The sequence below is a fragment of the Astatotilapia calliptera genome, chromosome 3 (assembly GCF_900246225.1).
Source record: "Astatotilapia calliptera chromosome 3, fAstCal1.2, whole genome shotgun sequence".
Classification (NCBI taxonomy): Eukaryota; Metazoa; Chordata; class Actinopteri; order Cichliformes; family Cichlidae; genus Astatotilapia; species Astatotilapia calliptera.
Window position 1 is genome coordinate 15288954 of NC_039304.1, and position 72089 is coordinate 15361042.

General features: G+C 43.6%; 1 long non-coding RNA gene across 1 annotated transcript; it reads right to left on the reverse strand.

The window, feature by feature from the left end:
• Nucleotides 1-24740: 24740 nt before the first annotated feature.
• LOC113018683 (uncharacterized) lies at nucleotides 24741-29876 on the reverse strand. The gene is made up of 3 exons (XR_003271842.1): nucleotides 29799-29876; nucleotides 29460-29519; nucleotides 24741-24856 (listed from the first exon to the last, which is right to left on the reverse strand). It is a non-coding gene; the product is annotated as an uncharacterized LOC113018683 (long non-coding RNA).
• Between the last annotated feature and the right edge of the window lie 42213 nt (nucleotides 29877-72089).

A 72089-nucleotide genomic window follows, 5' to 3' on the forward strand; every position in this document is an offset into this window, starting at 1 on the left:
ACTCAGATGTGGGAACGGCAATGGAGGAGTACTTCCTCCAAGAGCTGGAGGGAATTTGGATGGAAGTCTTTGATAAGGTTCTTTATTACTCCGTGTCAAAAGGCTCATTATGATGGGACTCCTCCTGTGTGTTGGAGAAACTGTGGACACCAATGAGCACATCACACCCATATTATGTGGGACTGTCCTGTGCTACGGACTTACTGGAAAGACATTCATGGTACATTACAAGGCATTTTTGACTGTACATTCTCTTTGGACATGAAGACAATCTTTTTGGTTGTATACCACAGAACTGGTCTAAAAATGATACATGTCTGTTAAGAGCTTTACTTGTTGCAAGTAAGAAAAGTATAACTAAGAAATGGTCCTTGCAAGATATACCGACCTTGTCATTATGGTGGGAAATTACGCTAGAGATTTATAGGATGGAGGAAGTAACAGCTCATGTCAATGACAAGGTGGGTTGGTTCCATTTGTGTTGGGATAAGTGGGTCCTATACAGTATGCCAATACCCATAAGCCGAATCTTCTTTTCAAAGCTTGAAACCACCAACCTAGCTAACTGGTCACTCCTGACTGTTTTTTCTTTTCTTTTTTTTCTTTCTCTTTTTTCTTTCTCTTTCTTTTTGCTTTGTTTTTCCCTTGTAAATTGTGTTGATTAATGCCTGTAATCACCTTCGTGAAGTAATATTTTAGAAATAAAGATTTAAAAAAAAATGCTACCTGAGAGGTCAAATTATTTCTTACTGTGTTTATGCTAATAAAAAGATTAATGCCAGGCTTAAAGACCTTATAGCTGCAATTAGTAACCTTGATCAAAGTTATACACTGAACCCTTCTCCAGAATTACTGAAGCAGTGCTTTGTTACTTCGCAGTCGTGGCTCATATTATGAATATGGCGACAAGGCTAGTCATTTGTTGGGACATCAGTTACCACGTCAGGCCTCCTTGCGTGTGATACCAAGTATTAAAAACTCTTATAACATTATTACTACAAATCTCTTGGAAATTGATTCTACCTTTAGAACATTTTACTCTTTGTTGTATAAGTCCGAATTTCCTACGGACAAAGCTAAAACAAATGAATTTCTGCATAATCTTTCAAACCCCGTTATTGGTACTAATATTGCTGGGCAATTGGACTCCCCAGTTTCTGCTGAAAAAGTATTAAATGCTATTACAGCTATGCCAGGGGTATCCAAACTTTTTTCACTGATGGCCACATACACAAAAAATATAGGAGGGGCTGGGCCACTTACTAGAAATTAGGTATATAACCTTAACTATAGAGTATTAAAGTTAGAAAAATCACTTAAAAGTGGTCGAATATATGTTATATTGTTGAATATAATTAAAGACAAAACTGCCTTCATCACAGCTTTCCATAAATGGATCTTTATTGATTTATTCAGAAAAAGCTTTGGTAGCTCATTCTTAGAACAGCAGCCTCAGATTTCTTCCTAGACAGAAGATTTACAGTACAGAGAAAAAATAATAAAGGAAAATGGGATGTGTACATTTCAAGTTTATTATTTAAGTTATTAGGCTTAGCAACACACCTATTAACGTTCGTTTGAAACCATTATCAACATTAACAGACTGAACTGGACTTAATAACAGGAGTGCATATAATTTTAGTAAATTATTCTGGTGAGTATCAGCTGCGCTGGGTATGTAAATCGGGCCATCCAGCCGCGGTGCTGATCGTACGCCACTCGTGCCAAAACTCCGGACAAATGTCACTTGATCAAAGAGCAAATCTGCAACAGATGAGATCAACTGACTTTGCATGTGCGTGCGCCGTGCACAGCGGTGTGTACTCTGTGTGTTAACAAGAAAAACGCATATAAGAAAGTGGTGCGCAAAAGCAGGGTAGTGACAGAATCGATGCGCATTATTGATATTTGAAGCAGGTGTACCTGCACATTAACACACGGGTACTGTGGAATATATTTTTTACTCACCTAAAGCGCTCGTGCTCTCGTCCACTCCCCACAAAAAAATAGCAGCTGTGCGGTGTCTGTGGCATTGGTGCTCTCATCACGTGCGATGGAGTAATCAAAAGCACAAGCTTTATCAGACAGTTGCAGTTTAATGTTCGCTGACAAGTCTTCAATGCGTCGCACAACTGTATTTCTGGACATGCTGACGTTGTTGAAGTCCTGCACTTTTTCCGGGCACATTATTTCGGTGACTTTAACGAGGCAGTGTTTTATGAGGTCTCCATCTGAAAAAGGCTTGCCATGTCTTGCGATGAGTTGGGCGACCTCATAGCTCATTTCTAATTGACTTTTATAAAACATATATTGGTAAATTGCTTTTATCTGTGTTTAATGAATCCTTGGAAAGGGTTCATTACCACCTACTTTCACACAAGCCACTATAGTGCTCTTTCTCAAAAATGACAAGGACCCACCTCCTGTCATTCCTACAGGACATTATATCTGCTTAATGCCGATGCATTAATGCCGATGGTTAAAGTAATTGCATCTCGCCTAGAGGATCTGCTTTCTAGTATTATATCTGAAGAGCAGAATGGCTTTATAAAGGGACGTCAATTGTTTTTTAATACCCGTACAGTCTTTAATGGTATTTAGTCAAAGCATCTATCTGAATTTCCCGAACTTGTGATTTCTTTAGAGTCTGAAAAGACTTTCGATAGGGTGGAGTGGGAGTACTTGTTTGTAGAAATTTGGATTTGGCAATAAATTTGTTTCTTGGATTCAACTTCTTTATTCGTCCCCTAAATCAGAATCAGAATCGTGTTTATTGGCTAAGTATATGTGCAGACACATACAGGGAATTTGGTTCCGGTAGATGGTGGCTCTCAAGCACAGCAATGTAAATCACACACACACACACACACACACACACACACACACACACACACACACACACACACACACACACACACACACACACACACACACACACGTGTCTATATATACACATTACACATACATACACAGAGCTGTGTAAACCAACTATAAATAACGAATCTAAACTTATATACATAAAATACAGAAATGAATGAGGTGGAATGAATACTACAAAATGTACATAAGGTGCAGCTGCAGTCTGGCAGTGTGACAGGTCAACTGTTAAGAAGGGAGATGGCGAGGGGAAAGAAACTGTTCCTGTGTCGGGTGGTCCTGGTCTGCAGGCTTCTGTACCGTCTGCCAGAGGGCAGCAGATCAAAAAGTCTGTGTGCAGGGTGTGAGGGGTCTGTGATGATTTTCCCTGCCCGTTTCCTGGTTCTTGAGAGGTACAGATCCTGGATGGAGGGCAGGGGCGTGCCGATGATCCTTTCTGCTGCCCGTACAGTCCGCTGCAGTCTGCTCCTGTCCTGTTTAGTGGCTGCTCCATACCAGACTGTGATGGAGGAGCACAGGACAGACTCAATGACCGCAGTGTAGAACTGGATCAGCAGCTCCTGTGGAAGACTGTACTTCCCCAGTTGTCTCAGGAAGTACATCCTCTGCTGGGTCTTTTTGAGGATGGAGTTGATGTTGGTCTCCCACTTCAGGTCCTGGGAGATGGTTGTACCCAGGAACTTGAAGGTCTTCACAGTTGACACAGGGCTGTCTGATATGGTGAGGGGGAGCAGAGTTGAGGGATGTCTCCTGAAGTCCACTGTCATCTCTACAGTCTTAAGAGTGTTCAGCTCCAGATTGTGCTGACTGCACCAGAGTACCAGCCGCTCAACTTCCTGCCGGTATGCAGACTCATCACCATCTTGAATGAGGCCAATGACAGTGGTGTCATCTGCAAACTTTAGGAGTTTGACAGCCGAGTTCTTGGAGGTGCAGTCGTTAGTGTAGAGGGAGAACAGTAGTGGTGAGAGGACACATCCTTGAGGGGCACCAATACTGAGGGACCGAGTTTCAGAGGTGATCTCCTCCAGCCTCACTTGTTGCTTTCTGTCTGTCAGGAAGCTGGTGATCCACTGACAGGTAGCTGGTGACACGCTGAGCTGGGAGAGTTTGGAGGAAAGAAGTTCAGGCACAATGGTGTTAAAAGCCGAACTAAAGTCCAGGACCCTGGCATATGTTCCCAGGCGGTCAAGGTGTTGCAGGATGTAATGCAGCCCCATGTTCACTGCATCATCCACCGACCTGTTTGCCCGGTAGGCAAACTGCAGAGGGTCCAGCTGGTGGCCTGTAATGTCTTTCAGATGGGTTAACACCAGTCGTTCGAAGGATTTCATGACCACAGACGTCAAGGCGACAGGTCTGTAGTCATTCAGTCCTGTGATGGTGGGTTTCTTGGGAACAGGGATGATGGTGGAGCGTTTGAAGCAGGAGGGAACTTCACACAGCTCCAGGGATCTGTTGAAGATGCGAGTAAAGATGGGAGCCAGCTGTTCAGCACAGGTTTTGAGGCAGGAGGGTGAGACGCCGTCTGGTCCGGGGGCTTTCCTGGGCTTCTGTTTCTGGAATAGTCGGCTCACATCCTGAGTGTGTATTTTGAGTTTCAGGGAGGAGGAAAGGGGGGTGAGAGGTGTGGTGGAGGTCGTTGAGTCTGGATTGGAGAGGGTGGTGGTGGTCGTTGAGTCTGGATTGGGGAGGGTGGGGGTGGTCGTTGAGTCTTGATTTGGGAGGGTGGTGGTGGTTGTTAGGTCTGGATTGGGGAGGGTGGGGGTGGTCGTTGAGACTGGATTGGGGAGGGGGAGGGTGAAGGGAGGAGAGGTGGAAGGTGTGTTGGGGGTCAATGTCTGAAGCAATGTCCATGGGGAGGGGAGGGTGGGGCGTGGGAGTCTGTCTGTCTCAAACCTGCAGTAGAAAGTGTTTAACTCGTTGGCCAGGTCTTTGTTTGCTTCAATAGTGGGTGGGGGGCGTCTGTAGCTGGTGATTTCCTGCAGGCCCCTCCACACTGACGCAGGGTCGTTGGCTGAGAGCCGTTCTTCCAGCTTCTGGGAGTAGATGCTTTTAGCTGCTTTGATCTCCATGGTCAGTGTGTTCCTGGCTTGCTTGTACAGGGCCCTGTCACCACTTCTGTAGGCGTCCACTGTAGGTGGTGTTACCCTTTTCCCTGCGGTGGGGGGAGGCAGACCGCCCCGACTCCGCAGCAGCAGGGAGGCCCCACACTCCAGACCGCAGTCGGACGGCCAACTCCTCCTCCTAGCCCCCCCGCTCCTGCAGGTCGCAGAGAATGGGGGTGAGAGAAGACTCCAAACCTCCCTCCACCCGCTCATTGTAGTGTTGATGCATGTGTGTTCTAAGGTGCATTTAAAACCCAGGAGGGCATGGAGCTACCTGCCAGAGAGCAGCAGGTAAGCGCATGGTCGCTCCTGCTAGCCCTCAATGTCTACGTGTATTTAAAATTGAGAGGTGGGCAACGACGCCGGGGGTGGGGTGTACACCCTGATGGTACTTTGGATTCCGTGTATCGTGCCCACCCCCAAGATCCTATATGTATGTGTAATGAGAGTGTGAGTAATGTGAATGTCTAAGTTGTGGGATAAAATTGAGGCAGAGGCAGCCAGAAGGGGACGGGGGGGGGGGGGGGGGGGGGGGCAGCCTCCTCTGCACCCTGGTGACATACCCCTACTCCAAGGTCCTGCATGTGTGGGTGGTTGTGGTGGAGCGGGAAGAGGGAGGCAGCTGGAGATGGGGAGGGAAGGAAGGGAGGGGCAAGTGACCCCTCCCTGGGGCCAGCTCCCCCGCTGACCCCAGTAGGCACCCCCATACTCCGCGACCCGCCAGGGAAAGGGGGCCCAGGCCTATCCAGACCGGGGCCCAGCGCAGCAGCGCCTCCCGGCCCCACAGAGCCCGGGACAGTCCACCCAACCCCACCACAGAGAGAACTGCACGCACCCCACCATCCACTCTTCTTCCAGACTACATAAGACAATAAACACCCAGGCTGAGATCTTCCTCCACCTCTCCTGTATCTCCACCTCTCCTGTATCTCCCCCTCCTGCAGAGAGAGCCCCTGAGGAGAGGAAAGCTCCTGCAAGATGTGACAATCTTCCCCACCAGTTGAAGAGCCCCCCAGGTGGCTCGATGCACCGGCGGCACCCTGCTCCAGGGCTGGGCCCCCATGCACCCACCCGCCCACAACCCCGGCAACACACCAACCAGGACCCAAGCCCCCGAGGCCCGGCCCGGGCCCCAGCCCAGAGACGGAGCGCCCCCAGAACCTCACGCCCATCCCGGACCCACCCAGGGGCAGCCAGGCTACCAGGTCAGTAACCCACGTCCGTCAGCACAGACCCTCCCCTAGCCCCACTGCACGCAGCCACGAGGAAACAGTCACCTGAGAGCCAACAGAGCCCCTAACCGGACATGACTGCTACCCCGGGTTGAGCCCCCCAAGGAAGATGCCTCCGGGGAACCCCCCAACGCCCTAAGCCTTTCCCTACCCCCACACCAATCACAACAGTGAAGGCGGGACCAAACTATGACCCCCCACCCCCACTAGGTGATGGAGCTGATCAAAGTAGCCCAGAGCAATTGATCTGATGTGGTGGCAGAGGCTGTATCAAGACTAATGTAATCTAATAGATAATTTCTATATTGGTTAGAATTAAGATTGTTTTTACCAATGATGTTTATGCTGATTATTTTGCGCTGGGTCGTGGTTGTCGTCAAGGTTGCCCTCTGTCACCTCTACCCTTTGCCATTGCCATCGAGCCTCTGTCCATCACATTGAGATCTTCCTCTGTATTCAGGGGAATCATCCATAATGGAATTGCACATAAGGTATCATTGTATGCGGATGATTTGTTATTATATATGACAGCGATTCATGACAACTTCAGCTCGTTTTCAGGTTATAAATTACATTTGGGGAAAATTGAGTGTTTTCCCATTAAAACGGCAGCATGTCAACTTCAACAGTCCGAACTACCCTTTTGTCTCAGTCCATTGGGGTTTAAATACTATGGGATTAATGTAACTCGATCTCTATCCGTCCAGCCTCGTGCCACATCTGCTGGAGGGCCCGAGGAGCTCGTCCGGCCTCATACCTCGTCAGCTGGTGGGTCCGAGGAGCCCACCCAGCACCACACCTCATTAGCTGAGGGTCCTGGAGGACCCAGCCAGCACATCCTTATGTCTGCTGACGGTCCGGGGAAATCCGTTCAGCCGTCACCTGCTGTATCATCCCCCGCGTCGTCTACACTGCCGCCTGCAGCATCCACATCGCCGCCTGCAGCATCCACATCGCCGCCTGCAGCATCCACATCGCCGCCTGCAGCATCACCACCGTCAGATTCTGCAGCCGCCACGTTGCCGTCAGGTTCCGCAGCTGTGTATTCGTCCACACCTGGTCCGGCCTCCGTGTCATCGTCCACGCCTGGTCCGGCCTCCGTGTCATCGTCCACGCCTGGTCCGGCCTCCGTGTCTTCATCCACGCCTGGTCCGTGTCTTCGTCCACGCCTGGTCCGGCCTTCGTGTCTTCGTCCACGCCTGGTCCGGCCTTCGTGTCTTCGTCCACGCCTGTTCCGGCCTCCGTGTCTTTGTCCACGCCTGGTCCGGCCTCCGTGTCTTCGCCTGCTTCAGCCTCGTCTGCTTCAGCCTCGTCTGCTTCAGCTTCGTCTGGTCCTGCCTCGTCTGGTCCTGCCCCATCTGGTCCTGCGGTTGCCACACCGTCATCAGTTCCAGCTTTCCAGGCCTCTAATTGGGAGTCATGGCCGTCGAGGCCGGCCTCCTGAGAGAGCTCGTCGGCCTTCTGAGAGAGCTCGTCGCTGCCGCTGGCATCGCGGCCGACCTCCTGAGACAGTTCGTCGCTGGCATCACGGCCAACCTCCAGACCTGCTCTGTGGCCGGCCTCCTGATTTGTTTTATCTGCGTCGCTGCCGTTGCCGTGTGCACAGTCGGCCCCCAGAACTGTTTCCCCATCATGGCTGTTGCCGTCCACATGGTCGGCCCCCTGAACTTTTCGTGGACTCATGGTTTGACCCTGTGTAGTTTTTTTTTTTTTTTTTCAGTTTATTTCTGGACTTGTGCTCCTTTTGTTGTGTTTCCTTCACTATTGGACTTGACATTCTCAGTGTGGTGTGACAAGGGTATAAAACAGGTCAATCATTCATACTTTGATAGTTTTGCCAATTTGTCTTCTCGTTATGGTCTCCCTGTTACCCATATGTTTTGCGATTTTCAAATTCGAAATTTTGTTGCCAAGTGTTTCCCAAATTTCCCCTCTTTACCTCCAGAACAGCAGTGGGAAACTACGCTATCATTTATTCCTCATCACAGAGGAATCATTTCGAAACTCTATGATACTATCCTGTCATGGTCTGGGTGGGTACCTGCAGGTCTCCAACAGCGGCTCCTCCTCCTTTAGGCGGAGTTCGGTTGCTCCTCCCTGGCTGACCACCTGTGAGCATTATTCCGGCAGTATATCAGACCTGCGCACTCAACCGTTCATCGCCTGAGTATCTGCTATCCCCATGTTAGTCAAGTGGAGCATCATTGCTCTGTCCAGAATCCGTGTGATGACTTACCTGTTCTTCTTGTTCTCAGAGGTAGCACCTGGAGTGGAGGTCTTGTCTCTGCTTGGGGGGGTCTCTGTTTTAGAGTGTATTTTTTTTAGTTGTTTTTTTTCATATATAAGTATAATTACTTAGAAAAATTAACATTTTGTTTTAAGTAATTTAAGAAATTGTAAGAAATAATTTTTTATGTATACCTTAGTTTACTTGATATTACTGTAATCGTGTTCTTATTTCTGCATTTAAAAAAATGTTTTCATTATCATTAGCTTTCTGCTTTTCATTAGTATCTATTGATAGATGTACCTTAAAACAGATCTGTGTAATGGTCCTCAAGTTTTACTTATGAATCATTGTTAAAAGATAATAGCTGAGTTCACACCCTCAACTAATGTCATAGTTCCTAAATATAATCTCACTCTAAAGTCTTAATGACTAGCTGTCAGTGTTAAGTCCCTAAAAATGACTCATGTTTACAATTTGAAAGATGAAAGAAAAGCAAAAAGTGAGTAATTGAAATATCCGTTTTTGTCAGTTTTTGTCCTCTCAGATTCATGTGCAGATATACTGACCAACATGTGAATAAAAACAAAAAGCAGTACTATTTAAATATAATGCATTAAAATCCAAAGAACAAATGTAATAACCAATTAAACTAAAATATTTTTTTTTTTAAGCCATGCTCTTTTATATCCTCAAATCTTTTTAAAGGACTCAAAGTCTTCAAAGTCCTGCCAATATGGACGTCACTTTAAGCCCTTTCAGTCTACTTTCGATACTTCTGATGTAGCTTTTGCCATTCCATTTCATTCAGATTTTTTTTTGTTTTCAATTCTTTTTTTTGTTTGTTTGTTTGGTTTTTTTTTTTGTGTCCCGTTTGGATCTCGTGTTTTGTTTTCAATTCTAACAGAAACCTCGAGGGATTTGTATTGACATTCTGAATGTAATTGTTAATTATGATGTGCAATTCCAAACACAAAAAAGTCTCCAAATGCATTACAGAATTTTTGTAGTGCCATCTTTCCTGGTATTAAGGGGCTATTTATGTATCCCTAGCCAACATGCCTATTTCAAACTTTCTCACTGAAAGAATTTAAGATGTCCTTCTTAATGAATAAATAATCCAGTAGGACTGTGTAAAGCTTTGGTTCTCATCAGGACTGTGTTCTGTCACCCCTTTTTATTATGTACACCAAAAGCTAGAGGACATCTTATGAGAACAGATTTATAGTTACGTTTTCTGATGACACTTTACTCTTGTCCTTGCTTCAAGGTTCTGAGTTTGTCCATGGTCCTCTTTTACCTGAATTTGTGAAATGGTATGATGATAACTATCTGGACTTAAATGATTAAAGGAAGTGATTATTGACTTCAGACACTGAAACTGAGTATAAAGTCAGAGTTACTCAAAACACTGATGTCCAGATTTATAAGACTGCACTATCTTTGACCATCAACTCAAGTTCGATGTGAAGACAGATTTCATCGTAAAATGGAGTCTATAAAGACTATGTATCTGTATAGGAGGCTGAACTCTTGTAATAAGAAAAATTTTATTGCTCATTTGTTGAAAGTCTTTTAACATTTTCTTTTATTTGCAGTGTTTTGTCTGGTAAGGTAGTAAGGATACAAACTTCCTCAGCAGTATTGTTAACACCTGGTCCAAAATCACAGGGGTCAGGCAGACAGATAATGAATGACAGAAAATCAGGTGATAAAGAAGGCAAAAAACATCATTATCCATCCTGAACATGTTTTGTCATCTGAGTTCATGACTTCCTTCTCACAGCTAGCAAGGCAACCACATGAAGATGAGAGAAGAGGACCCAAATACAGACAAAGGAGATGAAGGTGGATGTTTAACTGAACACAAGCCTTTATTTGTGGCTGAAATAAAACACTACAAAACAACTAGTTAAAACTTAAACTGGGGACAGCTAAACAAGAAACTGGAAACATAGAACTAAACATCCTGAAACCTGGAAACATAGCTGGTGAGACCCTGGGTAAGAAGAATAGAATGATGAAACACCAGGGATGATACACAGATGCTCTGATGAAGAACAGAGGTAAACACAAACCAAATATACACACAAAGTAATGAGGTGAATGCACAACAGCAGGAAGACATGGCTGAACCTAATAGACATGACGAGACAGGGAGGAAGCAAAATAGAATACAATGACATAGGACACGGACTTTGCTTTTTTAGAAAGGATCGAAGCAGAAGAACTTCCTGGTATAACTCTGAAATGCGCCCCTTGAAGCAGAACACTGGTAAGCTGGACAGGAAATGGCATCTCACTAATTTAGACAATCCTCACTTGGCTTGGAAAAGTTGGCTGCTTTATTCAAAAAAAGCCATCTGTGAAACTAAAACATCTCACTATTCATCACAGACTGAAGAAAATAAGAACAATCCTAGATTTCTCTTCAGCACTGTCATGGTCCCTGTGCCTCCCCGGCCAGCCCAGTGTGGCCACAAGTGTTTGTTGTTTTTCTCTCACTCTCTCTCTCCTACCTGTCTGCCTGGGCGGAGCTCTGGTTGGGCTCCCACCCTTGGCCCCACACACCTGCAGCTGATCTCGAGTGAATTTCAGTTCTCTGGCTCTTCTTAAGGCTGGGGCTCTGAGCTATTCGTCGCTGGAATATTGAGTAACTCTCGTTAGTATTGCCTGGCTTCTTTGCGATTCTACTGTTCCCGTGTTTGCCTTCGACTTACCCTCGTCTGTGTAAATAGGTTTACCTGGATCAGCCCTTTTGTGATCCCTGGACCCCGTGAGTGTGAGTGAGCTGCTTGTGTGGAGACTGTTTGGACGAGGAGCAGAGTGAGTGCAAAGAAGTGTGTCTCCCCACCCTGGTGTCCCCCCCCCCCCATATTCATGTGTATATAGCGCACTAGTGTGATTAATAAAGTGTCGTTGAACCGTGCTACCTCAGTCTGCGCCTGAGTCCGTTCCACTCCCGTGACAGAATATTCCAGCCACCATGGACTCAGCAGATTCAGCTTCCTCCCCGTCTCCCTCCGCCCTGGTCACACTGGAAGCGATCTTACAACGCCACGAGCAAATGCTTGTTCACCTCAGCGAGAACTTCGCTGCCTTAACACTAGCAGCTGCTCAGCGCACTCCATTGCCGGAACCCTCGCCTACCAGCGAACCCGCCCAGGCATCATCAAGCTCCGCAGTAAGTGCTGCCTCACCGGTTCTAGTCCCGGCTGTGTGTGAGTTTCATCTCCCCACACCTGAGCTGTTTTCAGGGGATGTAGGGAAGTGTGCGGGTTTTCTTATGCAGTGCTCACTCCAGTTTCGCCAGCGGCCTCATGCCTTCTCTAATGACGGGAGTAAGATCTCATATTTTGTTCAGTTGCTACGAGATCGTGCGCTGACCTGGGCACAAGCTGTGCTGAGCGCTAGTCCCGAAATTACTTATGATGATTTTTTGTCTCTGTTTCGGAGTGTTTTTGATAAGGGCTCCACAGCTGCGGCGGCTGGGCTCTGCCTCATGAATCTGAAGCAAAGTAAGCGGAGCATGGCAGATTTTTCAGTTGACTTTTGTACACTAGCGACGCAAGCGGGGTGGGGGCAGGAAGTATTAAAGACGGCACTGCTAAATAATGTGAGTGAGGCGATTAAAGATGAACTGATGGTGCGTGAGTTACCCTCCTCTTTAGGTGCGATCATGTCCCTATGCATCCAAATAGACGATCGCCTGCGTGCACGGCGAAGCACGCAACGTCGCTTCGCTCAGCCTTGGCCACCGAGGGACGCCTCACCGGGGCCTGGAGCGGCATGCGAGCACAGCGAGGTTGAGCCCATGCAACTTGGACGTTCGCAGCTCTCGCCCGCAGAACGTCAACGGCGTATGGCCACCCGTGAGTGTTTATATTGCGGCCGTAAGGGTCATTTTGCCTCTTCATGCCGGGCACGGGCAAAAGGGCGCGCTCGCCAGTAGTTGAGAGAATACTGGTGGGCGATATAACGACTAAAAGTTCTCTCCCCCAGCTTATGTTACCTGCGAAACTCACCATTAAGAACGTTACCCACTCTCTTCAAGCTCTAGTGGATTCAGGTGCTGAGCAGAGTTTCATTGACGCAGCTCTGGCGAAAAAGCTAAACATCACACTACACGCCCTACTCGATCCACTTGCTGTCACAGCCCTATCTGGGCAGCGCTTGTCGGACATAACCCAAATCACAGAACCCCTGTCTCTTACTCTCTCGGGTAACCACTCAGAGCGCATCGAGCTTTTCGTGTTTCAAGCACCGCGCACCCCCCTTGTATTGGGTTATCCATGGCTGCTCCAACACAATCCGCACATCGATTGGAAGAAAGAGAGAGTAACCGGGTGGAGCATTGACTGCTACATGAACTCCAAGCTCCAAGCTGCACCTGCTCCAACCACATCTCAAGGGTCTGACCAGCCGGTCGAGCCTCCGGATTTGACCTCGGTCCCGCATTTTTATCATGATTTGGCTGAAGTGTTTAGTAAAGACGGGGCACGTTCACTTCCCCCTCATAGACCGTATGACTGTGCGATTGATCTCCTGCCTGGGGCTCCGCTTCCATCTGGTCGTTTGTACAGCATTTCTCAGCCAGAGAGGGAGTCTATGGAGAAATACATTCCAGACTCTCTCGCTGCGGGCATCATTCGGCCGTCGTCCTCCCCAGTGGGAGCGGGGTTTTTCTTTGTTGCTAAGAAGGACAAGACCCTTCGCCCCTGTATCGACTATCGTGGGCTTAACAAAATCACAGTTTGTAACAAGTATCCTCTGCCCCTTCTTTCTTCTGCTTTTGAGTTACTTCAGGGTGCCACGATCTTCAGTAAGTTGGACTTGCGCAACGCCTACCATCTGGTGAGAATCCGTGAAGGGGATGAGTGGAAAATGGCCTTCAATACTCACCTGGGCCATTTCGAGTACCTTGTGATGCCGTTCGGCCTGACCAACGCCCCGGCCGTGTTCCAGGCTCTTGTTAATGATGTTTTCAGAGACTTTATTAATCGATGTGCTTTTGTCTACTTAGATGACATTCTCATCTTCTCCAAATCTAAAGCGGAACATGAGGTCCATGTAAGGGAGATCCTGCAGCGCCTGCTGGAAAATAGGCTCTTTGTGAAAGAAGAAAAATGTGACTTCCACATGGATTCAGTGGCATTTCTGGGCTACATCATCACCAGAGGGGATTTGAAACCTGACCCAGCAAAAGTTCAGGCAGTGTTGGACTGGCCCAAACCACCCGATCGCCGGCAACTTCAGCGCTTTCTGGGGTTTGCTAACTTCTACAGACGTTTCATCAGGGATTTTAGTAAAGTTGCTCTGCCTCTCTCTAGGTTAACGTCACCCAAGGTGCCATTCCAATGGGACCGGCTGGCTCAGGAAGCCTTCTCTCACCTCAAGGAACAGTTCGCCACCGCCCCGATCCTCGCCAGCCAGACCTCTCCCTGCAGTTCGTCGTGGAGGTGGATGCATCGGAGTCTGGAGTAGGGGCCGTGCTCTCCCAACAGTTCTAGGGTAAGCTCCACCCCTGTACCTTTTTCTCTCGTCGTCTTTCCCCAGCCGAGAGGAATTATGACATTGGAGATCGCCAACTGCTGGCCATAAAGCTGGCTCTAGAGGAGTGGAGAGACTGGCTGGAGGGGGCCGCACAGCCGTTCATTTTATGAACTAATCATAAAAACCTAGAGTACATCCGCTCGGCGAAGCGACTCAACTCACGGCAGGCCAGGTGGGCTTTGTTTTTCACCCAGTTTAATTTCACTATCACTTACAGGCCAGGCTCCCAAAATGTTAAACCAGACGCTCTATCCTGGCAATTTGCCCCAGTTGGATAGGAATCCGACCCTGGATCTGTTCTGCCCGCTTCCTGTATTATCGGAGCCGTTACGTGGGAGATTGAAGAGCTCATCCAGGAGGCACAAGACACCGACCCTGATCCCGGCACGGGCCCCCCCGATCGACTCTTTGTTCTGGTGGCTGTCCGATTCTGAGTGCTCCAGTGGGTTCACACAGCCCGTTTCTCCTGCCATCCGGGAGTTTACCGCACTACTGCAATCCTGCAAAGGTATTTCTGGTGGCCCGCCCTCCTTAAAGACTCACGGGAGTATGTAACTGCCTGCATCACTTGTGCTCAATATAAGTACTCCAGTCAACACCCATCTGGACGTCTGCAGCCACTCACCACACCCAGCCGACCCTGGTCCCACATCTCTCTGGATTTCGTCACTGGTCTGCCACCATCTGCAGGTAACACTACAATATTGACCATCGTTGACCGTTTCTCCAAAGCTGCCCATTTCATTGCGCTTCCTAAGCTCCCTACAGCCTTGGAGACTGCCCGACTCCTCACCACACATGTTTTTCGGTTCCATGGCATCCCTGAGGACGTTGTCTCGGACCGGGGCTCTCAGTTCACGTCGTGGGTGTCGAGGGAGTTCTGCTCTGCCATAGGAGCCAAGGTGAGCCTCTCCTCTGGCTTCCACCTGCAAAGCAACGGCCAAACGGAGCGCATCAACCAAGAGTTGGAGGCCGCCCTCCGCTGTGTCGCCTCTCATAACCAGGCCACCTGGAGCGAACACCTGCCATGGATAGAGTATGCTCACAACAGTCACACATCCTCTGCTACCGGCGTGTCACCCTTCAAGGCGTCTCTGGGATACCAACCACCTCTGTTTCCCATGGTTGAAGGTGAGCATACTGTTCTGTCTGTCCAACATCACCTCCGCAGGTGTCGCAGGGCCTGGCGGGCCACTCAGGCGGCTTTACTCCGGATGAAGGAACGCAATAAAGCACTCGCGGATCGCCACCGGACAGCCGCCCCTGAATATGTGGTGGGGCAGAAGGTATGGCTCTCCACTCGATTCATGCCCTTACGTGCCGAATCTAAAAAACTCTCCCCCAACTTCATCGGCCCATTTGAAATCAGTGCTATAATCAACCCTGCATCCGTCTGATTGGCACTGCCACGCAATATGCATGTTCATGATGTATTCCATGTCTCTCAGGTCAAGCCAGTGGTCTCCAGCCCGTTGTGTCCTCCTTCCAGGCCCCCGCCGCCCCCCCGGCTCGTGGGTGGCCAGCTGGTTTATGCCGTCTCACGCATCTTGGACTCCCGCCGCTGGGGTCGGGGATTTCAGTACCTGGTTGACTGGAAGGGCTACGGGCTAGAGGAACGTTCCTGGGTGCCCCGGGCGGCTATCGTGGGTAGGGGTCTGCTCCGGGACTTCCACCGCCTGCACCCGGGTAAGCCTGGTGGGTCGCCGGGAGGCTCCCGTTGAGGGGGGGTACTGTCATGGTCCCTGTGCCTCCTCGGCCAGTCCAGTGTGGCCACAAGTGTTTGTTGTTTTTCTCTCACTCTCTCTCTCTCTCCTACCTGCCTGCCTGGGCGGAGCTCTGGTTGTTGCAGTTCTCTGGCTCTTCTTAAGGCTGGGGCTCTGAGCTATTCGTCGCTGGAATATTGAGTAACTCTTGTTAGTATTGCCTGGCTTCTTTGCGATTCTACTGTTCCCGTGTTTGCCTTCGACTTACCCTCGTCTGTGTAAATAGGTTTACCTGGATCAGCCCTTTTGTGACCCCTGGACCCTGTGAGTGAGAGTGAGCTGCTTGTGTGGAGACTGTTTGGACGAGGAGCAGAGTGAGTGCGAAGAAGTGTGTCTCCCCAGCCTGTTGATCCCCGGGACCCTGGTGTCCCCCCCCCTCATGTGTATATAGTGCACCAGTGTGATTAATAAAGTGTCGTTGAACCGTGCTACCTCAGTCTGTGCCACTCCCGTGACAAGCACTGTAGCAAGGCTGAATTTTAGCATGTATATTTTCCTTTCCATCCAAAGATACAAAATCATATGAGACAAAAGGTGCATGCATCTCATCAATACAAGCAGGTGGCTATATGCTGTTGGCAGCAGTACAGTTGACTTCACATACACAGAGGAATCTACAGATATACAGGGAAGCTTAATTAATGGACATTCATCTTCTCAATGTCTGTTACTGATACAGCAGTGACTGACTTTAGTAGGATCAAACTTTCCACTCACATGACCCCTGGAGATCTATTACATTTACACCTAAAATTCTCCTTTTGCTTCCATTCTGGGTGCTATTTTCTCATCATTTGTCAAAAATATTAATTGATCAAAACAGAGGCTTCAGAAGCTGTGTTCACCATACATTCTTCAATATAAGTGAAGCAGGTGAGCAGGCAGAGTCCCCAACCAAAATACACCATGGACAACACATAAAAAACAAACATCCTTGGAAAAAAAGAAAAAAAAACCCATCAACTATTGCTTATGAAATAATTGCTGTTATTACCTGTCGGCAAACACAACAATGTGCCCACCAGACAGAAAAAGATGCAAAACTATCACCAATACTGTATAATGGATAACCAATTTATTTATTATAAACTGAAAAAAGAACAAGTTGAGTCTTCACATTAGATCCAATCACAGAAGTCCACCTTTATACAGTCTAGTTGTTGAAAACTAGCCATGATAGCTGTTCTTATAGCTTGGTGAATTCAGCTGGCTAAATCCACAAAGAGAAGCAGCACAGGTCAGATGATCAGGGCTGCGCTGAGCAGCACAGAACTGAAAAGCTACCAAACTAAATCACTACAACTCAAACATGCAATCTTCCATAACGCTGCCTGTGTATCCCCTTTGTATCAATGTGGTGCCAAAACCCAGGCTTGGCATGACAGACCATTTGGCCATTTTACTAGAGTGCACAGGGTATGTTTCAGGTAATCTTCCAAGTTAGCATCTCGAAAAAGATACTGACTTAGTAGGGCACATTATTTATGTCTTACTCTTTAAAGAAGCTATACAGGCAACTAGGCATCAAGACTATTCTGACTCTAGGGTTTAGTCATAAATTGTATACCTTTAGGTTATTTCAACCTTATCTTTACCTACTCAAACAGCAAAACATCAAAGGAGACAGTGTAAATTTCTTATACATTCTGAAATGTATTCTAAATACATTTCACAAAATATAAATCTTTTTATAAACATACAATTTATATAAATAAGAAAAGTGCCAGTGCGTTTTATTTGGGGGGGGACCACATGCAGATCCACTCTTTACACATTATTATACATTTTTTGTGATATATATACTGTGTATGCTTTATATGAAGGGAAAACCGAAACCCTTAATTTACAAGCATTTAAAAAGTATAAGAAGAGCTGTTGTGGATAATTTTGTTACAAAGTTAAGTTATATAAAAGAGGAACAGTTAACAGACATGTAGGCAGAGACACACTTAAAAGCAAGAGGGTTTTTGTAGGGTCTTTAACTTAACAATTTAAAGCACCTCAAGGTGACTGTTAGTGTGGTTTGGTGCTGTATAAATATTTAATTTAATTAAACTGAACAGCATAAACTACTAAGCCTCTCAGATAAAGCACCCATTTTGTTTTTTCTTTTGCCTGTGTGTCGTTAGTTCAATTTTTCTATTTAAGTCTGTGTCATTCTGTTCACTACAGGGCCATTCCCACCAAGAAATATTTTCATATTGAAAAAAAATCGCAATTCTACTCTTTCTGATGTGTCCAATAAATAAAGAGCTGCAGTGAAAGAGATCATCTGCTGCTTGTCTTTCAAATGAAAACCAGCACAGATGCTATTGCTGGTTTGATATGAGCCATAACAGCAGCACCAGGGGGAAAACAGTGCTGAAATTAATTTTGTGGCATACTCCACTTGAAGCTGTAGTTGCAGTAGATGTAGTAGTTGTTGCAGTAGTTGTAGATGTTGTTACAATAGTTTTAGTAGTTGATGTAGTAGTTGTTGCACTAGGTGTAGTTGTTGGAACAACAGTTGTAGTAGTTGATGCAGCAGCTGTGGTAGAAAAAATGTACAAAACATTTTTAACCAAGTCACTCTAAAACATTTGAGACTTTTTGATCAAACATAACGACTATGATTACTCACCTGTGTCATTGACAAGGATGGAATCCCTTTCAATGTCAAAGCCTGTAACGTTTGAGGCTGTACTGTTCAAAACATTTCTAATCTCAGCTTTGTTTGGAACAGATGTGTTTACAAACTGAAGTTCCATCGTGTTGATGACTGATCCTTGCCTGTAAATGCAGAGACAAAAATTATAGATTGGAATATTTAGGGCTTTAGGTGAGTGCTCTAAACATTATATGTCAAAATACTGAAATTACCTGAAGTTCACAACATTCAAGGAGACAAAAGAAGAAGGGAACGCCAATCTGTAAGGAGGTTCAATCTGCAGACACAAAGGAGAAGTTTAATTACTTTATACAGTTTTATCGTAAGTACATTATCCATCTTCTAGTGAGAGAAATGTATTGCGTTCTGTCTTGAATATGTCCTGTAAAGTCAGGCTCAATGTATGAGTTGGAGATGAGAAAGACAGTAGACAAGCGAAAGAAAGAGAATCTTTATCTGTATTTGTTAAAGTGAAAAGGTTTGTTCAAATATGAAGTGAGAACCAACATCTTAAGAGCTTGTCTCCTTTGAGAGAAGAATAAACATCCAGCAATAATACTGACTTAAAGTGCTTTGCCACAAGTACAAAAGACTGCGGATCAATAGCTCAAAAGCACATGTGTAAATCTTGGGACAAAGTGTTCCAAAGTTTTTAACAGTGCAAGTAAATCTCCAAAAGTTGATTCTGTTCATCTGGACGTAGCGTTTTGGATGAGTGAAACACAAAACACTACATCCAGATGAACAGAATCAACTTTTGGAGATTTACTTACCTGGATGATTGAGCATGCATCAAAGTGCAAGCAAAGATTCTATAGTTGACTTGTTCCTGCTGTAATTCAGTGAAATCCTGTATTGAGCATTTAGTACTTTAATAGCTGTTCTTTAGACACACCATTCATGCTACTTTCCACAAAGTAAAACACTTACCTGTGCCTTTATAGATGCAGCTCGCGTTTTAAAAGCTTCAGATAATGAATTCAACAAGTCTGTTGTAAAATTGCTTCGAATGGATCTGAATTCAACAAATATGGAAGTGGTGGAGGTCGGGGAAGAGGTGGTGGTTGAAGCCGTCGTTTTTGTGGTGGTGGCACCTGTGATTGTGGTGGGGGCTGTGGTGGTGGTGGTTGAAGCTGTCGTTGTTGTGGTGGTGGCACCTGTGATTGTGGTGGGGGCTGTGGTGGTGGTGGTTGAAGCCGTCGTTCTTATGGTGGTGGCAGCTGTGATTGTTGTGGGTGCTGTGGTGGTGGTGGCAGCCGTTGTTGTTGTGGTGGCTGGGGCTGTGTTGGTACTGGCTGCCGTCGTTGTTGTAGTGGCTGGGGACGTGGTTGTGGTGGCAGCTGTGATTGTGGTGGGAGCTGTGTTGGTAGTGGCTGCCGTCGTTGTTGTAGTGGCTGGGGACATGGTGGTGGTGGAAGATGTGATTGTGGTGGGAGCTGTGGTGGTGGTGGCAGCCGTTGTTGTTGTGGTGGCTGGGGCTGTGTTGGTACTGGCTGCCGTCGTTGTTGTAGTGGCTGGGGACGTGGTTGTGGTGGCAGCTGTGATTGTGGTGGGAGCTGTGGTGGTGGTGGCAGCCGTTGTTGTTGTGGTGGCTGGGGCTGTGTTGGTACTGGCTGCCATCGTTGTTGTAGTGGCTGGGGACGTGGTTGTGGTGGCAGCTGTGATTGTGGTGGGAGCTGTGTTGGTAGTGGCTGCCGTCGTTGTTGTAGTGGCTGGGGACATGGTGGTGGTGGAAGATGTGATTGTGGTGGGAGCTGTGGTGGTGGTGGCAGCCGTTGTTGTTGTGGTGGCTGGGGCTGTGTTGGTAGTGGCTGCCGTCGTTGTTGTAGTGGCTGGGGACGTGGTGGTGGTGGAAGCTGTGATTGTGGTGGGAGCTGTGGTGGTGGTGGCAGCCGTTGTTGTTGTGGTGGCTGGGGCTGTGGTGGTAGTGGCTGCCGTCGTTGTTGTTGTGGCTGGGAACGTGGTGGTGAAGGCAGCTGTGATTGTGGTGGGAGCTGTGGTGGTGGTGGCCGCCGTTGTTGTTGTGGTGGCTGGGGCTGTGTTCGTAGTGGCTGCCGTCGTTGTAGTGACTGGGGACGTGGTGGTGGTGGCTGCCGTTTTTGTTGTAGTGACTAGGGCTGTGGTGGTGGTGGCAGCTGTGATTGTGGTGGGAGCTGTGGTGGCTGTGGCAGCCGTTGTTGTGGTGGCTGGGGCTGTGTTGGTAGTGGCTGCCGTCGTCGTTGTAGTGACTGGGTCTGTGGTGGTAGTGGCTTCCGTTGTTGTTGTAGTGGCTGGCGCTGTGGTGGTTGTGGCTTCTGTGGTGGTTGTGGCTGCCGTTGTTGTAGTTGCTGGGGCTGTGGTGGTAGTGGATGTTGTCGTTGTTGTAGTGGCTGGGGCTGTGGTGGTGGTGGTGGCCGCCGTCGTTGTTGAGGTGGATGGGGCTGTGGTGGTGGTGGCAGCCGTTGTTGTAATGGCTGGGGCTGTGGTGGTGGTGGCTGCCGTCGTTGTTGTAGTGTCTGGGGCTGTGGTGGTGGTGGCTGCCATCGTTGTTGTTGTGGCTGGTGCTGCGGTGGTGGTGGCAGCCGTCGTTGTTGTAGTGTCTGGGACTGCTGTGGTGGTGGCAGCCGTCGTTGTTGTAGTGTCTGGGACTGCTGTGGTGGTGGCAGCCGTCGTTGTTGTAGTTGCTGGGACTTCTGTGGTGGTGGCAGCCGTCGTTGTTGTAGTGGCCGGGGCCGTGGTGCTGGTGGCAGCCGTTGTAGTTGTAGTGTCTGGGGCTGTGGTGGTTGTGGCTGCGGTTGTGCTGGCAGCCGTCGTCGTTGTAGTTGCTGGGGCTGCGGTGCTGGTGGCAGCCGTCGTCGTTGTAGTGGCTGGGGCTGCGGTGGTGGTGGCAGCCATCGTTGTTGTAGTGGCTGGAGCCGTGGTTGTTGTGGCTGATGTGGTGGAAGTGGCATCCGTCGTTGTTGTAGTGGCTGGAGATGTGGTGGTTGTGGCTGCGGTGGTGGTAGTGGCTGCCTTCGTTGTTGTAGTGGCTGGAGCTGTGGTGGTAGTGGCTGCCGTCATCGTTGTTGTGGCTGGGGCTGCTGTGGTGGTGGCTGCTGTCGTTGTTGAGAAGGGCGGGGATGTGGTGGTGGTGGCTGCCGTCGTTGTTGTAGTGGCTGGGGCTGTGGTGGTGGCTGCTGTGGTGGTAGTAGTGTCTGGGGCTGTGGTTTCTGCCGTCGTTGTGGTTGTGGCTGGGGCCGTGGTGCTGCTGGCTGCTGTGGTGGTAGTGGCTGCCGTCGTTGTTGTGGTGGCTGGGGCTATGGTCGTGCTGGCAGCCGTCGTTGTTGTGGTGGCTGGGGCTGTGGTGGTGGTGGCTGCCGTCGTTGTTGTAGTGTCGGGGGCTGTGGTAGTGGCTGCCGTCGTTTTTGTAGTGGCTGGGGTTGTGGTAGTGGCTGCTGTGGTGGTAGTTTCCGCCGTCGTTGTTGTAATGGCTGGGGCTATGGTGGTGGTGGCAGCAATTGTTGTTGTAGTGGCTTGGGCTGTGGTGGTTGCAGCCGTTGTTGTAGTGGCGGGGGCTGTGTTGGTTGTGGCAGCCATAGTTGTTGTTGTCGCTGCCATCGTTGTAGTGGCTTGGGCTGTGGTGGTTGCAGCCGTTTTTGTAGTGGCTGGGGTTGTGGTAGTGGCTGCTGTGGTGGTAGTTTCCGCCGTCGTTGTTGTAGTGGCTGGGGCTATGGTGGTGGTGGCAGCAATTGTTGTTGTAGTGGCTTGGGCTGTGGTGGCTGCCGTCGTTGTGGTAGTGGCTGGGGCTGTGGTGGTGGTGGCTGCCGTCGTTGTTGTAGTGGCCTGGGATGTGGTGGTAGTTGCTTCCGTCGTTGTTGTAGTGGCTGGGGCTGCGGTGGTGGTGGCAGTCGTCGTTGTTGTAGTGTCTGGGGCTGTGGTTGTTGTGGCTGTGGTTGTTGTTGTAGTGGCTGGGGCTGTGACTGCTGTGGTGGTGGTGGCTGCCGTCGTTGTTGTAGTGGCTGGGGCTGTGGTGGTTGTGGCTGCTGTGGTGGTGGTGGAAGCCTTCGTTGTTGTAGTGTCTGGGGCTGAGGTGGTTGTGGCTGCCGTCGTTGTAGTGGCTGGGGCTGCGGTGGTGGTGGCAGTCGTCGTTGTTGTAGTGTCTGGGGCTGTGACTGCTGTGGTGGTGGTGGCTGCCGTCGTTGCTGTAGTGGCTGGGGCTGTGGTGGTTGTGGCTGCTGTGGTGGTGGTGGAAGCCTTCGTTGTTGTAGTGTCTGGGGCTGAGGTGGTTGTGGCTGCCGTCGTTGTTGTAGTGTCTGGGGCTGTGGTTGTTGTGGCTGCCGTTGTTGTTGTAGTGGCTGGGGCTGTGGTGGTTGTGGCTGCCCTCGTTGATGTAGTTGTTGGGGCTGTGGTTGTTGTGGCTGCCGTCATTGTTGTTGTATCTGCCGTCGTTGTTGTCATGGTTGGGGTTGTGGTGGTTGTGGCTGCCGTCGTTGTTGTAGTGGCTGGGGCTGTGGTGGTAGTTGCTGCCGTCGTTGTTGTAGTGGCTGGGGCTGTGGTGGTGGTGGCTGGTGTGGTGGTAGTGGCTGCCGTCGTTGTTGTAGTGTCTGGTGCTGTGGTTGTTGTGGCTGCCTTCGTTGTTGTAGTGGTTGGGGCTGTGGTGGTTGTGGCTGCTGTGGTGGTGGCGACAGCCGTCGTAGTTGTAGTTGTTGGGGCTGTGGTGGTAGTGGCTGCCGTTGTTGTTGTTGTAGCTGCCGTCGTTGTTGTAGTGGCTGGGGTTGTGGTGGTTGTGGCAGCCGTCGTTGTTGTAGTGGCTGGGGCTGTGGTGGTAGTTGCTGCCGTTGCTGTTGTAGTGGCTGGGGCTGTGGTGGTGCTGGTAGCCGTCGTTGTTGTAGTGGCTGGGCCTGTGGTGGTAGTTGGTGCCGTTGCTGTTGTAGTGGCTGGGGCTGTGGTGGTGCTGGTAGCCGTCGTTGTTGTAGTTGTTGGGGCTGTTGTGGTAGTGGCTGCCGTCGTTGTTGTTGTGGCTGCCGTTGTTGTTGTAGTGTCTGGGGCTGTGGTGGTGGTGGTGGCAGCCGTCGTTGTTGTAGTGGCTGGGGCTGTGGTGGTGGTGGCAGCCGTCGTTGTTGTAGTGGCTGGGGCTGTGGTGGTAGTTGTTGTTGTAGTGGCTGGGGCTGTGGTGGTGGTGGCTGGCGTGGTGGTGGTGGCACCTGTCGTTGTTGTAGTGTCTGGGGATGTGGTGGTTGTTGCTGCCGTAGTTGTTGTTGTGTCTGGGGACGGGGTTGTTGTGGCTGCCGTTGTTGTTGTAGTGGCTGGGGCTGTGGTGGTTGTGGCTGCTGTAGTGGTGGTGGCACCCATCGTTGTTGTAGTGTCTGGGGATGTGGTGGTTGTTGCTGCCGTAGTTGTTGTTGTGTCTGGGGACGGGGTTGTTGTGGCTGCCGTTGTTGTTGTAGTGGCTGGGGCTGTGGTGGTTGTGGCTGCTGAAGTGGTGGTGGCACCCATCGTTGTTGTAGTGTCTGGGGATGTGGTGGTTGTTGCTGCCGTCGTTGTTGTTGTGTCTGGGGCTGTAGTTGTTGTGGCTGCCGTCGTTGTTGTAGTGGCTTGGCCTGTGGTGGTTGTGGCTGGGCCTGTGGTGGTGGTGGCTGGCGTGGTGGTAGTGGCTGCCGTCGTTGTTGTAGTGTCTGGGGATGTGGTGGTTGTTGCTGCCGTAGTTGTTGTAGTGTCTGGGGCTGTGGTGGTTGTGGCTGCAGTGGTTGTTGTGGCATCTGTCGCTGTTGTAGTGGGTGGGGCTGTGGTGGTTGTGGGTGCCACTGTTGTTGTAGTTTCAGGGGCTGTGGTGGTAGTGGTTGCAGTGGTGGTGGTGGCAGCCATCGTTGTTGTAGTGTCTGGGGCTGTGGTGGTTGTGGCTGCAGTGGTGGTGGTGGCAGCCATCGTTGTTGTAGTGTCTGGGGCTGTGGTGGTTGTGGCATCCGTCGTTGTTGTAGTGGCTGGGGCTGTGTTGGTTGTGGCTGCAGTGGTGGTGGTGGTACCCATCGTTGTTGTAGTGGCTGGGGCTGTGGTGGTTGTGGCGTCCGTCGCTGTTGTAGTGGGTGGGGCTGTGGTGGTTGTTGCTGCCATTGTTGTTGTAGTTTCTGGGGCTTTGGTGGTAGTGGCTGCAGTGGTGGTGGTGGCAGCCATCGTTGTTGTAGTGGGTGGGGCTGTGGTGGTTGTGGCTGCAGTGGTGGTTGTGGCATCCGTCGCTGTTGTAGTGTCTGGGGCTTTGGTGGTTGTGGCTGCCATCGTTGTTGTAGTTTCTGGGGCTGTGGTGGTGGTGGCTGCAGTGGTGGTGGTGGCAGCCATCGTTGTTGTAGTGTCTGGGGCTGTGGTGGTTGTGGCTGCAGTGGTGGTGGTGGCAGCCATCGTTGTTGTAGTGTCTGGGGCTGTGGTGGTTGTGGCATCCATCGCTGTGTTAGTGGTTGGGGCTGTGGTGGTTGTGGCATCCGTCTCTGTGGCTGGGCCTGTGGTTGTAGTGACGGCATTTACATGTAGTCATACAAATGTAAATTAACCTATTCTGAGTCACCATTCCCAAATCAGTCCGTAATATGTTTATGTCTTCCCAATTCAAATATCATGTCATGAATTCATTGCAACAGTTAACACAAGAAGTTTTAGTAATTCTTGTGTTTCATATAAATTGCCCACTCAAGTAATCTATGATACCCTGTAGAGCTAAATAATTTTTACAGTAGAACCAAGACTGCTGTCAAAGATGAGTGAATGCTGACCCAAAGCCAGCAGCCATCCCCTGTGCTTCAACACGTAACAACAGCAGCCATGCGCATTCATGCTACAGCCTTCATATTTCCCTCCCATGTTTTTTCAGTAGAATTACTGTGGTAATTGTTTTGAAGTCTCTTTGTGTTGCTTTTTTGTTTTGTTTTATCATATTGGTTTTGTGTTTATACATAAAAGATAAGAGATCATACGTGTTCTCATTAGGATAAGGATTTGGTTGTTTTTTTTTTTTTTTTTTTTAAATGACATCAGAAACAGCAGTATGCGACATTACGTGATGGCAGAGCTTCAGTTCATCCTTTGTCATTTTTTTTTTTTTTTTTTTAATAAATAGGACAGGGGGAATGAATGAGGGGGAGAAGAGACGGTGAGAAGGGGGGGGAAGAGAGACAAAAAAAAACAAAACTCCTGGGTCACCTGTATGGAGAAAAAAAAACAAACAAACAAACAAACAAAAACAAACAGAGGAGACAGCAAACAACAAAGAGCAACATAATAATAGAGAAAACAAAGCACCATCACAATAAACTAGCTAGTCATAGATATCAGTATTTACTAAGTAATAAACGATATTGTGCAGCACGCAAGATAGACAGCGCACAGTGTGCTTTGAGGCAGCAGCCAAGAAAGCTTTAGTCCGCGTCTGTGAATACCCATGTGTGCATACCTGTGTGGATCAGCATGCTTGCATTCCAAAGGTTTCTCCATGTAATGATCTGCTAGGGAGTGTGGGGGGGCCACAGCCCCGTCCTCCAGGGTGTGAAGGAGGTATGGAGGAGATCAAAACTCCAGACATCCAGAGGCCCCCAGAACACAAGAGACCATGGAAGACCAACAGAGGGGCAGCCGCGCCACTGTCCCAGTAAGAGCTGAGGAGAGTCCCAGATGAGGGCTCGCCCAGCAGCCGCGGAGCAGAAGTCAGGGGGAGTTGCAGTGACGCGCCCGTGAGCTCCGCCGGCCCCCAGCTGCGTCTGAGTGACCGAGCCCTAGGCTGAGAGGCCGGGGGCACCCCACCTCCAAAGGGGCCCGAGCGAGCCCCAGGCCCCGACAAGCGGCCGCCAAGGAGTGAGCCGGTGTGTACCCGGACGCCCACCCCCAGACACAAAGAACCACCAACACACCGACACCTGAGGGAGTCCGCCACCGGCAGGGGAAGTGGTGGTGGGTGGAGATAGGCCTCCAAACCTTGGAGGGCCTGAGGTGTCCCCAGAGAGGTGGCGTCTGATACCCAACCTGACATATAGACACAGACATACAGGCACACACAGACACAAACATCCATTCCCACCCTCATGCTCTCATATGCACTCACTCCACACTCAACCAAGGATTTGGTTGTTGTGTGGGAACATCGCCTATAGTTTTATATTGTTAAATGTTATATTACAACGTGTTTTAAGTCATTTTACAGAGAAACGCAAAAAGTACTGTCAAGAGTAGTGCAATAAATACTTCCTCCTTGGAGTAATTAAGTTACATACTGCATTAAATACATTACATAATACTTTTTAGTACTTAATATATCAAGTATGCTTTTAAGTAAAATGTTCTGTGTAATATATGTAATGCATTACTCTTTTTTTCAGTAATTACGCAACACCGATACGGGCGGGAATTGATAAGAATTTTGCAATTATGATTCTATTATTATTATCACTTATCGATTCCTTATTCATTCCCTTTGGCTCCACTTCACGATCTGCAGACCATGTGGAGTGGAGAATAGTGTACCCAAACGCAGACAAAACGAAGCGTGGAAACAAACTTCATTTAACCTAGCCTAACCCAAACTGAAAAAGAGCTGTTTTATTTGATGCTGAGCAAACCAATAACAAACAGTAAATGTCAACTCTACTGAGGCAGCATGGAGCGGAGAGAATGTGGACTCAAATGCAGTTGATATCATATGGTTTCTCATCTACTAAAGAATCAAGAGGCGGTTTTTGCTGCTTTAGACAAACTAAGGCACAAGCTACTCATTTTAACTCCATTAGAGCTGATAAAACTCCAAAAGCTGGTGGCTATCCTTGACCCATGCAGATATTTTTTAACTTATTGGTACTGTTTCTCCAAAAAGCTCTGTAGTTGACAATTATTGCGTAGATTAATAATTACTTTCTTGAACTGTCTACTACAGGTTTGTGACTGAGCTTCTTGGAGGTGAGACATGTGTCTCATGTTCAGTGGTTCTACCTGCTTTCTGCCACCTGCATCACACCATCGAGGTCTCCTTTGATGACTTAAACTACATGGTGAAATTTAAGACTGCCCTCACAAAGGACCTGTCCCAATGTGTAGCTACACTCAACCATCAGTGGCTCAAGATAGCTACTGTCCTTGACCCATGCTTTAAAGATTTAAAGTGACTTGCAAGGGGAAGAGGTTTGGACCAGCCTTGAGGCCCTGCTGCAGGAAACGTGTAAAGATGCCACCACAAAGGAGCCAGCAAAGGCAAAGAGCCTCCTCCTCTCTTCATTGTCTTCAGACTCTTATTCAGATGAGGAAGCCCTGTGTAACAGGGCCCTGAGTTTGTGCAGAACAGAATCCACCATTAGCAAGAAAGACTGCCCGCTGCAGTGGTGGTCCAGTCGAGCATGGACCCACCCACAGCTGTCTGTCCTGGCCCACAAGTATTTGATTAGTCCTGCCTCTTCTGTCCCATGTGAGAGACTGTTCTCACTTGCAGGTCACATAGTAACAAAAAAGAGAGCTGCCTTGAGAAAATGCGAACAGACTAGTTTGTCTAAGTAACTGGCTGAAATAGATGGACAGTAAATAAGCATGGACGTACTGTGAGTCCAATGGGTTTGCTATATTTTGCACTAAAATGTTTGATGAGCACACTGTTTTAGCCTAATGTACAAAATAATTTTGGCTAAGGTTATTCAGAGTTTAAAGGTGAAGCTGTTCAAATACCCTTTTATGTTTCTGGCTTATTTTGTTTAAAAAGAAAAACTGCACTTTATGTTGACAGTTTTCATTATTATTTAAAGACAATACCATTTTGAAAACGTACTTAAACTACTTAAAATAGCACTTTATTTTTAAGTCTGCCCAATTTTGGCCAGGGATATTATTTTTGTTTCTCTGTTTTGCAGTTTAAATATTTTTCCCCCAAAATTAAAAGAGCTTGAGTTTACAATATTCATGTCCATGTCTTGATTCTTTCGCCCACTAAATCCCTTTTAAATAAAAAAAAAAAAACATTTGCGCTTTGGGGCAAATTTTCTTGTGCGATTAAATGCGATTAATCATGGTTAATTAATTACAATAACTTCTATAAAGTAGAGTAAGATAAATATGGTACCCTAAATATTATTATTTACTCTCTGACAACATCATAATGTGAAGTCTGGTTAAACTTTCAAGGGTCATATCACATTGTGGCATAGATAGCTGGCCAAAATTCATTACTGCATGAAAGGTCTCACTTCTATCCACATTTTCATGGAAAGCAACCTTTACCTATTATTCCTTCTGTAACACTCTAAAATAATCTCTTAATATAATTATTTTTACACTGAATTATATTGTTTCTTAAAATTGTAAAATAATAATAAGAAATTAGTTAATTGATTACAGTAATTAACAGAGCCGAAATGGATTTTCTCGGCCTTGAAAATGTTACAAGGTTTTATTTTATAGCTTAATGTTATGAGGGCTCAAAAACATTGGACAAAAATAGGAAATTTCAGCTTAGTAATTACATTTTAAGTTGTGGTAACTCCAAATACTTTAAAAGTATGAAGGCAATATTTTGTACTGCTTCATTGAATATGATAAGGCTGTATCAAAGCTGATTATGAGGGGGCTTAGTGGGAACCTTTTAACCTTTTTCAGAAATTAGTGATTTTAAATGGAATGATCCATGTGTGCTGTGTTACTGCATACTGCATACTGAGTATGAGGGACACCACTCAAGAGAGAGAAGCTTTCTCTCTTGACTCTCACAGACAAGAGCGAAAGAGACAGACAGAGAAACTACACTGTTTTTTTTTTAAAGCAAAACTTTCAACAAGTATGCAAAATGTCCTCATCTCATCTATACCACACTCAAAGTTGTTACTAAACCCACTTTTTGTAGAATTTTTTTTTTTTTAAATGTAGAAATTTGGCTTCATCTTGCATCACTAAGTACAATTCACCTAGATTGTACACATTGAACTCAAGGTAATAAGTGCCTAACCATTAAAGTATTATAACAATCAGTGTTCTTACAGTCTACATATTGTCTGTAGCAATTATTTATGAGGGTATATATAGCTATGCTAAAGCAGTTCATTTATTTTGTATCAACAGTAAGTTTAGCATCACTTAACTTACCTATAAGAAGCAACAAAATTGATATCATCAGTCCAACGGCCATTGTTTAATCAGTTAAATCTGTAAAAGAAACATATGTCAAGGTTATGCGCACAGATAAATAAACAAATAAAAAAAAAACGAGTTAAAAACTCAGGATAACAGAATTTTACAAAAATACAAAAGGTTTTGATCATTAACTGTACTCATCATAACACTTCTCAATAAAAAAAAAACAGTGTATGACAATTTTAAAATAACATATGTAAAATAATTCATTAGGATTAGTTTAACAACTTAGTGAAAAAATGAAAAGTCATTTTCACAGTATATGAAATCTATTTTGTATATTGTACTTACCAAAACTGAGATCAGATGAAAATGTATTAATTCTCTTTTTTTTTTTTTTTTTTATCTCCTGTAGATATTCACCTCTTTGCTCTGTTAAACCTTATGTTCACACCTCTTGTGACCTTATATATTTCAGAAGAGTGAGGGCTAATGACGTATGTGAGAGATGATAGAAGAGATGAAAAACGTCACATCACAGGATTCACAAGTTTGTCAAGTGATCAACCTGAAAGTTTCTTGGCTCAGGATCACAGCCTCTCCCTTCTTTTTGTTAGTAACCTCAGTTACTCATGGACATAGAGGCAGACAAACAAATAATGAAATCCAGTAGAGCGAAAAGCAGTTGGAAGAAATGTAACATAATCAAAGTAAGCAGACATCTTTGTTTATTATAGAGTATGAGTTTTCAAAATGTTTTCACTGTACCTTGTAATACGAAACGTTTTTGTTTTTTTTAACTGGCCTTTTTCTGGCTTTATTTGATCTATTCAGTGAAGAGTGACAGGGAAGCAGACAGAGAGTGGAAAACGAATTTCCATGGGTCAGATTCAAACCCAGACTGCTCGCTCTCAACCATGTGGCAGCCTGCTCATCCCAGTAAGCTAAACCAGCAACCCAACACAGAACTTTTTAACAAAGTGATATAGTCTGATAATATGTTGTGAGCTCAAAGCATCACAAGTAAATTTCCTCATATTTTTCCAAGTAACTGAAAACTTATGAAGTCAATATTATCAAGTTGCAAAATTATAATAATTAACAAATTGAATGGCTCCGTACTTTGCTTTTAGTCTGTATAGTGAAAAAAACAGCATTTTTATATTTCCATTCTAATAGTGTTTTTACTATTAGAGATATTTCTCTCTACATATATACCACACTCATTTGCCCAAAAATGAGGACTGATAATGCATTCAAATTTAACTCCTTTCTCATATTTTCAAACGACAGTTTTCTTGAAGAGTTAAAAAAAAAATAAGGATAAAGAAACAAAGAAACAAGAACAAGGCATTAAGAATATTGGTCCAGCTTAACAATTGTTTGTTATTTTTATGTATTTTATGCATTGCTACATCAACTCAATAAGCAGTTTACTTAGTAAATCATTAACTAGGCTAAAGGTTTAGTGCTATTGTCAGCTAAAAAAAATATCTAAAAACAGTAAATCTTTTCTTGAAATTCCATTGTCTCCGGTTAAGCCTTTAAAGTTCTATGGCATCGTAAAAAAAATTTTTGGAAATATTTGAGTTATGTGTAGTCTTCACATAGACACAATGTATACCCTGCTTACTCTGGTGTATTCCACACTCAAAGAAACAAACAGGCAGTATTTTGTACACTAAAATAAATACCAAATTATTAGGTCTACCTTGTACCTTAACTGCCTTTTGTTTTTTAATGCATTGGCACATGGCTCACAATATCTCAAACTCTAACATGAAAAAATGAAGCTCCTGGTGCATTTTTTGTGTTAATGTTCATGCAAAAGAAAGTTTGGAAATGTGGCTATTGAGTCAGCAGAGCATTTGTGACCTTCGTGCACTATGTCTCAGCAGTAAACAACCACTCTTAAATGATCTGTCATTTTGTAGCTGAATACGTGTGGTTCCTAAACACTTTAATTTTGCCATAACACCACTTATAGTTGATCATGTAATATCTAGAAAGCAGGAAATTTCACAAACTGACTTGAGATCAGTTAATCTGCAAAGATTGCAGCTGAGTCTGTTTGCAAGACCTGCCGGAAATAACACTGTTCTTGATTGGTGGCTTCAGTATTTAATGGAATCTGTTCCACTTTTGAGTTACTGAACCTCATTATGTGGGTTTGAATCAGCCAAGGAATATACAAATTATGGTATCGCCAATCAAAGCTTGCATAAGAGGAGAGGTGGAGGAAGATCTCAGCCTGGGCGTCTATTGTCTTATGTAGTCTGGAAGATGAGTGGATGGTGGGGCGGGTGCAGTTTTCTCTGTGGTGGGGTTGGGTGGATTGTCCCGGGCTCTGTGGGGCCGGGGGGCGCTGCTGCGCTGGGCCCCGGTCTGGATGGGCCTGGGCCCCCTTTCCCTGGCGGGTCGCGGAGTATGGGAGTGCCTACTGGGGTCAGCGGGGGAGCTGGCCCCAGGGAGGGGTCACCTGCCCCTCCCTTCCTTCCCTCCCCATCTCCAGCTGACTCCCTCTTCCCGCTCCACCACAACCACCCACACATGCAGGGCCTTGGAGTAGGGGTATGTCACCAGGGTGCAGAGGAGGCTAGACCCCCCCTGTCCCATTCTGGCTGCCTCTGCCTCAATTTTAATTTTATCCCACAACTTAGACATTAGAATAGAATATTCTTTATTGTCATTGTCACAAGTACAATGAAATTGAAAGATGTCTCCGGTCAGTGCAACATCACGAAAGATAAATACTTAAAAACTATAATAGATATGATATAAAAGATAAAAATACATATAAAATACAGTGTTCTCATACAGTAAATACACCCAAGCAATCCAGGCCTAAGGCCCCATACAGACACTCAACATACGACCTAGTTGATATATCACTCAAACAATCAATCACTCAGTCAATTTGTTAGCGCATCCAACAAAACATGTCTGAAAGTATTCCAACATCAAGGGCACAAATGACAACAGGGGCAATGAAAGTCATCTACTTTTAGTAGCATTGAGACATGATATTGCAATTGGGTAGAAACTGTGTTTGAGTCTGTTAGTCCTTGTGTATGTTGTTCTATACCGTTTACCTGAAGGCAGCAGTTCGAACATGGAGTGTCCAGGGTGTGAGGTGTCCTTTATGATGTTATGGGCTCTTTTGAGGCAGCGGGAACTGTGTAGGTCTTTCAGTTTGAGGAGAGGGCAGCCGATTGTCCTTTGGGCAGCGTTGATTACTCCCTGGAGTGCTTTCCTCTGAGCCACTGTGCAGCTAGCGTACCATATGCCTATGCAGTACGTTAGTATGCTTTCGATGGAGGCTCTGTAGAAAGACACCAGCAGTCTCTGTGTGATGTTGTTCTTCCTAAGCACTCTCAGAAAGTACAGTCTCTGTTGTGTCTTTTTCAGTAGCTCAGAGGTATTCACACTCCAGGATAGGTTTCCCTCTATGCTGACTCCCAAGAAGCGGAAGTCTGCCACCCTCTCCACATAGTCGTCGCTGATGATTAGTGGTTGGATTTCTGTCTTGTGTCTTCTGTAGTCAATTATGAGTTCTTTGGTCTTTTTCGTGTTTAGGAGAAGGTTGTTATCCTTGCACCATGAAGACAGCCGCTCCACCTCATCTCTGTAGGCAGACTCATCTCCCCCAGATATGAGCCCCACCACAGTAGTGTCATCTGCGAACTTTACAATGGTGTTGCTCTGGTGGGCGGGGGGTGCAGTCGTGTGTATAAAGCGAGTAGAGCAGTGGACTAAGCACGCAGCCCTGTGGCGACCCAGTGCTTAGATTTAGGGCTGGAGATGTGTAACGTCCCACTCTCACTCTCTGTCTGCGGTCGGTGAGGAAGCTATTGATCCACTTACAGGTGCTGTGAGGAAGCCCTAGGTCCTTTAGCTTGGCGTCCAGCTTGTATGGAAGAATGGTATTAAATGCCGAGCTATACGCACATAGCTTCCTTGCCTCTCCAGATGTGTTAATGCTACATTGAGTGCTGTTGCTATGGCGTCCTCTGTCGATCGGTTTGCTCTGTAGGCAAACTGGTGTGGGTCAAGGCTGCTGGGTAGGGCTGCTGTGATGTGGTAACGCACAAGTTTCTCAAAGCACTTCATCACCACCGGGGTTAGTGCCACTGGTCTATAGTCATTTAGGCTAGAGATATGAGGTTTCTTGGGCAAGGGTATTATGGTGGAGGTCTTGAGGCAGGGTGGGACGTTTGACTGTTCAAGGGATTGGTTAAAAATCCTGGTGAAAATATAGGCAAGCTGGTCTGCGCAGTCTCTCAGCACACGTCCTGGTACACCATCTGGGCCGGCTGCCTTCCTCGGGTTAACAGCCCGCAGGGTGCGCCTCACTTCATGCTCCTCCAGAGTGATGATGGTACTGCTGCTGTGGGCTGTATGGTGTAGCTGTTCCTCTGAGGCATAGGGTGCAGTGACCTCAAAGCGTGTGAAGAAGATGTTCAGCTCCTCCGCCAATGCTGGGTCACCTTCAGCCATACCTGATTTGGACTTGTAGTTTGTCAGCTGCTGGACACCCTGCCACACCAGCCGGCTGTTCTTACTCTCCAGGTGGTTCTCGATCTTCTTCCTATAGTCCGCCTTGGCCTTCTTAATGCCTTTTTTCAGGTTGGCTCTAGCCCTGCTGTAGCTCTCCCTGCTTCCGGACCTGAAGGCGCTGTTCCTCTCTTTTAACAGCTGCTGGACTTCCCGGGTCATCCATGGCTTTTGGTTGGTGTAAACCCGGATCTGCTTGTCTACTGTGACAGTGTCTATACAGTGTTTGATGTAACAGAGGACACTGTTTGTGAACATTTCCAGATCTTGATGTTGGAAGATATTCCAGTTGGTTCTGTCAAAGCAGTCCTGTAGCTGTTGAGAAGCGCCCTCTGGCCATGTTGTTACAATTTTAGTGATGGTCGACGCAGTTTTCCTGATTGGGGCATATGCAGGAATTAGGAGCAGGGATAAATGGTCAGATTGGCCCAGATGTGGTAAGGGTCTTGCCCTGTAGCCCTTCTTGATGTTGGAATAGACTTTATCTAAGGTGTTAGCCCCTCTCGTGGCACACTTCACATGCTGGTGGAAATTAGGGATAGCTGTTTTTAAATCCACCTGATTAAAATCACCCGCTATAATGTGCACTGCGTCAGGGTATTTATTGAGTTTATTGTTGATGTTCGTGTGCAAAAGCGCTAGTGCCACGTTAGTATTTGCATCTGGCAGTATGTAAACAGTTGTTATTGCCACAACAGTGAACTCCTGTGGAAGATAGATGGGCCTGCATTTGACAGTCAGATATTCTATGTCCGGAGAACAGTGACGGTCTATGATCACTGTGTTAGTACACCAGCTGTTATTCACCTATATACAGATTCCCCCTCCTTTTCTCTTACCGGAATTGTTTGTTCTATCCTGGCGCTGTGCGGTGTAGCCTGCTAGCTCAATAGCAGAGTCCGGGATGGACTGATGCAGCCAGGACTCAGTGATCAGAAGAATACATGAGTTTTTGATGTGATTGTCCGTTGTTATTTGTAACCTTAGTTCGTCCATCTTGTTCACCAAGGATCTGACATTCGAGAGATATAAACTCGGGTCTAAAAGGCTTCCTCCTTAGCCTGGTTAGCACGCCAGCCCGGCAGCCTTCTTCCTCCTTCTCTCTCGTCGCCGTCTGCGTCTCCCTCCCGCCGGAATAGTAATCCAAGGAGCGCCCGGTCTCCTCGCTACTTCCTCTGGTATTTTGTGTGTGTGGATAAATTCCATGGTCACGCTCACACGGTAACTCATTCCGATCTTAAGAAGATCATGTCTGCTGAAGATGTTATTCGCTTGACTGATCGCGCACAAAACAAAACACAAAACGTACAAAGATAACCAAACACCACACCGACCAGTGGTACATCGAGCTGCTGCAACTGTGTGCGCCGCCGCCATTTTAACAGTTCTCACACTCTCATTACACATACATATAGGATCTTGGGGGTGGGCACGATACACGGAGTCCAAATTACCATCAGGGTGTACACCTCACCCCTGGCGTCGTTGCCCACCTCTCAATTTTAAATACACGTAGACATTGAGGGCTAGCAGGAGGGACTATGCGCTTACCTGCTGCTCTCTGGCAGGTAGCTCCATGCCCTCCTGGGTTTTAATTGCACCTTAGAACACACATGCATCAACACTACAATGAGCGGGTGGAGGGAGGTTTGGAGTCTTCTCTCACCCCCATTCTCTGCGGCCTGCTGGAGCGGGGGGGCTAGGAGGAGTTGGCCGTCCGACTGCGGTCTGGAGTGTGGGGCCGCCCTGCTGCTGCGGAGTCGGGGCGATCTGCCTCTCCCCACCGCAGGGAAAAGGGTAACACCACCTGGGTCTGGGTGCAGTTCCCCCCTCCAGGGGCAAGGGTACCTAGACCCGGTTTGTAGAGTACACTTGGGGAGTGTGATCGTGTGTACAGCGTCTCTTTATGTCTGTCTCCACGTTGGTTGAGTGTGGAGTAAGTGCATATGAGAGCATGAGGGTGGGAATGGATGTTTGTGTCTGTGTGTGCCTGTATGTCTGTGTCTATATGTCAGGTTGGGTATCAGACGCCACCTCTCTGGGGACATCTCAGGCCCTCCAAGGTTTGGAGGCCTATCTCCCCCCACCACCACTTCCCTTGCCAGTGGCGGACTCCCTCAGGTGTCGGTGCGTTGGTGGTTCTTTGTGTCTGGGGGTGGGCGTCCGGGTACACACCAGCTCACTCCTTGGCGGCCGCTTATCGGGGCCTGGAGCCTGGGGCTCGCTCGGGCCACTTCGGAGGTGGGGTGCCCCCGGCCTCTCGGCCTGGGGCTCGGTCACTCAGGCACGGCTGGCTGCCGGCGGAGCTCACGGCGCGTCACTGCAACTCCCCCTGGCTTCTGCTCCTGCTGCTGAGTGAGCCCTCATCTGGGACTCTCCTCAGCTCTTACTGGGACAGTGGCGCGGCTGCCCCTCTATTGGTCTTCCTTGGTCTCTTGTGTTCTGGGGGCCTCTGGATGTCTGGAGTTTTGATCTCCTCCATACCTGCTTCATACCCTGGAGGACGGGGCTGTGGCTCCCCACACTCCCTAGCAGATCGTTACATGGAGAAACCTTTGGAATGCAAGCATGCTGATCCACACAGGTATGCACACAGGTGTACACACGGGTATTCACAGACGCGGACTACAGCTTTCTTGGCTGCTGCCTCAAAGCACATTGTGCGCTGTCTATCTTGCGTGCTGCACAATATCGTTTATTATTTAGTACCTACTGATCTCTACTGCTAGCTAGTTTATTGTGATGGTGCTGTTTTTTTTTATTATGTTGCTCTTTGTTGTTTGCTTTCTCTTCTGTTTTTTTCTCCATACAGGTGACCCAGGTGTTTGTTTTTTCTTTCTTCCCCCCCTTCTCACCGTCTCTTCTCCCCTTTGGTTTTCTTTCTCTCCCTCTCTTTCTTTCATTCTTTCTCCCTGTCCTATCCCCCAGTCATGTCTGTCCCGTTTGTAGCAACTGAAAATAAAATAAATTCATAATTATAACAAAGGTCAATCAAATGGACCAATATGGCAAAGCCATGATGATCCACTTGGTAAAATAAATCCACTTGGCATCTTTCTTGGCCTTAAGACAACAATTCTGATGGCTAAAGATCCAAACGGGACACAAAAAAAAAAAAAAAAGAAGCTTGCATAAACTGCCTAACAATAAGGTTCAGGACTGATTTAATACCGTAAACACTTGAACAAACATAAAGAAAGGCCTTTTGTCTGGATAAAAGTAATCATCCTTTATTAATAAGCATTATTTATCCATGAATGATGCTTGAGATCTAGTATGTTATGTAAGCAGCTGTTTTTACATTTATTTTTAGAATCGAGCAGGTACATGTGCGTCACTTTCACTGTTGTTTATAACAAGGTGGGGTTCTTTCTTGTGAAACAGCTTCATGCCAGTGAACAATCATGTAGACAAATGGCATCTATCACATTGTTTTCAAACCATTTCTAATCCACTCAGATTTAATTCTGACCTTTTAGTTTGTGATTTAAGGACAACTGACGTGTTCTACAAAGAAACATGAAACTTAATTAGATGTATAGCTACATGTAGCACTTAGTGCACTTTAGTTAATTCCTCTTAGCTTTTTTTAAGACAAAGTGCAGCAAATCGGAGAATATGAAAGAAAAATAAATCTGCAGCAGACAGTCAGTCGTACCACACAGTAATCCTCATGCACTACTGAGTTTATTAATCTTAATACATGTTGATGGACTCAAGACATTTTAAGACTCAAGAGGTTTATTGTCATTTCAAATGGTGTCACATGACTTTTTAATTTTATGCTTTAGAGTTGACTTGAAAAAATGTTCCAAGACTTGTGACTTGACTTGGACTTTTGTACCAATGACTTGGGATTTGACTTGGACTTGAACCTGTTTACTTGAAAAGACTTGATATTTTACCCCAAATCTAAAATTTAACACACACATATTATATAAAAAGTGCACACCATTAATTATTTCATTATTTCATTGATTCTTTCCACACTCCACTCCACTGTGTGTGACATGCAAGAAGAGAATCACAGATGGAGATGGAACAACTTCCAACTTTGTCCGACATTTGAAGTTGCATAAAGAATGGTGGGTGGTACTTTTCTTTTGCTACGATGAGATAGCTGACATAGCTAACTTCATCTTATTAGCAAATGTTCTCTGGGCAACATTGATGATACAGTTTGGCTTTAACATTTATGATATTTTTGTCATGCTATTTTAAATCTGGTCCTACAAGCTCATTCAAGAATAACATGCAGCTTTTTAGTTCAGAATTGTCAGTGAATGGTGAGCGGGGGTCGACCAGAAAGTGGGCTCTGTACCTGAACTCAGGGAATAGAGTTTCTCTCTGTCTCCTTCCCATCATTAAACCCATAGATTTAATGCAGAGTTTTGAGAAAAGTGTTTTAATAAACCAATAATCAAGTCACGTAGACTTGATTATTGGGAAATAATTGTCTATTGTGGAAAACACAAAGCACTTTCCGACAGTAGTTGACGGCAAATACAGCAAATATGTCGCAGAACATCAAAAACAGAGAACCTTGCTGCTGAGAAACGTTCAATGTTAAAAACTCAGTTGAGCGACACTGATCATGTTTCAGTTACTGTGGACATTTGGTTGGACCAAAAAGATGAGGGGTTTCCTTGGCATCACTGTGCACTGGATAAAGAAAGAGACAGAGAGAATACAGTTGAAATCCAAACTGCTGGCCTTTGACCGCTCCAAAGGATTACACACTGGTGACAGAATCTGTGAGAAATTTTAAGCTAAATGTGACGAATACAACATCAAAGACAAACTAGACTATATTATTCGTAACAATGCTTCCAATATATGAAAAGCATTCACTGTGTACTTCCTCACTGAGCAAGGTGAGAAACATGATAATGATGGTGATCATCTTGACAATCCAGAGTTCTGGCATGATTGTGAAGACAGTTAAACTTGTCAGGTACTGACAGCTCCTGAAGCATTTGAAGTGTTGGAATGTGGAAATTTCAACATTGCTTGAAAAAACTGCCAGCTAGCAACGTCCCTCTCACCGGTAGGCAATGTTCCTTCTAAGCTGCGCACTTGCGCAATTGCGCACTGCTGGCAAGGTCTCTGCGCACAGAAAATCTGCGTTGCGCAAAAAAAAGAAAAAATCTGACCTGAATTTAAATCCCTGTGATGATTTTGTGGATAATTAAAGTCAGTCATATATCCACAAACACAACAAGCTGAAAGTCAGTGATGCTGCTCGGTTTGCAGTCCTGAATATCACGGCACAAGCAGAATTCACTGCAATGTTAATGTTAGCTATGTTATATTGCTGCCTCTGTTCGGTGGTGTCGAGCCAAACGGTCTTTAACGTGTGTTTGAACGAGCTGACGGTTCACTCGTTAAGCTGAAAGAAAGATGCTTTAATCGCAGGAGTCACACATGTGTTCATTGTACCATCTGGGAACTCTTCTTGTTTCGTAATAACACAAACACTAAATCCTCCTTCTTTTGTGCTGTTTTGTAGCAGTGTATACACCTGAGACTTTCACCTGTCTGTCTGTCCTGCACTCGCTCTCTGTTTCCTTCGCTCTGATTGTGTAATAAAAGTATGAACATGTGTTTATAAGTCACACTTGTGTTTGAATCCTGCAGCTTATCACACATTTGATTTCCATGTGTGACAACTGCAAGTGTCCAGAGTGAGGACAGACTGAGGGACCCACTGCTGCACATCATCTGTGAGGCTTTGCACCCCTGATGATCCACCAGGACAAACTCAACAGTGTGTGAGGAAGAGGAGGAGGAAGAGCCAGCAGCAGCTGACAGATGGAGAGAATAGACAGACTGTTCCCTGTTTGTGAAGGACTGCTAGAAAAGTTTAACATAACTAATTGTCTGTCCTGAATCAGTCTTATTAGGTAATGTTCAAATCATTTTATCATTCCAGTGTTTTCAGTGTGGGAGAAAGTACTCAGGGCCTTCAAGTTACACACTATGAAACGCAGCAACAAGTTTAATATTCAGAAACCTGAAGTATGTATCAGCAGCAGAATGGACCTAAAAATAAATGTTTGTTCCAGTTCTATGAAGCTTTGAGTATTTTGGATTAGTAGCACTGCTGTGTTTGTTGCATCATATTGCTGTAATTGTTTATATGCTTTATATATTCTGAGGTAAGTTTTTTTCAGTATTACAGTACACTACAGTACTTTAATCCATAGTTCCTGATTAATGAGGAGTTACTGAAGTACAAGCTTTTAAAAAAAAATTGTTACTGTCTTTACAGATGTGGCAAGAGACTGAAAACATGCTGTTGTTTGCACATATTTAATATTCAGCTCTGCACAGGAGCTGCAGCAGGGTGCAGCCTGTTGTTTTTACAGTGTAACACTTGTAATAAAAGTACAGTAACAGTAATTAGTGACTGAGTAGCCCGGAGCGTTTCTCTTGATTTCTTTTGTCAAGGTAAATTCATTCACCTGCACAGATTAGCTAAACGAACCCTGACAGCCGAGTCCTCATCTTAGCTAGCTTATGCTTAGCAAACTTATGGGAAAGGAGACCCCTTGGACATAAATTAGCGTGATGAGAACTATTGAAAACAAAAGAAAGAATCTTTGGAAAAAATTATCTAAGGAGAATTAATTAATTTTAGTCTGACCCCAGTCTGTGAGAAATTTTAAGCTAAATGTGACGAATACAACATCAAAGACAAACTAGACTATATTATTCGTAACAATGCTTCCAATATATGAAAAGCATTCACTGTGTACTTCCTCACTGAGCAAGGTGAGAAACATGATAATGATGGTGATCATCTTGACAATCCAGAGTTCTGGCATGATTGTGAAGACAGTTAAACTTGTCAGGTACTGACAGCTCCTGAAGCATTTGAAGTGTTGGAATGTGGAAATTTCAACATTGCTTGAAAAAACTGCCAGCTAGCAACGTCCCTCTCACCGGTAGGCAATGTTCCTTCTAAGCTGCGCACTTGCGCAATTGCGCACTGCTGGCAAGGTCTCTGCGCACAGAAAATCTGCGTTGCGCAAAAAAAAGAAAAAATCTGACCTGAATTTAAATCCCTGTGATGATTTTGTGGATAATTAAAGTCAGTCATATATCCACAAACACAACAAGCTGAAAGTCAGTGATGCTGCTCGGTTTGCAGTCCTGAATATCACGGCACAAGCAGAATTCACTGCAATGTTAATGTTAGCTATGTTATATTGCTGCCTCTGTTCGGTGGTGTCGAGCCAAACGGTCTTTAACGTGTGTTTGAACGAGCTGACGGTTCACTCGTTAAGCTGAAAGAAAGATGCTTTAATCGCAGGAGTCACACATGTGTTCATTGTACCATCTGGGAACTCTTCTTGTTTCGTAATAACACAAACACTAAATCCTCCTTCTTTTGTGCTGTTTTGTAGCAGTGTATACACCTGAGACTTTCACCTGTCTGTCTGTCCTGCACTCGCTCTCTGTTTCCTTCGCTCTGATTGTGTAATAAAAGTATGAACATGTGTTTATAAGTCACACTTGTGTTTGAATCCTGCAGCTTATCACACATTTGATTTCCATGTGTGACAACTGCAAGTGTCCAGAGTGAGGACAGACTGAGGGACCCACTGCTGCACATCATCTGTGAGGCTTTGCACCCCTGATGATCCACCAGGACAAACTCAACAGTGTGTGAGGAAGAGGAGGAGGAAGAGCCAGCAGCAGCTGACAGATGGAGAGAATAGACAGACTGTTCCCTGTTTGTGAAGGACTGCTAGAAAAGTTTAACATAACTAATTGTCTGTCCTGAATCAGTCTTATTAGGTAATGTTCAAATCATTTTATCATTCCAGTGTTTTCAGTGTGGGAGAAAGTACTCAGGGCCTTCAAGTTACACACTATGAAACGCAGCAACAAGTTTAATATTCAGAAACCTGAAGTATGTATCAGCAGCAGAATGGACCTAAAAATAAATGTTTGTTCCAGTTCTATGAAGCTTTGAGTATTTTGGATTAGTAGCACTGCTGTGTTTGTTGCATCATATTGCTGTAATTGTTTATATGCTTTATATATTCTGAGGTAAGTTTTTTTCAGTATTACAGTACACTACAGTACTTTAATCCATAGTTCCTGATTAATGAGGAGTTACTGAAGTACAAGCTTTTAAAAAAAAATTGTTACTGTCTTTACAGATGTGGCAAGAGACTGAAAACATGCTGTTGTTTGCACATATTTAATATTCAGCTCTGCACAGGAGCTGCAGCAGGGTGCAGCCTGTTGTTTTTACAGTGTAACACTTGTAATAAAAGTACAGTAACAGTAATTAGTGACTGAGTAGCCCGGAGCGTTTCTCTTGATTTCTTTTGTCAAGGTAAATTCATTCACCTGCACAGATTAGCTAAACGAACCCTGACAGCCGAGTCCTCATCTTAGCTAGCTTATGCTTAGCAAACTTATGGGAAAGGAGACCCCTTGGACATAAATTAGCGTGATGAGAACTATTGAAAACAAAAGAAAGAATCTTTGGAAAAAATTATCTAAGGAGAATTAATTAATTTTAGTCTGACCCCAGTCTGTGAGAAATTTTAAGCTAAATGTGACGAATACAACATCAAAGACAAACTAGACTATATTATTCGTAACAATGCTTCCAATATATGAAAAGCATTCACTGTGTACTTCCTCACTGAGCAAGGTGAGAAACATGATAATGATGGTGATCATCTTGACAATCCAGAGTTCTGGCATGATTGTGAAGACAGTTAAACTTGTCAGGTACTGACAGCTCCTGAAGCATTTGAAGTGTTGGAATGTGGAAATTTCAACATTGCTTGAAAAAACTGCCAGCTAGCAACGTCCCTCTCACCGGTAGGCAATGTTCCTTCTAAGCTGCGCACTTGCGCAATTGCGCACTGCTGGCAAGGTCTCTGCGCACAGAAAATCTGCGTTGCGCAAAAAAAAGAAAAAATCTGACCTGAATTTAAATCCCTGTGATGATTTTGTGGATAATTAAAGTCAGTCATATATCCACAAACACAACAAGCTGAAAGTCAGTGATGCTGCTCGGTTTGCAGTCCTGAATATCACGGCACAAGCAGAATTCACTGCAATGTTAATGTTAGCTATGTTATATTGCTGCCTCTGTTCGGTGGTGTCGAGCCAAACGGTCTTTAACGTGTGTTTGAACGAGCTGACGGTTCACTCGTTAAGCTGAAAGAAAGATGCTTTAATCGCAGGAGTCACACATGTGTTCATTGTACCATCTGGGAACTCTTCTTGTTTCGTAATAACACAAACACTAAATCCTCCTTCTTTTGTGCTGTTTTGTAGCAGTGTATACACCTGAGACTTTCACCTGTCTGTCTGTCCTGCACTCGCTCTCTGTTTCCTTCGCTCTGATTGTGTAATAAAAGTATGAACATGTGTTTATAAGTCACACTTGTGTTTGAATCCTGCAGCTTATCACACATTTGATTTCCATGTGTGACAACTGCAAGTGTCCAGAGTGAGGACAGACTGAGGGACCCACTGCTGCACATCATCTGTGAGGCTTTGCACCCCTGATGATCCACCAGGACAAACTCAACAGTGTGTGAGGAAGAGGAGGAGGAAGAGCCAGCAGCAGCTGACAGATGGAGAGAATAGACAGACTGTTCCCTGTTTGTGAAGGACTGCTAGAAAAGTTTAACATAACTAATTGTCTGTCCTGAATCAGTCTTATTAGGTAATGTTCAAATCATTTTATCATTCCAGTGTTTTCAGTGTGGGAGAAAGTACTCAGGGCCTTCAAGTTACACACTATGAAACGCAGCAACAAGTTTAATATTCAGAAACCTGAAGTATGTATCAGCAGCAGAATGGACCTAAAAATAAATGTTTGTTCCAGTTCTATGAAGCTTTGAGTATTTTGGATTAGTAGCACTGCTGTGTTTGTTGCATCATATTGCTGTAATTGTTTATATGCTTTATATATTCTGAGGTAAGTTTTTTTCAGTATTACAGTACACTACAGTACTTTAATCCATAGTTCCTGATTAATGAGGAGTTACTGAAGTACAAGCTTTTAAAAAAAAATTGTTACTGTCTTTACAGATGTGGCAAGAGACTGAAAACATGCTGTTGTTTGCACATATTTAATATTCAGCTCTGCACAGGAGCTGCAGCAGGGTGCAGCCTGTTGTTTTTACAGTGTAACACTTGTAATAAAAGTACAGTAACAGTAATTAGTGACTGAGTAGCCCCGAGCGTTTCTCTTGATTTCTTTTGTCAAGGTAAATTCATTCACCTGCACAGATTAGCTAAACGAACCCTGACAGCCGAGTCCTCATCTTAGCTAGCTTATGCTTAGCAAACTTATGGGAAAGGAGACCCCTTGGACATAAATTAGCGTGATGAGAACTATTGAAAACAAAAGAAAGAATCTTTGGAAAAAATTATCTAAGGAGAATTAATTAATTTTAGTCTGACCCCAGTCCCATCCGCTAACATGGAGGAGGTGGGGTTCATGACCTATACTGCAGCCAGACACCAGGAGGCGATAGAGACGTTTTGGCTTCATTTTTGGGGAGCTGTCACGTCGTCCATGTTTTCTACAGTCAATGGTGAAAAGGTATCCAGCTAGGGCAGACATGATTCTGCAGGTCACCTGCCCAGTGGACAAAAAGAAATAAAATAGTTGTGTTGATGAATGATAACATGAAGAGTGTTTGGTGTTTCTCAGCCTGAAACAACTATAATGCTACTTTTCTGAGAATAATGAAAATGTGATGAGAGAGGAACACAAAAACATACAGAAAATGCATTAACTATACCAACCCGAAACGCATACACAATAAATGATACTCATGAAGACCAGACAGCATCTTAAGCATGAGATTCTGTTTGTCATCTTGTCCAAGTCACTAGTAAGATGAAAGTGATACATAAACTAGTGGACTGAATATTATAGGAGGACAGATGGTTGCATCATAGAGGAGAAAACAGAATGCTGATCAGAGGTCTTAAATGAGTGAGCTGAGTGAGCTGATTGTGAGTTTCTGGTGTGTGAAGAAGTTTTACCATGGCACACATTTGTACGGTGGCTGGGAAGTGCAAAGCGCAACAAATTAAAAATCCACAACAAATTAAAAAACAGCAACAAATTAAAAAACCGCAACAAATTAAAAATCCACAACAAATTAAAAATCCACAACAAATTAAAAAATGGCAACAAATTAAAAAACGGCAACAAATTAAAAAACTGCAACAAATTAAAAATCCTTGACGGAAAGGGATTGTCTGAAATACCGGAAGTGACACAACGATTAGCCTTATGGAGAGTGATGTCACGAGAGGGGGCGTGGCCAGGTTTTTTGTTTGAGGTGCTATGTTTCTGGGCCGAACAAAGCGCTAGCGAAAGAGGAGCGAAAGTACACGGATGACACCAGCTATGGTTCGTACTTGCTGTGCGGTCGGTTGTAAAGTTAGATCGCACGACCGGCAAGGGAATAAGGTTGAAAATGGTTTATCTTTTCATTCTTTCCCCACCTGGAAGCAACATGAGGCAGCTCATGTATTGGATGTTACCAAAAGAAGGCGTCTAGTCTGGATAGCAGCTGTGAGACCAGCTGATATCCAGTTCTCTTCAATCTCCAAATATCTGTTGGTGTGCTCCAGACATTTTCATTCCGGTAAGTTATAGATATGTTCATATCACTCTTTATCGGTCTTTTAAGTCTGACATCACTAGCCGTGTCTTGGCTCAAACTCCCAAGAGCACCTGCAGGTCCATAAATCACACGATCACTGTGGCATCACTGAGTGTTGAAAAACTATCTAAAGTCTTTCATCTGCAATAATATGATCGGCGTTCTGCTCTACCATGTGTAACAATTGAGTTTATCATCCAGGCATACATGAAAACGAAATTAGCAGGAAGTTAGCTCGCTAGATTGCATCTAAATACAATATAGCATGTCCTAACTGAGGGATTTTGGAAACAAATTAAAACGTACAGCTCTGCTAGGGTCACCTACAAGACACTTTTCTTTAATGTTACTATTACTCTCACAACCACACATAACTATAAGTGGTGCACAATTCTGAATCTGTCAACCCTTTTGCCAACAAAAGAAGAGGGCACTTCTTATGAGTGTAGAGAGGACGTGGAGAAGGAGTGTAAACTGAGGGATGACTTAACAAATGTGCCACTCGTTGAGGGAAAGGTTTGGTTTGTTGATGATTTGAGTTTTACGACAGCAGAGGGACAGACTAAAACAGGTTTTACTGTAGTAGACGGTGAGAAAGTTATCTGTGCAGGACAACTAGCATGTTTCATATTTGCTTGAGCAGCAGAGATGCTAGCTTTAATGGAAGCGTGTGAAGCTGCAGAGAAACAAGATGTGACAATATACATTGTTAGCCAGTATGTATTTGCTACTGTCATGGTCCTGGGCCATGTGGGCCCAGTATTCTTAGTTTTCATGTATTTTTGTATTTTGTTCTTTATTTAGGCCATGCTTCCTGGGTTGATCTGTTACGTTGTTCCTTATGTGTTTTCCCGTTGTGACTCTCACCCCCTGTGTGCCCCTCTGTGTATCTGAGCCCTCGTCTCTCCTTATGTTTTATTCCATGTTTCCCCAGCCCGTTATGTCTGTGTTTTCCCCGTGCTCTCTCTCCTCCTGTCTGAACCTCTGTGCACTTCCTGTTTACTTTGTGACTCTCACGCCTGTACATGTCATGTTCAGTTCACCCCGCCCTGTCTCGTTATGATTATCAGCGTCACCTGTGTTCCCCGTGTGTTCAAACTTTCCTCGTTTACCCTCTGTGTATTTCTGTCTGCGTCTCCCTCTGTTCGGCGTCACGTTCTCCCTCATGTTGTGTGGATCTCCCTGTGTCTACCTTTGAGTATTAGTTTACGTTTTTCCAGTTTAGTTTTGCATGTCCTGTATTCTGTCCTGCCAGCATTAAAGCTGTGTTTCTTAAGTTCATCCCCGTGTTTGTGAATATTGCTATTGGGTCCTCCTCCTGCCTGCCACACGGTCGTACCATGACAGCTACAGTACATCTCTTTGTAGTGCAGTGGGTGAGACGAGGTGTGACAACCTCTACAGAGAAACCTGTAGAACACGCCAAACTCTTGCAAAATCTGCTGGAGGCAGTGTTATTACCCAGTAGAATTGCCGTTTGTAAATGTGCAGCACACACGTGAGGGCCCCTCGTCTCAATCCGGTGATGAAACCAACTGAGCCACAGGTACTCATCAGAATGGCTGGGAATGTGCTGTGCATCTTCTTGAGCCTGTGGACCCAGAGTGGGATGACAGGGAGCGCACTGGGACAGAGCAAACCACACCCAGTACCTGCATGGGTTTTCAACAACTACTGGTGGCAGTTTAAGAACACAACCGCTCACACAAAGAACGAGACCGATGGTTATGCTTGTGATGCCACTGGCTACACATTCTTCTGGACTGTGGCCATATAGCATTACTGGGAGCGAGACAGTTTGTTTGATTGCCTTAGAAACACATCCAGGAGTAGACGTACTTGGAACACTGCCAACTTTTCAACTGCTCTGAACCTGAATGGAAGGTTGATTCACCAGTAGCTGGGAAGGTGAACTGCTCTGGTACGACAGACCTGCTAGTCTGACTCAAAGAATCTGACTTGCTGCAGGACATTATACAGCTAAGCGAACTGGAAACAGGCCAATTGCCTATGTATATGAAGGGCAATGGATTAGTCCAAGTTGGAGATTTATCATGGAATTTGTGCAACGTCACCTATTCTTTTTGTCCTCTGCAAGGAGGATGTAAACAGAGAAGCCTTTTGTCTATATTTACATCATGAACACTTCTCTAAGCTGGTTGAGGTTTTGAGCCAAGAAGATCAAAATACCTTGATCCAATTTCCTTTACAAATAGTTTTCTGTGGTGACAACAGGACAGGAGAAGAGTTGTAAATGCAGATAGTTTACTAGTTGACTCTAACCCCCACAGGATGCCTACAGTGAGAAGATTTGGGGGATTGATAGGAGTCATAAAGAAGGGTGTTGACCAGGCTACAGCTTTGAAGTTAGCTAAGAGCCACATGGATAAACAATGAAGTCAACTGATGCGTTTAAATGCCTATGTCTGTATACAGTTGGATTGTAATGACATATGATTTTTGAGAATGATGATTCTTCTTGTTTGACTTTTGACATTCAGTTGTTTACTTGTAGAAATACATAATGAATCCCATGACAGGACTAGATGCACCACAAGGCTGGATAGCTTGGTTAATGTCTGGTCCTTGGTGGCATCTTCTTTTGAAAATATCAATTCCTGTTTTTGGACTGTTGACATTGATTTGCTTATGTATAGGATGCATTTTACAGTGTATAAGATCAATGCCAACTAAAATAATTCCTAATACATTTGTTAATTATGTACTTTTATAACAATATGAATTGACTGAAATGAATGACATGACAGATGCCTGTGTACTGTATAAATGACGCCTGCGCTGAAAATGTCAAGCACGAGGTGCATTGCTAAGAATATACTACACAGGAATAATTTGGAGCATAAAAATCACAACACAGGAGGGAATGTTAGAGTGAATTGTTAAATGTTGTCATTTTTATGTTTGCCAACTCTGATGAAAGGAATTCCACTGTCCTTCCCCCCAGATTCTCAAGGTTCTGGGTGGGGGGCTGTAGTGTTTTATTGCAGATACATCCTATCTGGAAGATCTGTTTTTGTGATGTTGCTCCTGCTTTTATGACCCTTTGGTCAGCAGGAGGTAACACACACACACACACACACATACATTCTTACACACACACATTCTCACATAACACACACACACACAGTGCCTTGTCTTTGTTACCAAGGGGGGTTACGTGGGGAAGGTACGTGTTGTATATTATTGTTTATTGTGTGGACGTTGTCAATAAAAGGCAGCAAGAGGAGGCCGTCGTCAGGGTTATTTGTGATGAGCTGAGATAACGACAAGGCCTCCCTTGCAAGTGAAACGATCGATCGCTGTTGCCTTGTTTTTCTTTCACGGGAATAAGTCCTGGATATAGCGGGGTCTGAGTTTAGACCCAACACGTGGCCTACCACTTTGTGACAAAATTGCTGTTGTTCCTGTGATTCCTTCTATAACCATTGGGAACGCACTGGAATGAGCGACCTATTCTTTCACAAATGTTTGGAGAAGCAGTTTGCATACCTAGGGGCTTGATTTTGTACACATGTGGCCATGGAAGTGACTGGAAGACCTGAAATGTCGCATCAGTATTTAATGACTATTTGCTCCACTCTTGCAAGTTGAGTTATCAAACCTAATTACATAGGTTTGAATCAGGCAGGGAAATAACAAATTAAGAGATCACCAATCAAAGCTCACATAAACTACCTAACAGTAAGGTTAAGGATTGATTTAATAGCATAAACACTTGAACAAACAGAAAGAAAGGCATTTTGTCTTGATAAAACTAATCATCCTTTATTAATAGTGTCAGGGCTCTGTGTGCGGGTAGGTGGAAATGTGGATCCAAATGCAGGACTCCGAGACAAAATGTAACTAAAACCACAGCTTTTATTGCTGGCATGAAACAAAAACAGAAACCAAACCATGAAACCAAGCAGGAACACACAAGCAGGGTCTGAGGGTACGACGCGACACCGAGCATGGGAAAACACAGGGCTTAAATACACAGGGTAGTAATGAGGGAATGGGCCACAGAAGGGAGACACAGCTGGGGGAGATCAGGGCTAACGAGATGGGAGAGCTAAGCTGCACACACTAACATAAGACAAAGACTTTCACAATAAGACAGGAAACAAGAATTACTAAACCAGATGCAGACATGACACTGAGAGACAGACTAGACACTGAACAGAAACTGCAACACACATGAGAACCCAAAACCTAAGAACTGATCCCTCACCAAGAATAACAGAAACAGATCTATAATGATAATAACAAACAAAGCACCAGAACATCAGAAAACAATCAATAATGCAAAAATAAACCAAAACATAATAAACTCAAAATACTGGGTCCAACGGACCCAGAACAGTGACAAATAGGCACTATTTATCTATGAATTATGTTTGAGATCTAGTATGTTACGTAAGCTGCCGTTTTCACATTTACTTGTGTGCGTCATTTCCTTTGCTAGTTATAAAACAAGGTGTGGCTCTTTCATGTGACATAACTTCATACCAGTGAGCAGTCATGTCACTGCACTGTTTTCACACCAATTCTTATCTACTCTGATTAAACTTTTTTTTTCTTTGGACAGCGGTGAAGAGGGACGGGGATAAAGGGCAAAAAACAAAAACCAACAAAATAAGCAGACAAAAAATACATATATCAATCACCTGGATCAACTGTTGACAAAGAAAAAAGAGAAAACAAGCAGAAGAAAAAAACAGAGCAACATAATAAACAACATCACAATGATCTATGGGAATATAACAGTAAATACTAAATATTAAACATGACGTGCAGTGACGTGCCCGTGAGCTCCGCCGGCAGCCAGCTGTGCCAGAGTGACCGAGCCCCAGGCCGAGAGGCTGAGGGCACCCCACCCCCGAAGTGGCCCGAGCAAGCCCCAGGCTCCAGGCCCCGACAAGCAGCCACCAAGCAGTGAGCCGGTGTGTACCTGGACACCCACCCCCAGACATACTCTGATTAAACCTTGACCTTTCAGTGTTTACTTGAAAATAGCTAACATATATTGTTCGATGTAGTAAAATTTTATCGAAGGATACGAATGAAAGGTATTAATTTTTATTCCTTCCTGGTTTTGTCTGTGGAAATGTTCTACAAGCAAAGATGCAATTTTTTCTTCATTACAAGTATAGTTACAGTTACAATTACCATTAAATACATTAATTAATTAATTACACTTAACTGCTTACATGTAGAGTGTTTTAGTCAAAGCACAGTAATTTGAAATCTGAGAAAAATCTGAGAAATCTGGAGACAAGCATGCCTTTGAACATAAAGAAAATGTCTCTAAGATTGAATTATTTCTGCCCAGTCATAACAAATATTTATTCTGAACCATCACTAATGTAACAAGTGATAAATCTTCATTCACTGTTTCTTTCTTTTTTTAAAGAACAAAAGAAGTGTTGTAAAATAATACAAATATGAGGGAAAATTTAAAGAAAACAGTTTTTGGAAACCTAATTGTAAATATTAATGTTAAAAATTTCTCAAAGTAAATAAGTACTTATCAGTGTTTTTCAGTTGTAACAGAAGCGTATAGGTCATTGTCTGCATCAACGTACATGCCACTGAGGCCACATTCCTAGACTGCTTTTCAAAGTGGCTTCATTAAGAGACTAATAATGCAACAGGAACCCTCCATACATACATACATGAACTGGCTGTGAAGCAGGCAGAATTGGACCCAAATGCAGATTTGCAGACAGGACTTTAACTCGAAAACACAGATTTATTGCTGAAGATACTAAATTAAACTAAACTGGAATACAGGAACCTAAACTGAGCATACGGAGGAAAAACACCCATTAGGGAGAACCTGATGCAGGACAGAGGGAGACGCAGACATAAATAGACACAAGGGCAAACGAGGGATAAAACCACAGGAGGGAACACAGCTGAATTTGATCTAACTAACAAGACAGGGGGAAACAAAACTGATAGTCTCCTGTCTGGTGTGATGTTCAAAGTAAAACAGGAAGCACTAAAACGCAGACTCATTAACACAACATGACATAGGAGCTGTGAGGAAACAATGAGGGGGACACCGAAACAGCTAAGGGAGATGAGACACAGAGAGAGAGAAAGAGAGCAAGGGAGCAAGGAACTGAGAAGGCGAGATAGCACAAGAGAGAGAGCGACATGACGGGCTGGGAAAACATGGATAAACATGACAGACAGGAGAGACATAGAATGAACAGGAGAAGGGGGAACATGGGAACAGAAAAGGGAAACAAGACAGAAGGACACACACAAACACACAAACACACAGAGAGACACACAGAGGACAAAAACACAAGGGGAGCCTATATGGACAAGAAACTAAACAGGGAATATAAGAAACTCATAATATACCAAACATAAGACTACTAATGAACCTAAACTAAACTACCTAAGGTCAACTGAATTACACAAGAGGTACATAATAACAGAAAACTCTTAAGTACAAAGAAACTAAACTATACCAATGGAGTCTGGGAAACATAAATCACTGCTCAAGATCACAACAATAATAAGTAAGCAAGATTCAAAAGTCCACAAACACAAAAAACTGGGTCAATGATCCACAATCGTGACATTTGGAAGCAAAATAATTTGTTTTTATAACAGGTGACCAAAAGAAAGCAGCATTAAAAACATTAAAATGTCATAAAATATTAACCTTCCCTTTTTGAACTAATCTTTATTTTTAAGTCTTTCTATTCTGTCATGAACTTTCAGTATTTAAACAGTTTGTTTCCAAAAGAGGTGAACAAGACAAAGAGCCAAAAAGAAAACAATTACTGTTGAAATTAAAAATATGATTGAGAATGTAATGCAAACAGTATTATTCAATAATACATAACATTTTCTGTGGTAACAAAAACATAAAAGATCGTTGTCTATGTCACTAGACATCATTGATGCCACATTCTCAGACTGTTTTCAAACCATTTTAGTAAAGGACTTATTTTCATGGTCCTGTGTGTGGCCCAGTGTTTTGTGTTTCATTTATGTTTCTTTATTATTTATTATTTATGGTTTTAGTTCTCTTGAGTTTAGTTTTTGTTTTATCTAGCTTCTAGTTTCAGTCAGTGTGCCTTCTCTGTGCCTCCCCCCCCCCGTTCCACAGTTCAAGCCTCTGTCAAGTCATCTGTGTTAGACTTCCTGTTTTACTTTGACAGTGTGTCTGTTGACATTGTATTCCTGTTTGCTTCCTTTGTCTTGTTAGTTCTGATTAACTCTCAGCTGTGCTCTCCTCCTGTGTCTCATTCCCTTGTTATCCCTCTGTGTTTATAAGCCCTGTGTTTTCCTCTGCTCTTTGTCACATTGTACCCTCACCATACTGTGTTTTCTCCTCTGTGTTTCTGGTAACATTCTAGTTCTCTGCTTACAGTTTTGTTTTTTAGTTTCCCCAGCTTTTCTAGTCAGTGCTACGTGCTTTAGTTTCCTTCTTTTCATGTTCAAGTTCTCCAGTAAACTAAGCTGTGCTTTGAGTTTCATTTTTCCGTCTGTCAGTCCTGCATTTGGGTCCTGTCTCCTGCCTGCCACACAGCACAGCCTGACACTAACAATAGAAGAGAAAGCCTCTATCAGTATCTAAATAGCTTTTGTGTGTCCTGTACATGTTACGCATGTTTAGAAGGTCATCAAAGGGAAAAAGTCATACAAGGCTATGATTGTTGGTTTTGATTAGAATTGCAGAATACTAATACTGCACTACTGTACCCGCAGAAAGGCTATGAAAATAAACACTAAAAAAAAAGAAAAAGCTAAGACACTGTACTACTGATAGCTTAAGATGTCTGATATAAAACAAATGTTTCACATATATTATACAAACAAACCTTAAACAGAAGCACTCTTTTTAGAGCAGCTCCCTCTCTGGGCAGTATTTACTTTTTGTGTCATTCGCGAATGAGCCGGCTTTAAGAGCCGATTCTTTGTGGAATCGAGAAGAGCTGACTACTGTCAGGAAAGGGCCTGAGTTCAGCTCTTCTAAGAATGCATGCAGGTAGGGCCAATATTTTATTTTAGTGGACATTATTAGAAAGATTGTTGGTGTCAGATGCTGTAAAGACAGCAAGTGGCCACCCACCAATCCATATATGACTTCCATAACTGGAGGACTTAGCATCTAGCATCTAGACATTGCTTGGGGGTGTGAACACTGCTATTCTCTTGTGATGTGAAGCAGTAAGAATGATTCATGAGTAAAACTTAGGAACATGACATACATCTGTTTAAAGAGACAGTATTCAAAAGAGAAAAAACACAGGTCTTTAAAAATTAATTGCTCATTTTAAAAACGGCACTATTTTAATAGTTTAACTGAATAACATGTCAAAAACAGCTCCATCCCAATACATATCATATCAAAATCGAATATGGTAAAAATGGTAATGGCCTGTATTTATATAGTATTTATATTGTCCAAGGACACAACGACGGAGACTGTCCAAGCCGGGGCTCGAACCGGCAACCTTCCGATTACAAGGCGAACTCCCAACTCTTGAGCCACGATTGCTGTGAAAAAAAAGCTCAGTCCTCTTATTACATTTACAAATCATATGAAAATCATAAATGCTTTAAAGAAAACAAGCATAAAGAAGTAAATTGTCCAAGTGTATTGTGGTCAAGTAAAGCAAGGTACACATCAGGGGCGTGCAGAGATGTTTAAAAGGGCGGGTGTTCAAAGTTAATTAGAACTATGCTGAATAATAACAACCCACATTCATCAAGAATCTAATATGGAATCACATCACTGTCATTAGGTGGGGACTATGCAAAGCAAACACAGCCTATGTTTTACCTGATGGAGTACAATGTTGCTGTTGAAGGGTTGCTGCTGCTTCTGCTGCTAAGAGTGCTGGAGGGCAGACTGTGTCTTCTGGGAAGTCTTTCTGACAGTAAGAGGAGGCAAAAAGTGTTCTGAAAACATATGTCCTGTGTAAGTTAGATTGGGTATGTGTTCATGTGTATGCATGTGTGTGTCTCTGTGTTTTAGATTCTTAGTAAATGTGTGTTTGCAAACCTTTAAAGGAGCATATGGTGGTTGCAATGAAGAGAAGCAAGCTTATCCGCATTCGCTGAGGTTCTTGTGCTTGTGCTTTGATGTGACATTTTCTGTTGCTGATATTAATAATTAATTGAATAACAATTCAGAGTCTAGCCTAATGTGTCTACAGATCAGCTGCTGAATTTTACTGGCCCATATACATTTTTGCTGACCTGTGGAAAAGATAACTTTTATTTTGATATTCTAAACATTAATAAATATTAATACAATATAAATATAAATATATGTCATTGTTATGGCACTTGGCCTCATGTGGCCCTGCCTTCCTCTATGGAAATCAAAGTGTTCCAGGACTCATGGGTGATTGGCTGGCCAGGGACCTATGCCCGCCCAACTTCATGCAGATCAGAGTGCCACACACACCACTGGCTGCTGCAGGAGCCTTGAACACGACGGGCTAATGACGCGGCTGCCTGCATTTACCTGGGAGTATAAAAGGCTGAGGAGTCTTCATTCGTGGGGGACTTGTTGATTTGAATAGACTGTGCAGACTGTCCCTCCTACCTTTGCCTTTGTATTGTTGCCCTTTGCAACCTTTGTGATGAGTAACTACCTGTGAGATGTTTAGAAGATTAGTGTTCTACTGGTGTTATTAGTGTTATTTGAATATATGAGTTGTTTGTTATGTTTGTTTAACTCACCCTATTGCCTAGTGATGAGATGAGATATAGCCTTTATTTGTCAGTTGCAGGTCTTTTGCCCACAACCGAGATGACAGACCTTGCCGACCGTACATAAAATACACAAACATCACATTGGGGAGACAGGCCAGGCTAGGTAGCGAGGAAAAAAAAAAACATCGAAATGTGTAACACAGAAGGATAATACAGGAATGCACAGATATCAACACACCATAGCACAATAAACACAGACAGCAACATGGGAAAGAGTTCCAGTGTGTACATCTGATCTGGGACCGCTGTAATCTTTCGACTGCGCCTCCAACTGACCCGATGTCCACATCAGAGGGGAGGTAAGCGTTGGAGGTGGCGTTGGATCCGGGGTAGGGAGGGTGATGCGTCAGTGAGTGCTTATCAGTATAAGTATATGTATGTGTGTGCATGTCCATAGTTCAGCTGAGACAGTGTCCTTCGTCCTGCCAGGCTAAGTAAACAGTCTTCCAGCCAACCCAGGTGGCCTTGCATGGAATGGAAAGGAACAGACTAAACACAGTCGTTATCAGGGTGTTTTGTTCAGCTCCGGCCTTGCAGCTGGCGCCAAAGGGGTATCCGCATAAGTGATGCTATTTTTTACTTTAGTGCGAACAGCTTATATGAATTTCAAAGCAGTTCTACAGTCCAATACTAGTCTCTCAATCTCCCATTGGAGAGCCGCGAGCTTCGCCATACTTGCGTTCTGTGATGTTGTCATTTCTTGTGCTCAAGGAGCCAATTTCTGAGAACTCACGGCAGTGTGCCTCCCCGAGATGTCATCCGATTTGCGCCCAGAGATGTTATTCCAGGCTAGCCCTTCCGAGATGTATCCAGTCTGCAGTCAGAGATCTTATTCTGAGTATTCATAGCAGCCGTAGCCTCTCCAAGATCTTATTCGTGCTGACTCAATGAGCCCATTTTGAGAAACTCACGCCTGTCCCATCGTTCCAATCCCAGCGGGCAGCCTTGTGGGGGTTTGAACAGCCGGTTCCGCTTTCTTAATTCTTCGATAAGTCAGGGCCAAGCCAGCTCTGATCAGCCAGAAGCCTGTTACCATGGTTCCGAATAGGTAGATATCTTCAGCACTAAGGCTCATCCAAGCCCAAACTTCTCGTTGAGAAAGGGGTGTCAATTGCATTTAGGGACCAGTTGATCCAATCCATAATTCCTCTTTTAGGTTTTAGAGAACAGACTGTGAGAGAATGTTCCAGGGAAAAAAAAAAACACGAGACGAGTGAGTTATTTCACTAACTTTTTTCAGTTGTGTTAATAAACCTTACGTTTTTCTGTTTATCTAACCCTCCTGTCTCTGGGCTCATTTATGTTACATCCCCTGTCGCCTAGCAGATCTGGGTCGTAACAGTCATAAAATTCTATTTATATTTTATATTAATCTAAACTCTGAAAAAGTAAAGTGTTAGTAAAGTGTTGAAAGAAAAATGGTCTAGTGCACTCGTTCCCCCCCTTTTGCTCGCCTCTGCTCACCACTGCAACAGGAAATGGAATGTCAGCCTTTAGCCTAATTTAGACATTTTGTCTAAGCTAACAGTTCATCTGTACCCCCATAGCTACTTAATAGCACCCTCTATGAGTGAATTCATATCTCCTACCTGCAGAAAGAAATAATGGTAATCAACTTATTTCAGATCAAGATTTAAATCAGAGTAAAGCTAGGATCAACCAGGGAAAGTGTCATGGTTCTGGGTCGGTGACAGAGTGCTTTGAGTTTATTATTATCATTTTGTAGTTTATTCTGATTTTGTATTAGTTCTTTGGGTTTGGTCAGCGTGTTTATTATCCCTACCTATGTCTTCCCTCTGTGCTCCGTTCAGGTCCCCGCGTTTGTGTTGTAAAATAGTCTGTGTGTTTCCTGTTTTATTATGTAGGTCTGTGTCTCGTTATGTTCATGAGTCCCAGCTGTGTGCCCACCCGTTCCTCGTTTCCTCATGTGCCTGCCAGTGTATTTTAGTCCCTGTCAGTTAGTTCTTGTTGTTGCATCGTTAACGTCGGTTCCCCTTGCATGCTGTGTGTTTCCTTGTAAGTTCTTATCCTTAGATTACCCAGTTTAGTTTGATGCTGTTCTGTATTCCTGCCAAGCCCACATTAAATCCAATCCAATCCAACTTTTTTTATATAGCACTTTTAAAAACAACAAAGTTGACCAAAGTGCTTTCCAATAATAAAACAGAGATAGCAGTTAAAAACCATACTTTAAGCATACAATGAAATCAATAAACAAAATAAATATATAGTTGAAAAAGATAAAAATAAATCAGTGTATATATTAAATATCAAAACATGAGTAGAATAAACAATAAGATATAAAATGAATAAGATTAACAAAGTAAAAAGATTAAGAATGACCAACAGCTGACTAAAAACTGACTACAAACTGACTCTGATAATACTCCTGGAAAGCCTTTGAAAAAAAGTGTGTTTTTAAAAGTGATTTAAACATTTCAAGTGTTGGGGCCAGCCTAATATGGAGGGGCAGTTTGTTCCATAGTTTGGGGGCCACAACAGCGAAAGCTCGGTCCCCTCGGTGTTTCAGTCTCGACATGGGGACAGCAAGGAGTGACTGGTCAGATGATCTGAGAGGCCTTTGTGGAGTGTATTGGTGTAAAAGGTCTGACAGGTAAGAAGGAGCCAGGCCATTTAAGACTTTAAAAGCAAGCAATAAAATTTTAAAATGAATTCTAAAATGGACAGGCAACCAGTGTAAGGAGGCAAGAATAGGGGTAATGTGCTCATGTTTGCGTGTCCCTGTCAACAGGCGAGCAGCAGCATTCTGGACCATTTGCAAGCGTGATAGTGAAGCCTGATCAATACTCTTGGAAATACTCTTTCCAAGTCACAAAAAGAAATAAAAGGTTTTACTTTAGAGAGCTGCCTCAACTGAAAAAAGCTTTTTCTCACCACTGTATTTACTTGTTTGTCCATTTTAAGAGCTGTGTCAAATTTTACTCCAAGGTTGGTGACAATTGATTTGACACACGATGTAAGAGGACCCAAGTCAGATGGAGGGACACCAGGTCCATTCGGCCCAAATATAATGACTTCAGTCTTCTTTTCATTAAAGTTTAAAAAATTCAGAGCCAGCCATGCTCTGATATCCTTAAGACATTCTAAAATAGGCCTGAGGGGGTTAAGACCATTGTGTTTTAGCGGTAGATACATTTGACAATCATCTGCATAAAAATGAAATGAGATTTTATGTTATTTAATAATATGGCCAAGGGGAAGTAAATAAATACTAAAAAGAAGGGGCCCAAGGATGGATCCTTGAGGTACACCACATGGGAGGGGGGCGGAAGATGAATGAAATTTACCAAGTGAGACTGAAAAACTTCTATCAGAGAGGTATGACTTAAACAACTCCAAGGCAGTGCCTCTAATTCCAACATGATGTTCTAGATGATAAATCAAAATATTGTGATCTACTGTATCAAAAGCTGCTGTGAGATCCAAAAGCACAAGTAAGACAGACTTCCCAGAGTCAGCAGTTAGTAAGATATCATTAAAGACTCTCAAAAGTGCAGTCTCTGTGCTGTGAAGTGCTTTAAAACCGGACTGAAATACCTCAAAAATGTTTTGACTCTCTAAAAAAGTCTGCAGTTGTGAGCACACTTCTTTTTCTAAAATTTTAGAAACAAAAGGAAGCTTTGAAATAGGTCTGAAATTACTCAACAAAGAGGCATCCAAGCCAGGGCGTTTCAGCAGAGGCTGGACCACTGCCTGTTTAAAAATTATAGGTACATGGCCTAAAGTCAGGCTGCTGTTTATAAGCCTTTGAATATAAGGTCCAATAGTGCCCCAAACTTCTTTAAAAAAGCGAGGGGGAAGAACATCACTGGGAGAGCCAGACTTGATTTGGGTGACAATTTTACCCAGTTTAAATAGAGACACAGGTTCAAAATGGCCAAAAATTGCTAAAGGCGTAAAAATAACAGAAGGGTCATAAGAAGGGTGTAAAATATGTGCTCTAATAGATAAAATCTTCTCCACAAAGAAATTTAAAAAAGCTTCACAAGTTTCAGCAGAAGCTTCTGTACAGTTGGTTTGGGGAGGGTTAAGAACAGAGCTTAAAATACTAAATAAGACACGGGGCTTATGGCAGTTGTCATTAATAACACCTGCAAAATAGGCGGATTTCTGGTTCTTGACGATTTTCTGATATCTATGCCAGCTATCTCTTAAGATATCATAAGACACTTGTAGTTTGTCTTTTTCCCATTTGCATTCTGCTTTTCTGCACTCTCTTCGAGCAGCCCGAGTGATGTTATTCAGCCACGGCTCAGACTTCAATTTAGGCCGCCTGACCCTCCGTGTCTGCATCCTGGTCTGGTCCGGCCTCCGTGTCTGCATCCTGGTCTGGTCCGGCCTCCGTGTCTTCTTCCTCATCTGGTCCAGCGTCGGGACATTAAAGCAGAGTTTTTGAGAGTCTTGCATTTTGGGTCCAATTCCTGCCTGCCACATTGCACATCATGACAGTACAACGCGACCATCAGATGGATCCAGCGGACTCACGTTTCCAGTATATCGCGCAGCTGTGAGATTACTGCCGGGACATAATTCACGTTAAGGACCAGTGTTGGTCAAGTTACTTGAAAAAAGTAATCAGTAACTAATTACCGATTACTTCCCTAAAAAAGTAATCCCGTGACTTTACTGATTACTTATTTTCAAAAGTAATTAATTACTTAGTTACTTAGTTACTTTTTAAAAACACGATTTACAACCTGAGTAGGTGATAAAGCGATAGATCTTTCAGCCCAATTCTACTTTTTCTGCATAATCCATCATACAAAATGTAATCAAATGGAAAAGTCTCTTTTTAAAACTTGTTTTATTAGTTTTAACCTTTTAACTTTATGCATCAAGCAAAAATTTTATTATATGCAACATTCTCTGACTGGAAGAAATTCGTTTAACATTTAAACTTATTTTCTGCACATTTCAGCACATAAAATATTTTTTTGTGTGTGTGTTTACACTCACTCTTTCAAATAGATGCAAGTAAAACACAGCAGAAAATAAATAACATCAAAGACTAGCGGTCCTGTTGCTCTATTTTCACCTGTAAAGCAGAAGTGGCATAGGCGGAGGTTTACCCTGGTGCAGGTGTGCCGCAGCGGTCAGTGGAAGAATCCGCGAGTTTCTCTGTGAGTTTCCCATTAAGTCATTGCGCACTCAGTGCTTGCTTGGAAGTTTAAGGGGTTTTTTTCGCTGTAAAAAGAAGTTTTCTTCCCACGCACAATGGACACTAATGTTTTTGTCACTTTTTATGGAATCAAACTCAAAGTAAGGTCAGTACTTCCACGCTTTAAATGCTGCACGCTCATACTCTCTCCCGCACTCATATGATCCATTGTTGATCTGCACACAGCTGTTGTCACAAACGTCGCACTCGCTTACGTCACTGTCATGAGACATTCTCGCAAAAAAATCACGGTGTTAGTAATGCAGTAACGCAGCGTTCCTACGGGAAAGTAATGGCAATCTAATTACCGTTTTTGCAATAGTAATCCCTTACTTTACTCGTTACCTGAAAAAAGTAATCGGATTACAACGCGTTACTGCCCATCTCTGTTAAGGACACACCCAAGAAGCTCACCCAGGTAGTTTTTTTGGACAACTTTTTGTCATCCACTACCTGCACGTTCGGGTTTGTTGGACGTTAAAAGATTGAAGCAACTAATAACAGCTCTGAGAGCCAGGATTTGCTTTGAACTATTCGGCATGGGCGGTCCGGGCACGGAAGATTCAGCTGCCCTCCTGGAAGCCCTTGCCGCCTGGTATTCTCAGCGTCAGCATCTTTTTTCGTCACTGTTTATAGCCAAATCGTTCAATCCAGCCCTAAAAACTGAAACCACCTGCAGCTCCCACGCCGTCGCCACCTGCGGCTCCTACGCCGTCGCCTGCAGCGCCACCATCTCATCCACGCCTGGTCCAGCCTCCGTATCTGCATCCTCGTCTGGTCCGGCCTCCGTGTCTGCATCCTCGTCTGGTCCGGCCTCCGGGTCTGCATCCTCGTCTGATCCGGCCTCCGTGTCTTCATCCTCGTCTGGTCCGGCCTCCGTGTCTGCATCCTCGTCTGGTCCGGCCTCCGTGTCTGCATCCTCGTCTGGTTCGGCCTCCGTGTCTTCTTCCTCGTCCGGTCTGGCCTCCGTGTCTTCTTCCTCGTCTGGTCTGGCCTCCGTGTCTGCATCCTCGTCTGATCCGGCCTCCGTGTCTTCTTCCTCGTCTGGTCCGGCCTCTGTGTCTTCTTCCTCGCCTGGTCCGGCCTCCGTGTCTTCATCCTCGTCTGGTCCGGCCTCCGTGTCTGCATCCTCGTCTGGTCCGGCCTCCGTGTCTGCATCCTCGTCTGGTCTGGCCTCCGTGTCTTCTTCCTCGTCTGGTCCAGCCTCCGTGTCTTCTTCCTCACCTGCAGGGACAGGAAGAGACTGAACAGGCTGATCAGAAGGGCCAGCTCTGTTTTAGGATGCCCTCTGGACCCAGTGGTGGAGGTGGTGAGTGACAGAATGGTGGCTAAGCTGTCATCCCTGATGGACATCATCTCCCACCCCATGCAGGAAACTCTGACAGCACTGAGCAGCTCCTTCAGTGGCAGGCTGTGGCACCCACAGTGTGGGATGGAGAGATTTGGCAGGTCTTTCCTCCCCACTGCTGTCAGACTCCACAACAAAGACTCCAACTAATCAAGCACACACATCCATACATGTGCAATAACACTAAGTGCAATACTCTTTTTCTGACAAAGTTGTATTTTTACTCAGTTGTATAAAGCATTTGTATTCTATTTTTATCCTATTGTATACTTTATTCTATTTATTCTACTGTATATAGTATTTTATTTTATTCTATTCTGTACAGTTTGGTACAGTATTATATTCTTATTAATTCTAATTTTTGCTATATAACTTTTGCACTGTCCACTTCCTGCTGTGACAAAACAAATTTTCCACATGTGGGACCAATAAAGGTTATCTTATCTCATCGTTGTCTGTAGATTTTGTTAATTAAAATTCCATAACAACATTTGACGAGATCACTGATTAAAGCTCACATAAACAACTTAACAATAGGGCTCAGGTGTGATTAAATAGCATAAACACTTAAACAAAGAAAACATAATGAAACCTTTTGTCTGAATAAAACTAATCATCCTTTATTAATAGGCACTACTTATCTATGAATGATGTTTGAGATCTAGTTTGTTATGTAAGCTGATGTTTTCAAATTTACTTGTAGAACTGAGGAGGTACATGTGCGTCATTTTCATTGCTATTTATAAAACAAGGTGTGGCTTCTTCGTGTGACTACATTCATGTAGTGAAATGACATACATAGAGACATAACCCCATACAAGGAGAGAGAGAGAGAGAGAGATTAAAAAAAGAAAATAATAAAAATATGAGGGAAATTTTGAAGAAAACATTTTTCAGATCCAAACTAAACATTTCTGTAAGCAAAGAAATATTTATAAAAGTGGAACATTTTCAGTGGTAAGCTAAACAGAAAAGTAAAGGTCATTGTCTGCGTCAATGTGCATGCCACTGAGGCCACATTCCCCAAGTGCTTTTCAAAGTGGCTTCATTAAAAAGCTAAATGTGTGTGTGTGTGTGTGTGTGTGTGTGTGTGTGTGTGTATATGTATATATATATATATATATACATATATAAACACCCAGCACGCCCCTGCGGGCGGTTTATCCTTCAAGCTCGGGTCCTCTACCAGAGGCCTGGGAGCTTGAGGGTCCTGCGCAGTATCTTAGCTGTTCCCAGGACTGCGCTCTTCTGGACAGAGATCTCCGATGTTGTTCCCGGGATCTGCTGGAGCCACTCGCCTAGCTTGGGAGTCACCGCACCTAGTGCTCCGATTACCACGGGGACCACCGTTACCTTCACCCTCCACATCCTCTATACCAATATATATATATATATATATATATATATATATATATATATATATAACAATTCTGTAACTGTAACTTCGGTCGTTGCTGTGCTTTTTGGAAGTCGAATTTCCAGAGGAACCCACCCGAGGGATTAATAAAGTTCTATCTTATCTCTCTTATCTTATCTTAAATCACACCAGCCTCCACCAGTACATACCGTATCTTTCTGAGAAGGAAAACGTACGAGGAATGCACAGCATACCAGCACATTTTCGTTCCTGGTAATGTGCAAATGTTTGGATCAAAAACTTGAAGAAAAGTATAGATCTAAACTTAACATAAAATTATTTCACCAGGGCATGGCTTTCACCTTTACGTTGTTCTTCATTCCTGTTCATTAAAATGTCTTTATAAACACATCATAACTCACTGTCCTGAGTTAGGTGTGTCTCCTACAAGAAAAATGGATTCATTGCATCTGTATGTGTTCATTGCTTCAAGGTTTATTCATGTCCTGGCATGAATAAACCTTGTAGCAATGAACATCATCAAGTCAAGTAGGTCAAGTAAAGTAAGTTATACATACAAGCTAAAGGCATGAAATAAAATACCCTTTACGCTGTCTTCTTGGATGTCTTTTTGATAGTAAGAGGAACCAAAAAGTGTTCTGACAGCATTGTATTTCTTGTGTAAGGTAGATTAGGTTTGTGTTCATGTGTATGTGTTCTTGTGCATGCATGTGTGCATCTCTGTGTTTAAGATTTGTAGTAAATGACTTTGCAAACCTTTAAGCTTAGCACCATTGTCTGACATGCACCCTGTGTTTTGATGTGACTTTTTCTCCTTCTGGTATTAATAATTAAGTTTAATAATAATTCAGTGAATTATTATGAATCACTCCTGAATTTCCAGCTGGCCTGGAATATGACATTTTCCACAACAGACTTTAACAATTTGAATTTTTTTAAGCAAATAAAACCAGACAAAGTGTAAATATATTAAACATTATTGGAAATAAACAAACAAAGAAAAAAATCCAACTCAACACCCATTAAAATAGAAGTTAAAATATCATAAGCATTAACCAGGCAGTGGATAAGAGCATGTGATTAGTGAAAGTTAACCTAGACTACCAAACAATGTAAATAAAAGTTCTAGTTAAAGAAACACGTAATGAAACAATGAAACAAGCCTTTTGTACTCTTCAGTCTAAGCGGCGTTTATTAAAAGTAGGTATGCAGCAACAATCAGTTGCAAGGGACTTGTGCCAGTTTATATAGTTATCTAGTTACCTTGCATTGGTTTAATTACAGAATATAAAACCTTACACAAGATTAGGTTTATGAGAAAGGGCAGGACCTGTCTCAATGTTCAATTATCAAGCTACATGACATCTAGTTTTAATTCCCTTATTAATGATTAATGATGCATGACTTCATCTCATGCACTGACATCTCTTCCAGTCTCATATTTAAACTTGAAAAGTGATACATTCATTGAATTTACTTTGAATGTAGTTAAGAATATTATGTCTGATTCATTTTTCATGAAACAAGGGGGCAGTCCTCATTAGGTCCTGAAAGTGCTTGTCAGTTAATTTTCCAATTACAATTTAGTGTTACAATTTAGTGTCTAAAATTGGTGTACAATGTCAAAGAAAAAAAAATTGATAATGCAACATTTTCTTAAATGTCATTTTCTTTAATGCTTAAAGTCTATACTTCAAATACATTTTAATTGTTTGTTAATATTATATAATAATATTTTGGTCAACAAATTTATGTCCTGAGAGTTTAACAAACTGAGATGTTGGAAGGTGAGCGGAGTTTAGACATTTGCAGAGGGAATTTTCATGGAAGGAAATGAACTCAGTTTTTTAACTATTTGCATTCCATTAGAAGATTAAAGCCAGGAAGTTACTATTGACAGTAATGTTAGAGGAAGAAAATACCTAAAAGGATAATATAAAGAGATCAAGTCAGAGCAGTAATTATAGTTAAAGCCGGGACATTTCCAGTATCTTGTAGTGGGAAACAAAAACGAGTGTTTCACATTCTTTTAAGATACTTGTGAGTGGAGCTTAAGGAATGTATCAGGTACACACCTTCTTAATTAAAAGCTGTCAGCCAGACATCAACATTTTTTTTCCTTGCCATATATCCTCATTCCTTGAGAGATCAGTGTGCCAAGACTCCTAGAGTTAAAAACAAATTTTATTTTTGTTTTGGTATCTGGTCAAACTTAAGCTCTCCTCTGTCTGCCTGTCTGCGCTTCTCCAATATGGCGGGGGGTTTTGTGCCACTATTCTGAGCACACGTAAAAAAAAGAAATTGCAGGTGCAAGTGTTGCATTTTGAGGAGAAATTTATTTTGAGCGAAGAAAAGCTATATTTGAGTGAACAAAATCCATTGCTGCGTGCAAAAAATGTATTTCAGTGTTTGATATTATCCACACACACACACACACACACACACAATAGCAGCCCCTCTCGCTCAGTTTTTGCATTTGTGGTTACTCGCAATGTGTTGCTTGCGCTCTCAATATTTCTGCCCGTGCGCGCTCAACTCTTTCTGTACACCGTAATATTTGTGCCACAAAACAAGCCAGTCACAGACTTGGATGCAAAAAAACCTGATTGGCTGTTTTGGTCTCCAATCAGCTTGAAATGACAAAATGCAATATCCCAGAATCCATTTCATCCAAAACTCAAATGAGGCAGTGGCGGAGGAGCACAGAGTGGCGGAGTTTGAAATATTACTCTTTCTGGGTCACAAAATAAACTTATAACAATACACCTGACAATTACATCCATGCTCTTTGGTTATGTCCACCAGTTCAGAGGTTTTGGTGCTGGATATGTGAAGACTCATAAAAGTGTCTGAAATGTAACATTCCAGCCTCCCCTCCAGTTTGCTTGTTGGGCAACTTGGATGACGTAACTACAGAGATTAATACAGCCCACGTTTCTCGCCGCCCCATGCTTTGCCAAGGAGACTGCCCTCGTGTTCTGGAAAAATAAAAATAATCTTAATTCTAACCAATATAGAGAGTGTTTGGCAGATCATATTAGTCTCTTTACAGCCTGGGAATTCTCTATGCGAAGCACACTGCAAATGCCCAGTAATTCATACAGCCCTTTTAGCGTGCAAGACATGAACGATGTGCCCTGGTCAGTCAACAACGTCATGCGTGACAAGCATGACAGTGCGTTCACGGCCCTATAGGCTGCCTGAACATAAACGACAAGTAGTTCAGGGGGAATTGGCTGAGATGCTGAAGCTGGGTGTAATAGAAGAGTCGCACAGTGTGTGGTTTAGCCCCATACTTCTGATCATGAACTTACAGTACAGATTTTTTGAAGCGTAAATTCTCAGTAAAGGAAAATTATACAGAAATGCAAAAGATTTGTTTTATTACTCACCTTTATAATTCTTAAAGAAAAAAAATATGAATGACTATTTTAAAATGATACGGAAAAAAAATTTCATTTGCATTAGTTTAAAAAGTTAGGGAAACTATTTATTCTAAAATAATAAACTCTATTTTCAAATTATTTGTTTTAAAACAGTGGCAGGTTGTGACTTCAATAATGATGGACAATGTCATGTAACAGGATTCACTTTGTCAAGCAGTCAGCCTGAAAGTTTCTTGGCTCAGGATAACAGCCTCTCCCTTGTTTTTGCTTATGACCTGAGTTATTCATAGGCATCATGGCAGACAAACAATTACTGAATTCTAGTAGAGTGAAAAGAAGATATGTGACATGATCAAAGGAAGCACACATCTTTGTTTATTAGAGAGTATGATTTTATAAAGACTTTTTTTTACTGTACCATGTAATACAGAACTTTTGTGAGTAATATATTTTATAGTTAATTCGTGTTAACAAGTTAACACAGATTGTATGAGGGTTACTCAGCGTTAATGAGGCTTAAATGTGCTAACGCTGTAATCACAACTAACGCAATTAACAATGAACCCAGACTGACTCCCTGAAATGTCTCTGTTAAATCATTTTGGGCAGTTTATCCAAAGTTTGTCCATTCTGCGCTCCAGATGGGTCGAGAGCGTCAAAAATTTTTAATCACGTTAATTGTGATGACCGCGTTAATGCCGCATCCTACTGCAAAATTTTAATATTTAACAAATGGGACATCTCTAGATTTTGCTTTTCGCTAATGAACTCACAGGTCATGAACTTGGAAGTCTTGTTCAGCTGCTACAACAATCTATCATTCTTTGGGTTGTCCATACTGATTTAATGGCCAGCAATTTGTACAGCTCATGTAGTGTGCGAGACATGAATAATGTGCCCCTATTTTGAGATGCTGACTCAGGAGATGACATAAAAAACCATTGCATTCCATAATCCATCAGAACTAATACAAGGTTATAGCCATATGCACTCCAGTGAAATGGCCCAAGGTAAGTGCGCTCAAACAGGATCTCCATTGATGGTAATGGGTGAAAAGGTGCTTCTGGAATAGCTGGCTGGTTAACACTGGTGTGTGTCCTGCACGTGATAGTCCGTGCAGGACACACACCAGTATATTTTTCCTCATATTCCATATGTCCCACCATGGGGTTAAAAATAATTTCTCAGCATCTTTTTGGCAACAACAACTGAGTGTGTTTCTTTTTGGTGAGTGTCATAACTCACTGTGTCTAATGAACCAAAATGAGGTTATGTCAGCGCTACGTTAGGGTGCACTTTATCACTTGGTCAAAGGCTGAGTGTAGAGTGCTATCATGAGACTGAAGTGAAGTGAATCGCTGGAGGTGCTGCTGTCTCGCCCTCCCAAGTCAGATGACCTTGCATCACCACTGTTTACAACATAGTCACTACATGTCCCCACATATTGCCCCAAGAAGTTATTAAACCCCAGCCAATGTGTCCCCAGAATCAAAGAATGCGTCAGGTCCCCTTAATTCTATTCTCATTGCCTTAATTCTCCAATAATGCCTCTCTTCAAACCAGAGTTTGGTAAATTATGATCCACCAAAACTTGGCATCCATCAAACCTGGGAGTATATATAGATACCTTTGCGTTTACTAGATACCTCAGTATCTTACTGGAACACTCTACATACCTCCTGAACCAAGGGAAGGTGTTGAGGGGCAGTTGACATGGAAAACCTGCCTGATTTTCATCAGTGGACACTGCAGGCAGAAGTGCACTGGTCGCTCACAACGCCAACTCCTCCTCAAGTTTCACTTGTCATATACAGGTAACAATGGCACATTACAATGAAACTCTTATTATCAGAGACCACTTAATATTGCAAATAGAAAAGTAAAATCGCACAAAACTAAGACTTAGATAAAAATACAAAAAATTGCTTTTGGCTGAAAAAAGATGTTACATGAGAAGTATCATTAGATTGGATACTTGCATATTTTTCTGCAAATACCTCTCCATTACATTTTCAGGGTAATTTTTTTTATTAGGAACATGTAAATGAACGTATTCTTATGTAGTGTTTTTCTACTCTCCTGGAGTATTCAAAGCACTTAATACATCATGTCACAGTCACACCCATTCACACAAGAATTAAACCATCCACCATTTATTAAACAAGCGTTGCAGTGCAACTGTGATCTGGGGAGAGAACATAGATATTTCATCATGATGAACACAATTGCAGTCCAAAAACCAGTGGCAACTTTTAAAAGACTCAAGTGTAAAGCCATACGACTGTATCTCCTGTTCTTTCAAGATATTGTCAGTTAGAAACTGAATGATATTCAGTGGCTCGGTTTCAGAGAAGAATTGGTTTTGTGTATAATATTTCGTCAAATTCCTGAATAAGGCAGACTCAGAGAGTTGAGTAGGACAATAATACGGCATTGAAAACAGCAGTACACTTAACTAGCAGCAGTGATCCTCAAATATTTTGAGGTAATTTATGCACAGTTAATGAATAAAGCAAGTAAGTCCAGGAGACTTATCTAAAATCTGGAAATTAGATTTACATGTAACCATGTGTGGCTAGATAGATGTGTATTTTCTATGTACTTTTCACAGAGACCATGTACACCATGTATTCCCTGCAGCTATCTAGATTAAAACAAACCAAAACAACAACAAAAAACAACAGTATCTTATACTCTAAAATAAATACCAAATATCAAGTCTACCTTTTTTTTTTCAAATGCCTTGGCACATTGATCATCATATCTGGTGCTCTAACTGGTTCAGATATGCACTATAAACACTATATATAACTTCCAAAAGACTGTAACTACTCCACAGTTATCATAGCTGGAAATGTGGTTATTGAGTCAGCAGAGCATTTGTGATCTTCGTGCACTATGCCTCAGCACTAGAAAACCACCCTATGCAACTTTAGATGATCTGTCACTTTGTAGCTGAGTTGCTGTGCTTCCTAAAATCTTCCACTTTGCCATAACACCACTTACGGTTGATTGTGTAAAATCTAGGAAGGAAGAAATTTGACAAACTGACACGTTGCAAAGGTGGCATCATATTACTGTACCATGCTCAAATTGAATGACCCATTCTTCACAAATATCTTTTAAAGACAGACTGGATGGCTAGGTGCTGGATTTTATATACCTTGCAATGGGACTGAAAACATTTGAACTGATGCAGCTGTATAGGAATTTATTTTATTTATGTATTAATCACATTATTTTATTGTATTATGCCTTGGTGCCACTGGGTTTTAACATGTCTCACACTCATACAGTTAGACAGATGGTGGGGGTCTGGAAGTTGGGTGAAGCAGACAACTCCACAGGAAGAATCTTTTGTCTCTTCAGGGACTCTGGGAGGTAGCAAGGGAGTGTGAACCTTAAGGTGTGAAACAGCTGTGTACTGCCTTTTGTTCCTGAAGGAGGTATTTAACTGAGAGCCATGTTAGGCTCAAGGTGAGACTCTGCTGACCGTCTGCCAGCAGACAGTCAGCCCGCGATCATGCAGGCTCTCCACCAAGCTTGGTTTTCTGTTCTTTGTGTTTTTATTAAAGAATGTTAGCAACCTCTCACCACTTGTCTGCAGACTTTATTTAATGGAAAACTTCCACAACACAGCTTAAATGTGTTAAATGCAATGTTGGCCAACACCAAGATCAGTTGATCTGCAAAGATTACAGCTCAGTCTGTCTGCCAGACCTGCCGGAAAAACTCTTTTCTTGATTTGTATCTTCAGTATTTGATAATTTCGCCAAGCAATGGTATCACCAATCAAAGCTCACATAAACTACCTAACAATAAGGCTCAGGAATGATTGAATACCATAAACACTTGAACAAACATAAAGAAGAAAGGCCTTTTGTCTTAATAAAACTGATAATACTTTATTAACAAGCATTATTTATCCATGAACAATGTTTGAGATCTAGTATATTATGTAAGTGGCTTTCGCATTTATTTTTAGAATCAAGCAGATATGTCGGCGTCACTTTCATTATTGTTTATAAAAATATTTTTTTTTCTTGTGAAATAGCTTAATACCAGTAAACAATCATGACGTTGAATGGCATCTACCACATTGTTTTCACACCGTTTCTAATCCACTCAGATTAACTCCTCACTGTTTAGCATGTTATTTAGGGACAGCTGAAATATAATTAAATTTTCTACAAAGAAACGTGTTATTGGCAACATGGCTACATGTACACTTTATTTAAAACCACTTAAACTACTGGAATGGAAAACATTTTAACATATGAAAAAGAATTCTTGTGAAATATTAAAAGTATGAGGGGAAAATGATTAAAAACAGCATTTGAGGAACTAATTCTAAACATTTATGACAATATTTTGATAGATAAACAAATACTATTTATTACGGAGCCCCCGCAGGGGACATGGGAGGAGATCTCGCAAAAGTCCGTCTTAATTTTTTTTTCTCCCATGTCCCCTGCGGGGGCTCCGTAATAAATAGTATTTGTTTATCTATCAAAATTTATTACTATTATTATATTATTATTTTCTATGGCAAAAGATACATAAGTGCCGTAAAGCACATGGTCTACGTCAACTACATGCCATTGATCCCACATTCTCAGCCTATTTTTCAGAGCGGCTTCAGTAAAAGACTAATAACGAAACAGGAAGCCTCCATCAGTACATATCTCTTTAAGATGAAAGATGCATGTTGAGTGTCTGGCACACCCACACATTTTTACCAAGTGTGTTTTGACGGGCGACAAATGGAAAAATGTCATCACACCCAAATGTGATTGTTGGTGTAATTACAATTTCAACAGACTAATAATTTCAATAAGCAGACAGGCTGTCACACCTCATGCACAATTGAGTTTATTCATTTTAATATGTGTTGTTGGACACTGCTCAGTCTCTGACTTTTTAAAATGAACTTATTACTGTATTAGCTGTATTAGCAGTTTAAAAAAAAACAACTGTTCTATTTCACTTCAATGTGCATGCTGCAGGATTTCTCAAATCAAATATTAACATGTTAATAACTTTTCAAATAAACAGCTTGAGATTTCTGACATGAAACAAAATGTTTCACATTTACAAAACTAAACCTAAGAAACTAATGTTGTTTCCAAGCTTACAGTTACAATTTGTCTGAAACACAAATGTCTTAACTGTTCTGTTTCTGATGTGCTATCAATATACTAATCACCGTAAACTGGCCTCAACCATGGTAAAAAACAAACACAACATACTCTCATTTAGCCATAATGAAATGCGCGCACACACACACACCTTCTCTTATAGTATTGCACAGTTGATCTGTGGTACAAGTTATTAACCTTGTACAAACAAATAAATGCTGTCTTTTTGTCATTGCATAT